Genomic DNA, 55,963 nt, shown 5'->3' on the forward strand with positions numbered 1-55,963 from the left:
TTTTTTTTAGATGAAAATCTTACACTACTAATATTATATATTCTATGTTTTATGTTAAACATGAAAACGCTGAAGTTTTATGAACATAAACATTGTTATTGTTAATGGAAGGTTTTTTTTATGCGCAGAAATCCTGCATCTGATTATGATTTATTATTATACTACAAATAACAATGTTTATATGATCACATATGATTATGTTCATGTATATGAAACCATACATGTTGCCATGTTAGTGAGTTACTTGAAGTAATTGTCGCAAAGGTTTCCTTGGCGAGTTGTATAGTCTTAAAAAAGCCTTGGTAACAAAGAAATATATTGTTTCATTAGTGAGTTGTAGCTTTGAAAACATCTCACTCATTAAATTTGACGCATAAACATTGTCATTGTTAGTGTCCACATCAAGGGAGCAAATTAATATTCTCAAAGTACTACTTGGCCGTAACAGCGAGGAGTTAATATCTCATTTCCATATCTGAAGTAATCATTAGCTTCACTTATAATTGTGTGCCCTAATCGGATGTCTTGGCAAATGATCTTTTCATTGTCTATATTTTATAGCAGAGATATGTTTCGCACTTTCAAATTGATTCTGCAATTGAGTGGGAATTAAGGGAATAAAGGTTAAGTGAATAACTCTCTTATCATATGTAATTTTAAACTTTTGACTTGCAGCTCTTGGACTTTTCTTTGTGATAAAGGATGAATAGATTTTCCTTGTCAAGTTAACTTTTTCAGAAGTTTTGACCGGTTTCATTAGAGACAAATTTTACAGCCTGCACCGCACTTTTGCCGGGCAATTTTGCATTACCAAAAGTTATCTACATACGAAGCTCTGTAGCACTTACAAGTCATTAGTTTAGAATTTAATTATTCATAGGATAAACCACCACGGTCCATATTATGCATTCTAAGCAAAGGTCAGAGTACGCGTCCAAAAATCTGCACAACATCTAACATCTTCCAATGCAGTATGTCAACTGATTGAAAAATCCACCCCCATGAACCTTTTTACTACTTGACATCCTATCCCGTCTTATTCCATGAACCATCGCACTAAATCTTAAACGTGAATCAGCATTTCAAAGTATATTATGTTGATCATCACAAAAAGTCAAAAAAAACATTCAAATGCTAAATAATAAAAGACTTTGGAGCATCCTTTGCATTTCGTGGCTCGGGAAGTTCTGCAGACATACACATTAGTTAATAGTATCAAAAATATTCTATAGATATAGATGAAATTAACAGTTGGATTTCCATAGCACAACGTATAAAGTACAAGGTTTACATTTGACTTTGATTTTTATTTGCAACAGGATGCCCCTCTTGGGTGGAAGAGAAATACTCCTCCGGTCCTAATTATAAGACCCAATTGACTTATTTGAGGAGATTAAGGAAGTAAGTTAAGTTGGTTATTTATAATAAAGTGTTGTCATTCCTAAAATATCCTTGCTAATTAAGTATATTGGCTAAAACTATCATTATTAGAAGGATTATCTTGGAAAAATGCATAAATATAGAGACAAAATGGATTGGGTCTTATAATAGGACCAAATAAAAAGTCAAATTGGGTCTATAATAAGGACCGGAGGATACATGTTCAATTTCATTTTTTCTGGAAATGACGTGCTCTGTCTTTCTTTCACCTATGTGAATTGATTTCGTCTTTTGCGTAGATCCTTACAATTGGACAGAGAATATAGAAAAACCCCATCAATTAATTTTGATATATTGTTTCAAATGCCAAATCAACAAAAACAGGTAAAATGAGAAGAGGAATGAGAATACTTCTTGAGGTTTGGACAAAGCTTCTTGACTTGGAAAAGATAACAACACTTGCACTTGCATTGAAGAAAGCCCTTGGATCGAATGAAGGTCTAGTCTGTGGGACCATAATTGTTGACATGAAGTAGAAGCATTTTGTCTTCCTTTCTTTGATAGTGATCCTTATTCACTTGCAAAAATTTCATACATCTCCCTCTCTCTGCTATGTCCCTTGATCCTACTGATAACATGTTCAAGGATGGAGAACCTAGAGAGAGTTGGTAGCCACAACACTGAATCTGGCTGGGAAAAAGATGAAATTTTGGCAACATGAGAAAAAACGATAGCTGAAATATTGCTGAAATGAAGAAATATAAAATGGAGATAGAGGATTACAATATAAATGTACAATCGCTATTATCTCGTAGATTCGCTGCCCTCTTTAATCTCCATACTTGTGAAAAGAAGGGGGAATGTCATGAAGCGGAAACATCCACCATCCCTTTTCAAACGAACCTGAAGGCAAATGCTGCGGGTATGAAGGTCAAGATATAATGTAAGAAGAAGAGGAAAAATAATCATAAAAGAAAGAAGCCAAAAGCACTGCAAGCTGACTTTATCCGTCATATCCTCAGTGATTTCTCTCTACTGTCGCATCCTCGCCTAAAAAGAATCACCGCCGATTCCTCTCATCTCTGCCTCCCAACTATCATGGCCATCGTGATCATGGCTTCTTCTTCGTCGTCGCCAAGGCTGCTAGATCTCCCTACCATCCTTACTGAGAAATGAAAAAGAAGAATGCGATGGAATAGAGAGGGCGAGGACCAGTGTGTAGCCCTCACTTCTGTCACTCACCTTCCTATAGCCATGATCTCCTCGTCTCTGCTTCCCCAGTGTCATTGCCATTCTCATCAGTGCCTCTCTGCTATTGTCATGGTCACCAGATCTCCCCACCATCTTCAGTGTTTAGCTCCTCATTAGTAAAGACGTAGACTGAAGAAGAGACCAATGAAGAAAATATGAGTGAGGCGGTTTGAAAAAGAAATTGACGGTTGAAGGCTGGGAAAGAGGATATGGGAGGAGTTGAGAAGTGAGCCGTATGAGAAAGAGAGAATGTGTGATGCCGAAGAAATAGAAAGGACAAGACAGTGTTGACAGGATTCACAAATGGGGAAGATTCAAATTTCAAAATATAAGAAATGAGGCGGGATTTGAAATTCAAAATATAGTCTTTGCACGCAGCCATTTATATGAGCCACATGACACAGAGCCCGATAGGCTATTATTAAGCCAAAAATTCCTTATGAACAGTAAAATGAGTCTGAAGCCAAAAAATAAGCCATTTGAGCCGTGGCTTGAGTGGAATAGTATTAATAGATATATTGATTCTGCAACTATCCAAGTTTAACATTTTTACGTTTTCAGTTAATAAAATCGTGTCAACTCGCTCTTAAAATCGTGTTAAATTTTTAGATTTATTATATTTAATAACTTTATATATGAATCTTATAAAAATTTCTTTATTGAATGTGATAAATTATAAATATGTATGGATATAATTTCAATTATTTAAATTTAAAATATATTTAAATAAAATTGTTTTTCTTTTTTATATATTAATGATTTAATTATATATTTTTAATACTAATTTATTAATAAAAATAAACTCTTATAAATTCATAATTTGAGTTTACGATATGAATTTATATATTATTATAACTTTATTTAAAGACGAGCTATAGTTATCCTCCTTTTCCTTTGGCAGTGAATCCGCCGCTTTCACCGAATGATGTGTGGAGACACGTGGCACAATTAGATACATACGATTAAGTCAATGGCGCAAGTGCAAAGCAAAGTTGGTGACAAATTAGGGAAACAGAGAATTCACCCAGTATTGTTCCAGGCTTGTTTCAGAGATCCGTTGGTGTACGTGTAATCTGGAATTTTTTTTTGCATTAAATATATTCCTTTTGCAATTTAGATTAAAAGAATACAGAGGGTTAATTAACGCATGGGATTGGGTGGCGGGGTCCATCAATTCTTAACCTCACCAAAGGCAAACAAAACTGAAAAGCATTGGTCGTACTTTCTCAACTTTTAATTGGCTCTAGTCCTCTGCCACTTGGCACTTGACTTAGTCAATCATAGTGGGCAGTTCTTTAATCTGCCTTCAGTTTGATTATATATCTTCTTTCCCATCATCGTCTTCCTCAGATTTTCCCACCGCCATTATCAGTCTGGAAAAGAATTAAAACTTGTGAACCCAGAAGCAAAAATGGCCAGTGAAAACCAGAAACACCAACTCCACATATTCTTCTTCCCTTTCCTCGCTCAGGGCCACATGATACCCACTGTTGATATGGCTAAGATTTTCGCTAGCAGAGGCATCAGAGCCACCATTATCGCTACCCCTTTCAACCTTCCACTCATCTCCAGATCCATACAAGAATCCGTCGCTCTTGGCCTCCCCATCAACCTCGTACCCATCAAATTCTCATGCCAAGAACTTGGCTTGCCAGAAGGCTGTGAAAATGCCGATGCTATCTCATCCCCATCACTGTTTCATATCTTCTTCAAAGCAACGACGATGCTTCAAGAGCCTCTTGAGCAGCTCTTGCAAGAACACCACCCAGATTGCCTCGTTGCCGGTTCGTTCTTCCCGTGGGCCACTGATTCTGCAGCCAAATTTGGGATTCCGAGGATTGTGTTTCATGGGACCGGGGTTTTCCCTTTGTGTGTTATGGAATCTATAAGCCGCCACCAACCTTACAAGGATGTTGCGTCAGATTCAGACCCGTTTGTGATTCCTAATCTGCCAGGAATCGAGATTCAAATGACAAGGATGGCTTTGTCTACTTACAGCATCACCGATGAAGATACTTTCTTTACGAGATTGTTTAAAGCCGCAAAGGAATCAGAGGTAAAGAGCTTCGGAGTGGTGGTGAATAGCTTCTACAAACTGGAGGGGATATATGCAGACCATTATAAGAAAGCACTTGGAAGAAAAGCATGGCATATAGGCCCTCTTTCTCTCTGCAACAGAGACAACAAAGAAAAATCATACAGAGGAAAGCAAGCTTCCATGGATGCACAGGACTGCTTGAAGTGGCTCGACTCCAAGAAACCCCACTCAGTTCTCTACATCTGCTTCGGAAGTAGATCAGACTTCACCGAAAATCAGCTCAGAGAAATAGCCTTGTGTCTAGAAGCTTCTGGACAGAATTTCATTTGGGTTGTGAGGGAAAGCAAGAAGGACAAAGAAGAAGAAGGAGATAGAGATCTAGATCAAGAAAAAGGGTGGCTCCCAGAAGGATTCGAGAAGAGAATGGAAGGCAACGGGCTGATCATCAGAGGGTGGGCCCCACAAGTGTTGATTCTGGATCATGAATCCACCGGTGGGTTCGTGACGCACTGCGGGTGGAATTCAACACTGGAAGGAGTGAGCGCAGGAGTACCAATGGTGACGTGGCCTGTGTCTGCAGAACAATTTTACAATGAGAAGTTAATCACAGAAGTGCTGAGGATTGGGGTGGCAGTGGGTGTTAAGAAATGGGTTCCTCTGGTAGGGGATTATATAGAGAAGGAGGCGATTGTGAAGGCAGTGAAAGAGATCACGGAAGGAGATGAAGCAGAGGAAATGAGAAACAGAGCGAAGAAACTTGCGGGGATGGCGAGGGAGGCAGTGGAGGAAGGAGGATCTTCTCACTCTGACTTGAATTCTCTCATCGAAGAGCTTGCTGATCTCTCAAAATGAACGACACTGCGTTTTGTCTTTCGATTTGCACCTAATAATGGAGTTCCTCTTAGGCCTTGACTTGCTGTACTTTTAATGATATAATTAGGGCACTGTGAAAAATGTTTCTGAGATATATTTTTTCACAAACCCAAATAAACACCTCTACATATTTGTTTCATATATTGTAAAAATATTTTTAAAATCATAATTTTGATTTCATCCAAATACCTAGTAAATCTTTTAATTCTACTAATAAGCTTTAGATCTAATGGGATGGACAAATAGATATTATTGTGAAGAATCAAAATTTAAATCTTTATTAATAAGAATATTAGGAAACAATGCTTGAATAGTATATTGACTTCCTGTGTAGAAAAAATTTAAATCATTTATTTTATTCTTAATATCTCCATAAAATCCTGGGAAGGTCTTACATGTCTACCTGATTTTCGTGAGGTGAAATTTAAGAAAACATGGGTGAGGTTGGCCACGAAATAGTATCCCCTTTCGTGGAACTTGGAAATTTTCATGAAATCTGTTATAAGGAGACACTTTAAGGGGTGGGTAAGTCCTGGCACGGTCCCGGTAAGATTGGAGCAAGTGCAGACAAATCCTGTCACGGTCTGGGCATGATTGGCACAAGTCTGGGCTATTTGATTTCATTAATCCATATAAATGCACCGATGATTTCTTGAAAAATTCAGCTCAACATTACCCTCACTGAAGCCAATATTATCGTCATTTTTACAAACTTTCTTCCATTATTCATGTAAAAATAAAAATAAAAAATTCTTCGAACTTCATCGCCAATTTTAAAGTATACCTTTTATATGTTTAGGTAACAATACATTTATAGATATACGCATAAAATTCAATTTTATTAACATTACATCAAACTATACTCAAGATGACTTATTAACAATGTGCAACACACGCACGAGAGAAAAAAAAAGGCCCAGGTAAATCGGTACTAGAAAAATTTTCTAGTAGTTAATATAGAACTATAGAACTATAAAAAAGAGATTACCAACTGCTTGTTGGATACAATTACCGTTAATTTGAGCGGGAACAAAATTAGAAACAAAAAATTAAAAAGAAAAACTATCAAAACTGTTTACTATATTTAAAAGTTTTCTTTTAAATATTCTCTGGCTCGTTTTTCTTCATCCAATCTGGCCTTAGAATCTGAAACAATCAGTTCCCTAATCAAATCCGACATTAAGTAGTCGAGAAATATGATTTTGTCCTGATCTTTGGTCGCTGACACTTTTGTTCTTGTCTCATCTGATGACTGATGGTAGTCTTTTTTAACCTAGCTGACAGGGTCGCTCAAAAAATAAACAGAGGCGTGCCTATTTGAAAAGCCATCCACAGCCGAACCTATAATGAAGCAATTGAACGCCGGGACCACATAACCCAACCCAAGATTGTAAGCAATAATTTTAACATTAATTACTACTTTCATGTAACCCAAAAAAAAAATTACTACTTTCAATCTGATTATAAGATCCAGTTTAACTTTTAATTTAGTCTTAAAATATTTATAATAAATATGTGTTGTCTTTTTTAAGATATCATTACTAATCAAGTGTGTTGGTTAGAACTATTATTATTAGAAAAACTATCTTAAAAAATATATAAATATGAGATAAAATGAATTAAAATATTATATTTAAAATCAAAATAAAAATTAAATTAGATTTATATTAAAGATCCGAAATAATATTATTTAATCAAATAAAATTGTTCTGGGCAAAAAGGAAAATCTAGAATTAGAAATGTCCAAGAGTATATTCACGTTCATTCTCGTGCGGGCCATACTAGGGCCGCAAAAGTCAAAGCTTGACATTGACCATGCCAAGATGGTGGTCCCGCTAACCCCCCTCCCTTGTCAGTTAATTAGTCCGAGCAACGACTTTGACCCACCTATATATCTGATGCACGCAATTTCCTAGAGGTTCTATTCATATCTTCTCATCATCGTCTTTCTCTTCAGAAATTCCCAGAACCCTAAAGTCTCAAACATCAAAACTTGCTCTCCCAGAAAGCAACACATGGCTAGTGAAGGCCAGAATCACCGACTCCACATATTCTTCTTCCCCTTCCCTGCTCATGGCCACATGATCCCCACTGTTGATATGGCTAAACTTTTTGCTGGCAGAGGCGTCAGAGCCACCATCGTCACCACCCCTCTCAACCTTCCTCTCATTTCCAGATCAATACAAGAATCCATAGCACTTGGCCTTGCCATCAATCTCGTATCCATCAAATTCCCATGTGCAGAAGCTGGTTTACCAGAAGGCTGCGAAAACGCTGACGCTGTCTCTTCCTATTCGATGGTGCCGGCCTTCTTCGAAGCAACGACGATGCTCCAAGAGCCTCTTGAGCAGCTCCTGCGAGAACACCACCCAGATTGCCTCATTGCTGGTTCCTTCTTCCCGTGGGCCACTGATTCTGCAACCAAATTTGGGATTCCAAGGATTGTGTTTCATGGGACTGGGTTTTTCCCTTTATGTGTGAGTGAATCTATAACAGCCCACCAACCTTTCAAGGATGTTGTGTCTGATTCAGACCCGTTTGTGATTCCTAACCTCCCAGGAGTCGAGATTCAAATGACAAGAAAGATTTTGCCTAGTTTCTTTATGACCGATGAAGATACTTTCCTTACGAGAATGTTTAAAGCCGCAAAGCAATCTGTGGTGAAGAGCTTCGGGGTGGTAGTGAATAGCTTCTACGAACTGGAGGGGATATACGCAGATCATTATAAGAAAGTACTTGGAAGAAAAGCATGGCACATAGGCCCCGTTTCTCTCTGCAACACAGACAACAAAGAAAAATCATACAGAGGAAAGCAAGCTTCCATGGATGCACAAGACTGCTTGAAGTGGCTCGACTCCAAGAAACCCAACTCAGTTCTTTACATCTGCTTCGGAAGTAGATCAGGACTTCACCGAAAATCAGCTCAGAGAAATAGCCATGGGTCTGGAAGCTTCTGGACAGAATTTCATCTGGGTTGTAAGGAAAAGCAAGAAGGGCAACAAAGAAGAAGGAGATGGCGATCAAGATGAAGGGTGGCTCCCAGAAGGATTTGAGAAGAGGATTGAAGGTAAGGGGCTGATCATCAGAGGGTGGGCCCCACAAGTGTTGATTCTGGATCATGAAGCCACAGGTGGTTTCGTGACGCACTGCGGGTGGAATTCAACACTGGAAGGTGTGAGCGCAGGAGTACCAATGGTGACGTGGCCTGTGTCTGCAGAACAATTTTACAATGAGAAGTTAATCACAGAAGTGCTGAGGATTGGGGTGGCAGTGGGTGTTAAGAAATGGGTTCCAGTGGTAGGGGATTATATAGAGAAGGAGGCGGTTGGGAAGGCAGTGAAGGCGATAATGGAAGGAGAAGAAGCAGAGGAAATGAGAAACAGAGCGAAGAAACTTGCGAGGATGGCGAGGGAGACTGTGGAGGAAGGAGGATCTTCTTACTCTGACTTGAATTCTCTCATCGAAGAGCTTGCTGATCTCTCAAAATGAACGACACTGCGTTTTGTCTTTCGATTTGCGTCTAATAAAGGATCCTTTGACTCTCAGGGATTCCTCTGCTACCATGAGATTCATATGATCAATAATGTTCTGAGTCAATGTAGAGGTTCCTTTGGTTAAGAAGCTTAAGAAGATTTTACTATATTTTATAAAAATTTTACCGTCAACGTAGAGAAAAAAATATATGAATGTATGTGTTTAAGATTTGAAAATTTTAAATAAGAGTAAATGAAATTTTTGAAGGGAAGGGAGTGTAATTTTTCATGGAGTTCATATAGAATCTTTCTCCTTTGTGGGATGCAAATGCCCTCTAATTTTCAACACATTTCCATCTTTGAATTCAAAGAACTCATACGCATCTACATTCTTTGCCTAGTTTTTTTTTGTTGTCATTTTTTAAATTTCTCAACTTTACTCTGAAGTAGGGGTGATCATGGACCAGACCAGACCGGGTTAGGTATCAACCCGAGGTCTGGTCTGGGTAGGACCTCGGGCTGAACAAGGCAGCCCGAGGTCTGGTCCAGTCCAGTGCCAGCCCGAGTTCGGGCTGGACTGGACTTGGTCCCCTGGACCACCTGGACCAGTCCAGGCAGTCTAGTTCGAGCTGGCACTGGACTGGACCCCTGGACCACCTGGACCAGTCCAGGCAGTCTAGTTCCTTTTTTTTTTTCCTCCTAGTTTTAAGCCATCTTTTTTTTTCTACTGATTTTTATCTACTCCACGGCTCCACTCAATCCAATACAAAATTTCGCATTACACAGTAGACACAACAATAAAAAACCATTATCTAAAAATATCCAATAGCATTCAACAACAATAAAAATACAAGTCCTAATGATAAAATCCAATAATCCATCATAAGTCTATAACATTACACACAACAAGACAAAGTGAACAACAAATGATTGAAATCTAATTTCCATGATGTTGAACATCAATCATCCTCTTTCATTTTTCTCCTCCTCCATCTGTTACACTGGATCCATCTAGCAAAAACAAATTATATATATACATATAAGAAGAAGGAAATGGTAATAATTAATGAAATATGTAATTTTGAATTGAGAAGCATATAATTCAAAATATTACCTGGAACATTAACAACATTATCAGTCTCTTGAAAGTTGTCAAATTCACTCAACAAAGAGGTAAATTCTGAGATAGATTGCCCAGCAAGTAGCCAATTTTGAGCACTAATGAGTGCTTCAGTCATCCTATGAGATAGAGAACTCCTATAATCATCAACAACACGTCCTCCAGTGCTAAAAGCTGATTCAGATGCCACTGTAGATACTGGTATAGCCATTACATCACGTGCAATCATGGAAAGCACTCTATACTTGGTAGAATTAACCTTCCACCATGTCAATATATCAAAATCATCATCATCAGTAGGAATGTCTTCTGATAAATTAGCTGAAAGGTATCTATCCAACTCTGATTGAGTATCTACTGATGAGCTCTTTTCTTTCTGGGATGCCAACCATCTACGACCAGGATCTTTTTTACCATCATTTGCACTAGAAGTATTGGCACCACCAGAAGAAGTACAAGTGCTAGAACCACCAGATCTACTTGTTTCAGGACCAATCATTGCAGAGTACTCGTCAAATAGGCGATACAAAGTGTTTTTTGCCTTGTTTTTCATGGACATACAAAGTTCAGGATCAATAAAGAGCTGCTCAAAAACATGATTGATGTAGGCAAGCTTGTATCGAGGATCTAAAATCACAGCAATAATCAACAAAGGATTCAAATTATCTGCCGCTCCCCAGTACTTATCATATTTCATCTTCATACTTAAGGACAACTCCCTAAGAAGAGAGTCATCAGACTGAGTAGTCTCATCCAACAGCTCATGAATTAGTGCAATTTGATGGAAACATATGTTTGCAGTAACTGTTAGTGAGCTAGAAAATAACAAGGTCACATCAAAAAACACTTTTAAGAATGTAAGAAAGACCTGTGCCTTATGCCAAGCTTGCTTGTTAGGAGGGCCATCATGTCTTGAACCTTTGTTAAAGTATGTGACATAATCTTCATCTTCATCCTCCAATCTTTCAAATGCCTTTTGGAATTTCAAAGCAACATCCAACATTATATATGTGGAATTCCATCTAGTGTTAACATCTAAGCAGCACATATTTTTTGAATCCAACATTTCCAATTCACAAACATTTTTAAATTTTTGAAGACGTGCAGGGGAAGAACGAACATATCTAATAGCATTCTGAATTGATTCAAAGGCATCTTTCAATTCCTTCAAGCCATCATTAACAACCAAATTGAGAATATGTGCACAACATCGTATTTGAAGATAGTCACCACCACAAACAAGACCCTTCCAGTTCTTTAATCTTCTTTTCAAATATGTCAAGGCCGAGTCATTGGATGTTGCATTATCCATAGTAATGGTGAAAACATTTTGTATGCCCCAATCTGACAAGCACCTCTCAATTGTCTTTCCAATTGTCTCACCCCTATGATTCTCAATCATACAAAAATTAAGAATCCTTTTATGCAGCTTCCAATCATTATCAATGAAATGAGCTGTGAGACATAGGTAATTGAAGTTTTGAACTGATGTCCAACAATCCGTAGTGAGGGAAATACGATTAGTACATTGCCTCAACAGATTCTTCAAGATCCTAACTTCACCAAGATATAATTGCCAACAATCTCTAGCAACCGTTATTCTTGAAGGGATCTGAAATCGTGGCTCTAACTCTTTGACAAAATTTTTAAAGCCTTGCTTCTCAACCAACCTAAATGGCAACTCATCACATATGATGAACTCAGCAAGAGCCCTACGGCATCGTTTTTGATTGAACATATGAGGCATCAAGCTTCCCGCTTGCCCACTTGGTGTAGTATAATTCAACATCGATTGTTTTGGTATTTGAGCAGCCTTGTGTGGATTTCTTTGACATTTTCGCAAGTGTCTTTTCAAAGATGTTGTCCCATGCTTGGTTGGGTCACAAGCATAATCTATATTGCAATACTTGCATGCAGCTCTAACCTCTCCATTTGTCTCCTCTAACGGTAACTTAGTAAAGTGATCCCACACTTGTGATTGTTTCTTCTCAGGTTGTTTTCTCTTCTTACTCCCTTCTGTAGATACATTTCCAATTGTAGCTGTTTGGGCAGGGGGAGGACATTCTATGGTGGTTGGAGGTTGGTGAGGATGAGAACTAGGACCACTAGGGGTGGAAGATGGTGCACTAGGAGTTGGAGTCACATTCTCGCCAATAATGGGAGAAGATTGAGATTGGTCAACACTTGAAGATTGTTCAATATCCATACCTGCACAAAGATAAAAACACAAATAAATAGATAAACAAACAAACAAACAAGGAGATAAATTTGGCTTTGAACAAAATATAATGTGACCTACTCATATATTCCACTTATACAATTCTAAGTTCTTATAATCAAATACATTCCACTTATACAATTCTAAGTTCTTATATATAATTGCACACGTAGTTCCTGCACTCCTCATAAAAGAACAATATAAAATCATTTAATTTACACACACACACCCCAAAATTGTAAGCCTTGGTTTACTGGATGGTTAAGAATCTAATCAGTAGAGAGGACAAGGTGAGCGCAAAAAAGGTCTTTTCCTTAGGGACGGTGACTCTTGCATCCACAAATTACTGATTATATAAATTCCATTTCCAAATTACTTCACCCCAATAAGATCAAAGGCAAAACAATCTCCAGGAAATACTTAATTCAGTAACTAGTGAACCCATTTATTAAATCTCAAAAAACTGATATTCAGAAATTACTACTGCACAAAGATAAAAGCACAAATCAATTCAGCAATGAGCAACCAATAATCACGCGCATGCTCGCATCCATCAAATAAATCTCAAACAACTGATAATCTAAATTCTAAAACATCAAATACTCAACGTCTCAACTAGCTCACGGTGGCACTACAAACTAGCTCACCGTGGCACTACAAACTAGCTCACGGTCTCAAGTCTCAACGAACAGAGAATGATAAATGAGCAGCAACCCATATCAGATTTTTTTTGACGAGAGACAGAGTAAATGCACATGACAATTTTCCTGGATGGAAGATCACTTGTAGTCATTCCTACATGCTAATCTATGTTCCATGCGGCACCCAATTAAGGCTACCAGGGTTCTCCTATAGCTACTTAGGATCCGATCTATAGCGCGCCACCCAATTAAGGCTACCAGCAGCGGTCTGCCCTTGCCCCTCCTTCTCCATTCGGCATGGGAGTCCATCGGACCAGTCTTTGAGTGCCCTTTCCAAAAAAAGTTCAATTGCTATCGGACTCCGAAGGCGCCGCCCAGAGACGACGCTAATCCCTCTTTTTGTGCTACTCCTACTCGGACTCTTCTTTAAGAAAATTCTTAGTTTTTGAAGAATCAAAAAAAGAAAATGCAGGATAACTGGGCCGCTTCTCGACCGAGATCCCTTCGATGGTGAGCGCTAACAAACAACCTTCCTTGACAACAGGTTTGCTATATCTGGAAAAATCAGAGTAAAGGAGAAAAGTAGAACAAAAATAACTACCTCAAACACAACAATGAAGGACTGGAGGAGAACGAACAGGCTGATTAGGGAGGACTGGAACCAGAGCACAGCGATGAAGAAGGAGTGGAGTGAGAACAGACCGATGAAGGAGGATCAGCCGATCAGGAACGGGCCGAGGAGATCAACCGTTCGACAGAGGAGACGCCGTCGCTGCTACGGTGCTACCTGCTGCTACTAGGGCTTCTTCGACGAAGATGGGGAGAACGGAGAGGGCAGACTGAGAGGCGAGAGCGACGAGCTGAGGCGCTGAGATGTTGAGACAGTTGAGTGAGGAGTGTGAGTAAAACGACAGTGTTAGACAGACCTAGTCCCAGACCGCCAGACGCAAATTAAAAAAAATATATATATATATATTACCCGGGCCAGACCAGACCAGACTAAGTGTTTTGATTACTTGGTCCTGTGCCTGGTCCAGCTCGACCAATCAGTCTGGTCTGGTCTGGTCTGATTTTTTTTTCAGACTGATTTTACCTAGACCGGGTTGGACCGGGCCATATCGGGCTAGACCGGGTTACCTGGACCACCGGGTTTTTTGCACAGCCCTACTCTGAAGCTTCACTTTCCCCTTGCAAGATCATTTTCAATTTCTCAATTTCTCAACTATACTATCGTCATTTTCATCTTTACAGACTTTTTCCACTGTTCATTAAAAAAAAATTCTTCATATATAACCACCTATACCTTTAATATGTTTAGATATTTCTTGTATCTGTGCGTAAAATTCAATTTTATTAACATTGCATCAAATTATACTCATGACGTCCTTTATGAAAAAAATAAATAAATCACGTAATACACTAAAAAACCTAAACAATAGTTTAATAGTTATCATCATTTTGTTCTTATCTTTTGTCGCTGGAGCTTTGTTCTTGTTTGATGTGATGAGCTGATGCATTGTTTTAAGAGAAAATTATGTACAGGTCTCACAAAAGAGATTTTATTCATCTAAGGTCCAACGTAGTGGGACCTATATGTAATTTTCTCTTGTTTTAAGGAGCTGACACAGTGGCCCAAAATTTAACGTAGAAAAACTGAAAAATGCCGACCAAAGCCGAACCCATTAAGCAATTGAACACTAGGACCATGTAAACAATAATTTCAATATTAATTATTACCTCCAAATATATTACTATAAGTGTTAGTTATTTATTTATTTATTTAAAATAAAAATTACGTGTTAAAAATCTTTAGTTGAATGAAGATCATATAATAAATAAGTATTAATTTATTTGACTACAGTACAATAGTTGAATTCAACTCCACGAGGTAAGAATTAAGGATATATAAGGTTTTTTTTCATAACAAATTAAATATATCATCGGATACCCAGTAAACTGAACTTGAATGGCAAGCACGATCATCTGGTCTCTTCAAGAAACCATCACTACTCGGCGACCACGAGACCTAAGTTGTTGAATCAAGTCACCCAAGTCCAGCCACGATGATCCTCCTTCTTTCATAGCCTCCCTCGCCAAGCTCGCAAGTTTCTTCTCTCTCTTTCTCATTTCTTGCGCTTCTTCTCCAACCATTATTCTTCTCACGGCCTTCTCAATGGCTTCTTTTTTTACACTGTCCCCCACTACTCTCACCCATTTCTTCACCCCCACAGGAACCCCTACTCTGAGAACTTCTGTGACTGACTTCTCACTGCAAAACTGTTCTGCAGATACAGGCCATGTCACCATTGCCACTCCTGCTCTCACTCCTTCCAACGTTGAATACCACCCACAATGTGTCACAAACCCACCTATCGATTCATGATCAAGAATCAGTACTTGCGGGGCCCATCCTCTGATGATCATACCCTTACCTTCAATCCTCTTCTCAAATCCTTCAGGTAGCCATTTCTGTCTGTCTTTTTGTTCTTGTTGGTCCTCTTTGGTTCTCCTCACAACCCAGATGAAATCTTGTCCGGACGCTTCTAGAGCCATTGCTATTTCTCCGAGCTGAGAGTCCGTGAAGTTTGCTATGCTGCCGAAGCAGATGTAAAGGAGTCAAGCCATTTCAAGCATTCTTGTTCATTGATGGAAGCTCGTTTCCCTCTGTTTGCCTTCCCCCCCCCCCCCAATGTTCTTATTCAGTAGCGAAACAGGGAAACAGGGCCTCTATGCCATGTTTTTCTTCCAATTAACTTTGGTAATGATCTGCGTAGACCTTCTCCAGTTCGTAGAAGCTATTCACAATCACCCCGAAGCTTCTCCCTGCTGATTCCGTCATTCCTTCCTTCGTCTCGCCAACTCAGAGTCGTTGTCGTCGTTCAAGATGTAGTCCGGCAAAACCATCCTGGTCAGTTTAATCTCTCCGGGAAGGTTCGGAATCACAAAGGGCTCTGATTCAGATGAAACAGTCTTATGAGGTTGATAGAGTCTTGTACACTCAGCGGCACACAGAGAGAAAGAACTAGTCCCATGAAACACAATCCTCGGAATCCCGAACTTGTCTGCAGAATCTGTCGCCCACTGGGCTTCGGCGATGATGCAATGTGGGTGGTGATGATGCAACAGTCGCTCGAAAAAATTAAAGACAGGGAGGGGATAGAGTGGACATGTTTGCAGCCTTCGGGCAGACCAACCTTGAGGAGGGGAATTTGATGGCTACGATGTTGATGGTGGAATTCGAAGGAGTAGTTTTGGATTTCCTGATGATTCTGGAAACAAGAGGGAGGTTTAATGGTGGTGTAGCCACAATGGTGGCTCTGACCCCTCTTGTAGCAAAGAGTCTGGCCATATCAAGTGTTGGTATGAAGGGGCCATGAGCAGGAAAGGGAAGGAAGAATACGTGAAGTTTGTGATTTTCACTATTCATGGCTTTTACTTTTGCACATGAGATGAGAGTAGCGAGAGACATCAGAAGTTCAAGGATGACAGAAAGTTCACAGTTTTCAAAACACAGGGGTAAGATGAAACCATTGCATGAATATATATATATATATAGGCTGACGTGTCCGTGAGCTATTTGAGTTTTTCTTGAAACGTGGCTTTATTAGTAATAGCATATAATTTGATACTTCTGTCCTTGATACAAGACTCATTTAACTAATTTGATTAGATTAAAAAAGTTAGGTAAGTTAGTTAATTATAAAAAAAGTGATACGTTTTTTCTAAAACACCATAATCATATTTCTTAATATCCCCTCTCCTTCTTCTACTTGATTATGATTGAGGGAGTATTTATAGGGATAATTTAGAAAAAATTAATAAATATGAGAAATGAATCTCATATTTAGAACTAAAACCAACTTAAAATTAGACCTTATATTAGGGATCTGAAGAGTATATATTTTAAGAGACTCGCGTGCATGTCGCGTCCTAGGGACAGGGAGAAAAATTAGTCAATCGGGCTACAGGAACTCGTGGAAAATTATATAATGACAACCCTGGTCACGATAATTAGAAGTTAGGTTCTTCGTATGAATTGAGGTTCACACTGTGACATATATACATATTTCACGTGACAAATTACGAGGTTTAATCACATAAGCTATAGCTAGCTAATACAATACATTACGGATTTGACACTCAGAATACAACATGAATCATGCATATGCAAGTAAGAAATAAGAAAACAAGTTAAAAAATCAACTTCGACGAATATTTTTACGCACAGGCCAGCTTCGTACGTAATATTTAATTATTTGTTTTGAAGGTAAACCTAAACAAATTAAAATTTCTTAACGCGGGAGAATCATGTCAAAGAATATCATAAACATAAAAAGTTTAAGAATAAAAAAGTACATAATCTTTTAAAATTAGTTTAATATTGTCTTTTCCGAGCGATTTGTTTTCACTTTTGACCACCTAACTCCTTTTTTTCCCCCTCAAAAATTAGATGGGGGTTAAACTAGTCTTTTGGGGCTTTGAATCCGCCATTTTCTCATATAAGGGGATCACTTTAGTTTGTCGACAATGCACTCAAATGTACCTAATATTAACTCTATAAATTATTTTATCCAAAATAAACTCTACTCCCTCTATCCCTTATTATAAGATCTTTTTAACTAAATTGTGTGATTTAAGAAAACAGTTAAAATTAATTAAAAGCAATTAATATGTAGCAAATATAATTTTTTCCAAATATACCCTATATACAAATAGGTAAATGTGAGAGAGTAATAATGAGATAAATGAAGAAAGAAAATAGATTAAATGCATTAAATTAGGGGTGAAATAGGTAATAATATATTAACACTTAGACAAACTCTAAAAGGATCTTATAAAAAGACAAACCCATTCAAAAAATTGAATCTTATAATAAGAGACAGAGTAGTATAAGTTATAAAATTGCACCAGTTCTAAAGGCTTACCAGACCCGTCCTTAACAACTACAAGAACCCCAACTCTTAGCAGCTCGGTCACTACTTTATATTGAGCAATGCTCTAACAATATTTTATGGCCACCCATCATCACGAAAATGCATAAGGAGAAGAGTAGTCAAGATCAATTATGAAGCCAAAACTAAAGATCTCATCAGTTACCAAAATCCCACATGTCAAGATCAATTACGAACTTAAAATTGTGGTTATTATATAAGCTACCAAATACCCATATTATATATATTTATATGCCAAAATCGATATTTATAAATTCAAAATCATGGTTATCTCATAATTAGCTGCCAAACACTCCTTATACATTCCAAATTAAAATCAATTATGAACCATACGTTGTGGTTATCTTATCAGCTATTAATACCTCCTTCCCAATTATACTTTCCTAAGAATTTATCCAAACACCCTATTTTCAAATGCATGCTTATAAATCAGTTTAATAATTATGTCTTGCTCTAACACTAATCCAAATGCATAAGAAGCATGTGAGGCCGGCCGCTTCATAATTGATGGTCTTATTATTAATTTTAATCGAAATGTAATTAATTGGTTATTCTAATAAAAATGGGTTATTTGATCCATAATCTCATAAACGATTTAATCAAAGTAGTGTTTAAATGGGTATATGCAAACACCTTGGGTTTCAATCTGTAGGTCAAAGATGACAAATAGGAAAAAGTATATCCACACACACACACACACATCCTTGCATTCTTATAAAATCGCTTGATTAATAAGCCATGCACTTATTTCAAACAGTGTAATGCACAATCTTTAATTGAACAAAGATCATATAAATAAGGTATTGATTTATTTGATTGTGACAATGGAAGTGAGCTCCATACGAAGTGGGGTTATTTCTTTTTTCTTACTTGAAAGTTTACTTTAATTAATCTAAGCCAAATTATTTTATGAGGCCATTTATTAGCACTAATAACTATTCATAAATCCATCCATGATATCAATGTTTACGAAGATTGATCTCATACAATTTGGAACTATTTTCGGTATGAGCACCGTGATGCTTATCTCTGCAATGAAATTTAAACCATGAAGATGTAATTTTAATAGTATAGATTTAAAATTTTTAACTAGTAATTTTTAAATAAAAATATTTTTTTAAAAAAACTTAAAGAGATCACATATATTTTGAATTATGCACCTATTAAAGAAAAATAATTTAAAAAAATATTAAATACTAAATCTCAACTATCTATACTAATTTTGAATGATTTAATTCGATAAGCATCATAATACTCATCATTAAAATGAGCACTGAAATTGATTCCCATACAGTTTCAAACATATTAGAGACTGTCTCTTTGGTGCTTCAAAAAAAAGAAATTAAAAAAAAAAACTAAATCTCAACCATTCAAATTAAATTTGAATAGTTGGGATTTGACGCTCATTGTAAATAAATTATCTCTCTCAGGGAATCATACGCTGCTGGAGGGAGCCTAGTTATGACAGTGTCGGAGGACAACACGGAGCGGAGATTGGGAGATTAATCCCAGCGACAGTTATTCGGGTGAAGCCAATGCCATGGAAGGAGAAGCCCCGGGACATTGAAGACAACGGAGTGAATTCGACGTTGCAGGAAGAGCATCTGCCGCCGAAGGCGACATAAACAACGGCGCTGGGGGTGGAAAGTAAGGAATAAGAGAACATTTTCTGGTAGTTTTTGGTGGTTTGTTCAACGAAGGAGAGAGCGTCGCCGCCAAGGCCACGCAATCCGGTGATGCCGCGGAAGAGACCTCGGTTCTTCCGGACGTCGGTGTGGGAGATATGGTTAGTATATGCTTCGCGCAGTACCCGACGGAGAAGCATCAAGAGCCAGCACTTGTGGGCTTATACGGATGATGTTAGGGGCCATTTTTCCCCATCTGAAAATAAAAGTTAGTTTTGATGATGTGAGGATCAAGGTTAACAAGCGACCAGGCATTAATAAACCACCCAAATCTTCCGATCGTTGACCAAAACAAGCGAAAAATTCAATATACTACCTCTGCTCCTAAATATAAGAACCAATTAACTAATTTGAGTATATTAAAAAAATAGGTTAAATTAGTTATTTACAATAAATAAGTGTTGTCTTTTCTAAAATATCCTTACTAATCAAGTTTATTGGCTAGAATTGCTGTTATTAGAAGGATTATCTTAAAAAAAATAGATAAATATGAGAGATAAAGTAGATTGGGGTCTTATATTTATAGGATTAAAATAAAAGTCAAACGAGATTTTACATTAAAGACTGGAGGTAGTATATAAGATTTTTGTTTAGAACAAATATACTACATTATTGCCTGTTGTTTTTCCCTCTATGACCATATTATCATTGGATAACGTGAAATTGAACCGAAATGTCAAGCAGAATAATGTTATCTTGAAGAAACCATCACTCAGTGACCACGAGACTTAAGCTGTTGAATTAAGTCATCCAAGTCCGAGGACAATGATCCTCCTTCTTCCATAGCCTCTCTGGCCATGCTCGCAAGTTTCTTTGCTCTTTTTCTCATTTCTTGTGCTTCTTCTCCCGCCATTACTCTACTCACTGCCTTCTCAATGGCTTCTTTTTGTACACAGTCTCCCACTACTCTAACCCATTTCTTTGCCCCCCACAGGGACCCCAATTCTAAGAACTTCTGTGACTAACTTCTCATTGTAAAACTGTTCTGCAGACACAGGCCATGTCACCATTGGTACTCCCGCACTCACTCCTTCCAACGTTGAATTCCACCCACAATGCGTCACGAACCCGCCTATGGATTCATGATCAAGGATCATTACTTGTGGCGCCCATCCTCCTATGATCAGCCCCTTCCCTTGTATTCTCTTCTTAAATCTTCTTAAATCCTTCAGGTAGCCATTTCTGTTTGTCTTTTTGTTCTTGTTGGTCCTCTTTGGTTCTCCTCACAACCCAGATGAAATCTTGTCCCGACGCTTCTAGACCCATTGCTATTTCTCTGAGCTGATAGTCCGTGAAGTTGGCTATGCTGCCGAAGCAGACGTAAAGAACTGAGTTGGGTTTTTGGAGTCAAGCCATTTCAAGCATTCTTCTTCATTAGTTGGTTGTGACAATGGTGGCTCTGACACCTCTTGCAGCGAAAAGTCTGGCCATATCAACTATTGGTATTATGTGGCCATGATCAGGGAAGGGAAGGAAGAGTATGTGCAGTTTATGATTTTCACTATTCCTAGTTTTAATTTTGATTTTGCAGATAAAGGGATATATAGTGACAGAGAGAAGTTTCGGGATGAGAGCAAGTAGAGTTATGAAAAGACGGACAGGGAGAATTAAGAAGAAGATGACAATGGGATGTTTCAGAGTGTGAGAGACTGAGGAATTAATAATTAGTAATAAGTTGAGGGATTTGTCTTGGAGGACGATGAAACCATTTGCATGAAATTTATAAGGTGTGTGAACTGGTGGGTGGGGGGTCATGCGTTTTTGGCTGGTAAATATGCTTTTACTATTTTACTATACTCGTGGAGGTCGTGTGCAAGAAATAGAGATAACTAATTAATTTCGCTAAAGGAACTCATCATTAAACTCGTGCCTTAAATCATAAATAATACGGTTTTAAACTCTAAAACCCCCTATCGTTAAAAAAAAATAATAAAGAATATAAATTAAAGGAATCCAGAAAGGAAATTGTATGCTACTCATGATCCTTTGGGAATGAGTTTTCGGGGAAAGGAGGCCCAACAGCGAGTTTCCCAAAGTGATGCACGCAGAGCCCATTGATGCAGTAGATTCGGGTGAGTTTGGGGCGGGTCCTTTTTTTTTTTTTTTGAGGACTGATTGGGGCGGGTCTAATCCCGCAAATTGATCAGAAGCCTAGAGAATTTATTCCGATTTTTGGGCCCCAAGATAACATTTGGTACGAAACATTAAAAATAAGATATAAAAATTAGGATTGAGATTGAAAAAATAGTATTTAATATGAAAATTACTTACTACATAAGATTTGACAAACTCACCTATGTGTAATTGGAGAGTACCATAGGAGAAGTAGTATTCTCCAATCCTAGTTTCAGAAGTTTACTTAATTCCATATAACAAGTAATTACTCATGTTAAAAAAATTTTAATAATTTTTTTCAATTACAATCTCAGTTTCTATCCCTCATCTTTAATGTTTTGCATCAAACGGGACCTAAAATAATTATTTTGGGGGTAGGGCAATTGGAGATAGGCAAATAGAAAAAGAATTAAGTGATGAGCAATGGAGCATAACTACTAGTCTGTTTGGCATCACGCTCATACCCCTCAAACCGACTTCTCCACTGGAAAATGATGAAAAAAGAAACTTTTTATTTAAATGTCATGTTTGGAGTGGCGATAGAGGTAAATGGGCTTATGTCTAAAAAGAGTTTTTTTTCCAAAAGCTCCAATTCATTGTTTCCGACTTCTCCACGACAAGTTTGGATATGCGGGGCCCATGAGTGAGGGAGGAGAGAGAATGCTTTATGCATGATGTGTATTTTTTTTTTGATTTTTTAGCCTAGCCATTTTTTAATGTTAAAGAAATTATTTTTTGAATAATAAAACCATTTTTAAAAATAAATTTATTATTTTTTATTATTTCTATCATATTTATAAAATCTATGGAAAATTGAGAAAAATGTTGTATTAAAAATTTAATTAGTAAGAAGTAATTGATAAATTTTTATATACTAAGTGTAAATATTATAGATATAGAATGCTTGTATTATGATTTAAATCCTTCTCACGAATTATATTTTTAATAGGAGGACTTTTTCTCAATTTTTCCTAAAATTTAAATATATTATTTTAGTTTTAATTAGGGGAAATTGCAAATAAAGACCCCCAATATATAAAATGGCAATCAGGGACCCCCAATTTGAGAAATTGCTGCAGAGGACCCGGTCCCAATTTGCAATTATGAAATGTGAGGAAAATGGCTGAAATGCCCCTCACTCATTTGAAAAGAAAAAAACCTGTCCGCGCTCTCCTCCCCCCCAAAACGCGCGGTAACTTCCTTTGTATATCCCGTCGGCCATTCTTTGCGGTGTGCTCTGTTTATTTGTGCGCAAGAGTTTGTTTCCATTTTGCGGCGATAGGAGTATTGTGTGAGAGAAGAGTGTATTTGCTGTGGGAGAGGAGAACGGAGTCGTGCTGGAATAGTGATCTATCGACATCATCAAAGGCAAGGGAGGAGGTAGAGGCATCGTGACAGTCGTGTGTGGCTATCAAAGTTAACAGCGGCATTTGGCGACAAAATCTGGTGGTAAGTTTCAAGCTTTAGTTTGTTTGTGTTCGTTGCTGCCTGTGTGATACATTAACGAGAGGGAAGGGAATGCGTTTAGGGCAGGAACGTATATATATGTTTTTTCTGTTGAATATGCTGTGACTGATTGGCGAAAAATGGTTATCTGTGGAAGAAGATGGGCGAATGGGTTTGGGTGGGAAGGGAATTAGAAGATCAGTTAGGAGGATGACAAGATTAGTTTGGGAAATGACGACACTTGAATGGGTAAAGGGCAAATTGAATTGGTTAACTATTAATTGATCTGAAGAGATGTTGAAGTGATAGTGTCGTTTAAAATGACAAAATTGAAGTAGGGGGATTGACAAGTTGATAATGCAAAATAAGAATGTGTAATTGACAAGTTGGTAATAGAAAATAACAAGTTGAATATAATGAATAACAAGTTATTGAGCAGTTGGGAATAAGAAGGTTGCCATGGGTTCCTAACAAGTTAACAATAGGAAATGACAAGTTTAAAAATGACAATAAGAAGTTGGGAATAAGAAAGGCGATTATGACAAATGGAGAACTTTATAATGTAAAATAACTAGTTGATAATTATAAATGACAAGTTAATGATGAGAAATAACAAGCATGAGAAGTAGTTGAGACTAACAAGTTTACTTTGAGAAATTAACAACTTGCTTATATGAAATTACAAGTTCATGTTTCGAAATAAGAAGTAAATGGTGGTGATGTAAGAAGGCTGTTGGTTACAGAATAGGTTGTTAACAGAGGTGATAGTTAGTTAGTAAATGTGGTTGTGAAGGATTGTATGTTGAATATTTTGCAGGAAGAGGAAGATGGCATCAGAAGGAGCCTCTGGATCAAAAAAGGCACACAACGGTTGGGTGTTATTCAGAAGTGAGTTTATGGCCACAATAGCTGACCCTGACATGACAGCCAAACAAAAAAGAGATGCTGCGTCAAATGCATGGAAAGCTCTGGCCGCTGAAGAGAAGATGAGGTACACCGAGGAGGTGAAGAAAAGAAGGGCACAAAAGGGAGAAGAGGAGAAAAAGAAACATGTCCCATCATTTCTAACCCGGGTGTCCCTGAAGGGATTAAGAAAATTACTGCACTTTGTGAACAATAATGAAGACTTAAGGGAGAGGGTTGAGAGGATGGGCTTCGGGAGGCTGTTGAAGGTTGGATTAAAGAGACTACCCCGTGATCTCATTGTGACCATGCTGAGATCATATGACCCGCCAACGCATCAATTTACAATCAGGGGCAAATCAGAGGAAATAGGAGCAGAAGATGTTGAGCAACTGCTAGGAATCCGTCACGGTGGGGAGGAGGTGAAAACTAAAGTTGATGAGAGTGATGCTACGTATCAGGAGTTGAGAAATGAATATCGGAAAGTGTCATTCAGCAAAATACTAAACGACATTGTTTCAGGGGAGGAGGATCACAGATTCGAGTTTTTATTTGTGCTATACACCCTGGGTACTTTTCTATGTCCGAATTCAAGCTCAGAAGTGAGTGAGAAGTTGGTTAGAGTCATGCGCTGCACAATGGATGACTTTGGAAAGTATGATTGGGCTACCTATATTATAAAGGACCTCTGGAAAGAAATGGGAGACTATGTCAAAGGGTACAGGCGGGGCAATGAAGGGCAGGGGAGTAGCACTGTTGGTGGCTGCATATACTTACTTCTGGTATGACTATTTTATTTGTCATTGTGTTTGCATTTGATTACCGATGTGCATAACGTTAATGTTGTATATATGTGGCTGGCTTGCAGCTTTTTTTTGGTGAGAATTTTAACCTAAACACGCCTGTTGGCCGAGAGTCCACTACTGCAATTGAATACTGGACTGATGAGAAGATAAAAGAATTGGCCAGCAAGGAGAGGAAGAGTGTTAGGGGAATTATGTATGGAGGAAAAGGCAGTGAAGCTGTGACAGGGAAAGAAGAGAGGATAATTGTAGAGTTTTTGGACCCGGTATGTGGTATAATTGGTAAACTAAAGTTTTTATTTCGTAACCTGAACTTGTTATCTGCCATAGTATTGTTGTCATTTCCTATACTGAAGTTCTGATTTGCTATAGTGACATAGAGCTTTGTCATTGTTAAGTTGTAATTTGGCAAACTTAAGTTGTTATTCGCAATACTTATGCTGTGATTGGCCATATTGAACTTATCAATAGGTAGACTGACTTGTGATTTTGTATATTGAACTTGTCATTCGGTATAATGAACTTGTCATCTGCGATACGTGAGTTGTGATATGGTTTACTGAACTTGTCATTCGGTATAATGAACTTGTCATTTGCCATACGTGAGTTGTGATATGATTTACTGAACTTGTAATTCTGTATAATGAACTTGTGATCTACCATACCTTAATTGTAATTTGGTTTACTGATGTTGTCATTCGGTATGATCAACTTGTCATCTGCCATACACGAGTTGTGATATGGTTTATTGAACTTGTCATTTGGTATAATGAACTTGTCATCTGCCATACGTGAGTTGTGATTTTGTTTACTTAACTTGTCATTCGGTATAATGAACTTGTCATTTGCCATACGTGAGTTGTGATATGATTTACTGAACTTGTAATTCTGTATAATGAACTTGTGATCTACCATACCTTAATTGTAATCTGGTTTACTGATGTTGTCATTCGGTATGATAAACTTGTCATCTGCCATACACGAGTTGTGATATGGTTTACTGAACTTGTCATTCGGTATAATGAACTTGTCATCTGCGATACGTGAGTTGTGATATAGTTTACTGAACTTGTCATTCGTTATAATGAACTTGTCATTTGCCATACGTGAGTTGTGATATGATTTACTGAACTTGTAATTCTGTATAATGAACTTGTGATCTGCCATACCTGAATTGTAATCTGGTTTACTGAGGTTGTCATTCGGTATAATAAACTTGTGATCTGCCATACCTAAGTTGTTATTTTGTTTATTGAACTTGTAATTCTGTATAATGAACTTGTGATCTGCCATACCTGAATTGTAATCTGGTTTACTGAGGTTGTCATTCGGTACAATAAACTTGTGATCTGCCATACCTAAGTTGTGATTTTGTTTACTAAACTTGTAATTCTATATAATGAACTTGTGATCTGCCATACCTGAATTGTAATCTGGTTTACTGAACTTGTCAATATGTCATAGTGAAGGTGTCATTTTCCATAGTGAACTTGTTGTTGTATATACTTACTTGATTAATGTCTTTTACATGCAGGAGCTGAAGAAGTTACGTGAGCGCCTAATGAAGAGGATAGAGGAAGGGCAAAAGATGCTAATGAAAATGGTGGATGAGGAGTTGGTGAAGGTGCAAATCCCAAGACAGGGAGATGGTGGGAAGGGTAAATCAAGAGGAAAGGCTCGGGTTGAGACAGTGCCTACAAATAGAAGTGACTCTGAAGATGATGAGGAGGAGAGGCGCAACAATGATGACACAACTGAGGAAAAGGAGAAGGATGAAGTAAGCAGTGAAGATGGAGACAGTCATGGGAAGGGCGACACAGAGAATGACAGCGACAATGAAGAGATGGAGGAAGAGGGTCAAGGGGATGGTGATGACAGGAGCGAAGGGGAGAGGGAATACAAGGGTGATGCAGAGGGTGACATACCTGCAGCCAGTCCCCCTAGGGAAGTGTCACCCACCATTGAAGGTGATGAGGGTGACATACCTGCAGCCAGTCCCCCTAGGGAAGTGTCACCCACCATTGAAGGTGATGAGGGTGACATACCTGCAGCCAGTCCCCCTAGGGAAGTGTCCCCCACCATTGAAGGTGATGAGGCAGAAGGTCACTCACCGATGGAGGTATCCCCCCTGGCCATTGTTGAATATGTTGGGCCTGATCCAGAACCTGTATCTGTGGAGGCACAACAACTAAGGAGATCTACTAGGGTTCGGTTCAGCAAGATCAAGTCTCCTTGGTTGGAGTTGAAGGCACAATCAAGAGTGAAGAGGCCTATGGAGCCCAAGGATATTTTGTTCAACTTAGTCAGCCGAGCTGTCAAAGGTGATGAGGGTGAGATGTAAGTGAAAATCTTTGCTTATGTGATCTTATTTGTTGACTACATGTTAACATAACACATCTAGTAACTCACTTGAATATGTTTCAGTCCTTTGATCAGAATGTTTGATGAAGACATCCCCCGACGATTGCTGCATTCGCTTGGTGGAAATAACAGGGTGAGTAACCGAGTGATGTCGTTGGTCTGTAAGGCTTTGGTGCAAGAGCAGCAGGCAGTTGAAGGCCGAGTTAAGAGGCATATATTTGATGCAGACTTCATGGTGAGGTTTCTGTATTACTAATAGGCTTTGTTGATTTACAAGATTGGAAATGAAAATGACAGAATAAAGTGTGTTACAGTGAATAAGAACTTGGTTTTCTGCATTTCACAGGTGTTAGAAGCCCTTGATTCTCTCCCTGATTCTCTCCCTTTATTCTCTCCATTAATTACCCATGATTCTAGCTAGACAATAAATTCCTGATTACTTGTGATATTGCAATATCTTTCATTTATTACTGATTGATTGTAACCGGTAGTATGAGACTCTATATATTGTACCCAAATCATATGAAATAACATGGAAGAGTGAATTTTCAATACTCTTTAAGCATGGTATCAGAGCGTGTGAGCTTGGAAAGGGTCCTGGAGAGTCTGCCGTGAGCCAGAGAGAGAGAGACGGCGAGGAGAGAGAGAGAGAGAGAGTGAGTGAGACGTCCTGAAACTGGAACCAGAAGTGGTCCGTGGACGACACCACCCCTCCAGGCCTCACCGGCGTCCCCAGATCGGCGCGTCCCCAGAAGCCGACGTCCAACGGAGCTGCGCGTGACCCTCACGCGCCGTTACAAGCTCCGCGCGTGAATCCCACGCGCCGCCACGCCCCGCCACTGTACCAGCGCGTGCCGCCCACGCGCCGCCGCCAGAGACCTCCAGTACCTCCCAGAGACCCAGAAGATGGATAACCCAGAATTCCCACCACTTTTTGGGTCTGTTCGCAATATTCCAAGGGTTCTCATGTCCGGTACATCTTCAAATACTCAAGCTACTCCTTCTCCTTCTTCACCGGTGGTTACTTCTTCTTCAGATCTGACAGTAGCCGCTGAACCTCAAGCTATGGGGGTAGCCCACAAACTTAATGGAAGCAATTATCTCAATGGTCTCAAAGTGTATTAATGTATCTGCGTGGGAAGCGTAAGGAGAAGTATATCAATGGAGAAGCAACACAACCTTCGCATAATGATCCCAAATTTGATACCTGGTTCGCTGAAAATAATCAGGTAATGTCTTGGTTGTGCAATTCAATGACTCTCGAAATCAGTGAAGGATACCTTCTTGCAAGTACAGCCAAGGAAATCTGGGATGCGCTAAGCGGACCTACTCTACCCTCGATAACACTGCAGCCTTATTAGATCTAAAGAGGCAGCTCAAAGATCTGAAACAAGGCAACTTAACTGTGACTCAATACTACAGTACATTGACAAAGATATGGCAGCAATTGGACCTCTTTGAAGTACATCCTTGGAAGGATATGGATGATGCAAATTACTACAGACAATTGGTGGAAAGAGGACGAACATATGACTTTCTGTTGGGCCTGAATGATGTTTTTGAAGAAGTGAGAGGGAGAATTATGGGACTGAAGCCGCTGCCATCCCTATTTGAAGTTTTCAGTATGGTTAAGTTCGAAGAAAGCCGAAGACACCTCACTCAAAGCAGCCTGACCGCAGCAGAGGGCTCGGCATTGGTGACGAGGGGGTTCCAGACATCAGAGGGCCCTGAGAAGAAAGGGAACAAGTGGTGCAACCACTGTAACAAGAGAGGCCACACCAGAGATGAATGCTGGAAACTACATGGGAAACCAGCTCAAGGGAAACAGAAACAACGGGAAGATAGAAGGAGCCACCACACCTCCTCTGAAGAAAAAGGTGATGATGGAGACCAATTGACCAGAGAAGAGCTTCAAATGCTTCGTAAGATACTTGAAAAACAAAACAAATCAAAATCTGTTCCCAACGTGAACTTGATACAGTCAGGTAATTCCATTATAGCCCTCAATGCAATGATAACTAGTGATGAGACTTGGATTGTTGACTCCGGTGCTACAGATCACATGACTGGTAATAAGTCCTTCTTCAAAACCCTCAAATATTGCCATGAGAACCTTAGAGTAAAAGTGGCAACTGGACTGTATACTAAAGTTGAGGGTGTTGGCAGTGTGGCTCTATCTGAAGATCTGGAAATCCATAATGTTTTGTTTGTCCCTGCTCTTACTTGCAATCTTATTTCTGTGAGCAAATTAACTAAAGGGAAAGCATGTCGGGTGATATTTGATGATGTTAAATGTGTTTTTCAGGATTCGACCTCGGGGAGGAAGATTTTGACTGCTAAAGAATGGGATGGACTCTACTACTTTGAAGGAAAGGATATGAAGACAGCAGGAGCAAAGAAAGCTATGGTTAGCTCCAACTCTCAGAATAAAAATGTAATGTTGTGGCATCAAAGATTAGGCCACCCCAGCTTTGATTATATGAAGCATGTGTTTCCAACTTTATTCAATAAAAATTCTTCTCCTTTCCAATGTGAAACGTGTCAAATTGCTAAACAAACTCGCGCCTCTTATCCCAAACATACTTACAAACCTTCTACCCCGTTCACAATGATCCATACCGACATTTGGGGACCAGCCAAAACCAACACCCGAACAGGCACAAAGTGGTTTATCACATTCATAGATGATCACACCCGGGTCACATGGGTTTACCTTATGAAAGAGAAATCCGAAGCCCTACAAATTTTCAAAAACTTTTACTCGTTTGTGAGAACCCAATTCCAAACTACCATCAAAGTCCTGAGAAGTGACAATGCCAAAGAGTATGTGAGTGGAGCCTTTAGGGAATTTCTTGAGCAGGAGGGAATCCATCACCAAACCTCATGTGTTTATACTCCTCAACAAAATGGAGTTGCTGAGCGAAAGAATAGACACCTTTTGGAAGTGACCCGAGCTATTATGATGGAAAGAAATGTTCCAAATCTGTTTTGGGGAGATGCTGTACTAACCGCAGCCTACTTATCAACCGCATGGCCTCTAAAATTCTCCACTTTAGTACCCCTATTCAAAAGCTCCTCGAGACTTACCCCACTTCACCTATCATCAATACCATCCCTCAAAAGGTCTTTGGGTGTGTCGTCTTTGTCCATAAACATGATGGAGGCAAACTAGGTGCTAGAGCAGAAAAATGCATTTTCCTCGGGTATTCCTCCACCAAAAAGGGGTACAAGTGTTATTGTCCCACCACCAGAAAACTTATAATCTCCAAAGACACAGTCTTTTATGAGGATGATGCTTACTATCCCAAATTACCCATTCAGGGGGAGCACTATGGAGTAGAATGGCTAATTACATCCGAACCTATAACCATACCGCCTCAAGACAACATCCCTGAACCGGAAACGGAACCAAAAACCCCTACTACTACACCTTCTCCAGAACACCAAAACTCCACAAACATCCCTCACCCAATGGAAACCAATGCTGAAATTGATGCAGGGGTGACAGAGCACTCAAGTCCTCAATCAGGTGAACAGGACAGTAGTAGTAGGGTTCCTTCCATTCCAAGGCAGCAACATGATTCCAATCCGGAGTTGGATCCTGAAGAACTGGGATGGCCTATTGCACTTAGAAAGGGGGTAAGATCGTGTACTCAACATCCTATTCAAAAATTTGTCTCCTATGGCAATTTATCTGCGAGAATGCAAACTTTTGTAGTGAATAGCTCACAGGTGAAAATTCCAGAAACATTTCAACAGGCTGTAACAGATCCTAATTGGAAACATGCTGCATATGAGGAGTTGAGAGCCTTGAAGGAGAATAACACGTGGGATATCACCACACTTCCTAAAGGCAAGAAAGCAGTGGGTTGCAGGTGGATCTTCACCCCTAAATTCAATCCTGATGGCAGCATCAACAAGTACAAAGGAAGATTAGTTGCCAAAGGGTACACCCAAACCTATGGGATTGATTATCAAGAAACGTTTGCTCCTGTGGCAAAATTCAACACCATCCAGGTACTCCTGTCCCTAGCTGCCAACCTTGATTGGCCCCTACATCAACTAGATGTGAAGAATGCTTTCCTAAATGGAGATTTGGAGGAGGAAGTGTACATGGAAATTCCAGATGGAGTAATAGCTCCGCCCAACTCAGTTTGCAAATTGAAGAAATCATTATATGGCCTGAAACAATCTCCACGAGCATGGTTCGACAGGTTTGCCAAAGCAATCAAAAGGTTTGGCTACATTCAAGGACAAGCTGATCACACTCTTTTCGTCAAACACAGTGATGGAAAGGTAACGATCCTAATTGTGTATGTGGATGATATAGTCATAACTGGCAGTGATGAGGTTTCTATCTCTCACCTCAAGAAGGCCCTGGCTAGGGAATTCCAAGTGAAGGATCTAGGCCAAATGAAGTACTTTCTTGGAATGGAGGTTGCTAGATCCAAAAAGGGTATAAGTGTGTCTCAACGAAAGTACACACTGGACTTACTCCACGAAACAGGAATACTTGGGGCTAAACCTAGTGAGACTCCTATGGAAGAGTCATGCAATCTGGAAGTGAAACCAAAAGGGACACCAGTTAACTCAGAAAGGTACAGAAGACTTGTGGGCAAACTAATCTACTTGACTCATACAAGGCCTGACATTAGTTATGCAGTTGGAGTGGTAAGCCAATTTATGCATCAACCCCAGGAAGAACACATGGAAGCAGTATACAGAATCCTCACCTACCTCAAACTCAACCCTGGAAGAGGACTATTCTTTAAAAGGGGGAGTACAAGGAGCATCGAGGTCTACACTGATGCAGATCATGGGAGAGCTGTGGATAACAGAAGATCTGTCACAGGATACTGTACTTATGTTTGGGGAAACTTAGTCACTTGGCGAAGCAAGAAACAGACAGTAGTCTCAAGAAGCAGTGCTGAGGCTGAGCTAAGAGCTGTAGCCCTGGGGGTATGTGAAGGAATGTGGGTGATTAGACTTCTGAAGGAATTGAGAATCTCCTATGAAGGACCTATGAATCTCTGGTGTGACAATCAAGCCAGCATTGAAATGACCAAAAATCCTGTGTATCACGACCGAACAAAGCATGTTGACATTGATCGGCACTTCATCAAAGAAAAGGTCGAGGATGGTATCATTAACTTGAACTATGTGCGTTCAACTGATCAGATTGCTGACATCATGACCAAACCGTTAGCCAGAGTCAAGTTTGAAGGGCTTCGAAGCAAGCTGGGAATGGTTGACATCTACTCTCCAGCTTGAGGGGGAGTGTTAGAAGCCCTTGATTCTCTCCCTGATTCTCTCCCTTTATTCTCTCCATTAATTACCCATGATTCTAGCTAGACAATAAATTCCTGATTACTTGTGATATTGCAATATCTTTCATTTATTACTGATTGATTGTAACCGGTAGTATGAGACTCTATATATTGTACCCAAATCATATGAAATAACATGGAAGAGTGAATTTTCAATACTCTTTAAGCAACAGGCCATAATGACCCGTGATCCAGCTCGTTGGGATCCTAACCAGCATGCACGACAAATACTTCCGCATTATGTTGGCTACAACATAGGTGACTGTGACTTGATTCTGGGTCCTGCTCTAGTTGGGGAGCATTGGTTCTGTTTTGCATTCGAACCAAAGACCCAGAAGTTTAATGTCCTTGATTCCATGCGAGCAAGTTTACAGCGTAAGAAGACCACCTCCAAGCAGAAGAAGGCAGCCACATATGACCCCCAAGAAATGGCCATCACCGGATGTGTAAGATGTTACTGACCTGTGCATGTTAGATAGGGAAATGACAGTTTTTATATTGTTATCCTTTTGATGAATATGGCATATGTGCAGAGGGATCGGTTTGAAGACATACTTCACATGGTCAGACCAGATTTTAGTGATAACTTGGAAATTGTCTGGCCTGATGTACCACAGCAGAAAAATTTGTGAGTGTATACACCCTACTCATGTGATATGTTATTTGGCTGTGTTGGTTTGAGGAGCTGAAACTGTTAGGGTGGTTTGTGGGCAGGAGGGACTGTGGTGTGCATGTGCTCATATGGCTCAAGAAATGGGAGCCTGATGTTTCCCTTGAATATACCGAGGTATTGACATTACCTTATTTATTGTGCAATCAAGAGTGACCACGTGTGACTTGTTTGGTGGTAAACTTGCTGTGCGGCCTGATGTGTCCTCTTTTCGGCGCGAGCTGATGTGGTGGCTGGTGAACCATGATGACAATGAATGCCGTCAGAATGTGTATGATCTTATCTCACAACCAGAGAAGGGCTGAATGACCAAGAAGAGGAGAACGTCTTTATAGAGAGCATTTAAATTAGGCTGTGACTTTTACTAACTTTGTCAATTGATTCATTTGTTGAAATTGTATGCCAATTATTGTAATGGTTATGATATGCTTGGATTGATGGTATAACAGCACTTATATTTGGAATGACAAATTTCCCTTTAGTCAGGCCAAATGGCCAATGACAAGTTTAGTACAGGTAACGACAAGTTCATTATGGCCAATGACAACTTGTGAAAAGGTTTTCATACAAATTTGTGATTCTGTATTAAAGGTGGCTAAATTTGCACATTGATTCACGGAATGAGAGGTTGACAAAGGAAAATGACAAGTTGACAATGCCAAATCACTGGTTCCCAAGATGTTTTCATGCAAGGGAAAATTTCTATTCCAATTAGTGGAATTCCACTTATGACAATCACAGAATGACAGGTTCACTAACGAAATTGACAAGTTGACTAGTGAAACTTACAAGTTCCCATAAGGTTTTCGTGAAACCGAGATTTTCCGTTGAGATGAGTGGATTCCCACTTATGATAATCACGGAATGACAAGTTCACTAAGGAAATTGACAAGTTGACTTGGGCAATTTACAAGTTCCGATAAAGTTTTCATGAAACCGAGATTCTCTGTTGAAACTAGTGGATTCCCACTTACGATAATCATAGAATGACGAGTTGACAAACGAAAGTGACAAGTTCACTAGCGAAAGTTACAAGTTCGAATAATGTTTTCATGAAACGACTGGATTTTCACTACTGGTAAACACAAGGTTACAACTTCAGAAAGGGAAATGACAAGTTTATTATGGAAAATGACAATTTCCCAGAAGGTTTTAATACATTTTCATACTTTTGAAGACAATGATTACATTGCACATTTCTGACAGCAACCACTTCTGATAAACACGGAATGACAACTTCATATTGCCAAATGACAACTTTACTATGGCACATGACAAGTTCCTATATGGTTTTGACACATTTCGTTTTCTGACAGCAACCACTTCTGATAAACACGGAATTACACATTGCACATTTCTGACAGCAACCACTTCTGATAAACACGGAATGACAACTTCATATTGCCAAATGACAACTTTACTATGGCACATGACAAGTTCCTATATGGTTTTGACACATTTCATTTCTGACAGCAACCACTTCTGATAAACACGGAATGACAACTTCATATTGCCAAATGACAACTTTACTATGCCAAATGACAAGTTCCTATAAGGTTTTGACACATTTCGTTTTCTGACAGCAACCACTTCTGATAAACACGGAATTACACTTTGCACATTTCTGACAGCAACCACTTCTGATGAACATGAAATTACAAGTGCACAAAAGCAAATGACAACTTAACTATGCAAAATAACAAGAAGTGACAAGTTCTGATTTCTTTGACAGCAACAAGTTCTTTACAACATTCAATGACAAGTGCACATTAACTTACATCTTCCACTTAATGTCCCTTTGTCCCAAACATAGAAGTAACAAAAAATATATGTGCACATCTACTAACATCCTGCTCCCAAAAAAATTAAGAAGGATGAACCCTATATGTGCCAAAAAAATTAGTTGTCCCATTTGTAAGTGGAAGTCAACTTGGGTTAGGATTTTTGCATGTCCTCTTTGTATGTCCAGGATGAAGACATCTAGTGCAATGATATATTTTTTTGTTGTGGAATTGTGATTCCTTTCTATTTCTTCTTGGTCTTCCAGAAGGCCTAGCAGTGACTGGGGGTAAAAGCAAGGGTTGAGCAGTAAGATTCTCAAACGTATAGTCATTCAGGTGAGGCATATCAATTGTCACCACTGGAACCATGCTCCGGGCATAGATTTTTTCTTGGGATGAACGTTTGTAACACTCTTCAACATAATCATAAACGTTTCCCCCTATGGTCTTAATGGCTGCACAAGCATGTGAGCATGGAATCCCTAACATTTGCCAAGTTCCACAGCTACATTTGTGTAGGCCAAGGTCCACTCTTTGGTCTCCACGTGATGTGTGCACGCATATTCTTCCCCCTCCATAATTCTCACAGTGCATGTACCTACCGAAATACACATGCTCCAATACTTTTGCCTCTATTTTTGGCCCAACGCAATTACTCCACTTAGTCATTGCTGCATATGATGCATGCATCTTTCTTGCTACTTTCTCCCGGTGCTCATGGATCATTTGGGCCACGTTATGCTTCCTCTCCCTTACCATCCAAGCATTAAAAGATTCAGCTAAATTAGTTGTTATGTTGTCCCACCTTCTATATGGGAACTTGCTCAATGCCCACCTATCCACATCACCTTGATTGATAACCCACTCATATAACTCATGAGACATGGTTCTGAGATCATCCAGCGCATGATCAAACTCATCCGCAAGTCTTGCATAAGCCACTTTATCCAGTACCTTTAATGCATCTTCCTTTGAATTTTCACTTGTCCTTCTCCGACCTCTGTTTAATTTCATATATTCAGAGCTAAAGTTCTCCTTCACATGCCTATAACAGTATGCATGCCTTTCACCCCCAAATATTGCTTGCACAGCACCAATTATAGAATTATGTCTATCTGACACAATAGTCAGTTGCATTGAACCAACAATTTGTTTAATCTTGTGAAAAAACCACGTCCAGTCATCAAGATTCTCTCCCTTCACCACTGCTATTGCAAACGGCAACATCTCATTATCCGCATCATATGCCGAAGCTGACAGTAATGTCCCCTTATATGGACCACTTAAATGAGTACCATCAACATATAATATAGGCCTTGCACCGTTCAAAAAACCCTCAACACATGCACCGTATGCAATGAACACACGCTCAAATCTATTACCAATGGAGGCCCATTCAGCAACCGTTTTGTCATCAGTTTCCTTCAACCTTTCACATAACCATGGTATTAACATATAGGACTGTTCCGGTTTCCCATGTATTTCTTCCATTGCCTTTTCCTTTGCTCTATATGCCTGACAATATGTAAGCCTCACACCATACTCCCTCTCCAACATCTTCCTTATCTCAGTGGGCCGTTTTTCAGCATGGTCCCTTATCTCTTCAACTATTACTGATGATGTCAACGCAGCACTCCCACCATAAGTCACAATCAAATTGTCTTGGGCTGAATGAATGTGCTTATTGCAAAATGTAGTCACACGTAATAGATGACTGTTCTTTCCAACAGCATTTGCACATATCTTCCAAGGACACCCTTCTACTTTACACCTCACATTCATCTTCTCCTTACTATTCCTGATATATCTTGCTGCAAACTTCTCTGCAATACTGAACCTGTACACAGCTTCCCTAAAAGCAACAGCATGTGGAACATATTGGCCCACTCCTACAAACACTCCTGCCCATTTCGTACAATTCATCTCGCCCGTCAGTCTTCCCTGACTCTCTGAACCACTACACTTGCTTCTCTGACTTGATCCGCCTCCTTCAAAAGTTAGGCATTCAACTCCATTCTCAACATTCACTGGCTCATGTTCATCACCAATGGTCGTTTCAAATGTATTCATATATTGTGAAAGTCCAAATAAATTCTCACTCCTGCCACCATAATACCAAGTTAGGACAGCTATATTCAAACGACAGGTTTGAATAAAATAACATGTCTACATATCTAAATAACAAGTCCGCATATGGTTATTACAACTTTACTAACTAAAATAACAAGTCTACATCTACAAACAATTCCTTGCTCAATTAACAAGTCCGTAAGAGGTAATTACAACTTGAGTTACTCATATAACAAGTTTCCATATAGAAACTACTGGTTAGTAAAATAACATCTACAGATCTAAATAACAAGTCCGTATATGATAATTATAACTTCAATACGTTGAATTACAAGTCTACATATGGAAATCTCTGCTTATGTCTAATAACAAGTCTGCATTTCTAAAACACAAGTTTACAAATGGAAATGACATGTCCACTATGTTCAATAACATGCTTGCATTTACTAATTACAATTTAGGACTGCAGCACCATTAGCTTCATTACAATATTTCTATACGAATTACCAACAATATATTAGTAAATAACAAGATTCAATTGGAAAACATAACCACTTACACGTCTGGATCATTCCTTGCTCTACGTTCCCTATCATTCCCTTTCCCTCCTACATACACATGACCACTGCTGTCATTATATCTAAACAAGTTGCTGATATCACCATCATCACAAAGATCAATCAATGTACTCTCATCAAATTTAACTTTATACTTAATCTCATATCCACCACCATCATTGCCTATCCACTGTGAAATTATTCCACACAACTCGTCTACTGTTATCCATTCTTTTATACTGGTTACCCTTACACTCCCTCCAATATATTTAACTATCCCTTCACCATTTGCTTCAAAATGTCCACCAATGTGCACGTAACAGAACAACTCCTTCCCACAGCTTCTTCGGTTATTGAAATCCATTTTTCATACTAATCTGCAGCAAAAATTTACGTTTAGTCAGTACGTTAGCTTCACTAATAAATATTTACTCATTTATTCCATCGACTCAACCATTTACATACCAAATTAAAAACCCGTGACCTCCTGTCTTCCCAACATCACTTTAGGCCTTCACAACTTCACTTTAGGGCTTCACAACTTCACTTTAGGGCTTGACGACTTCAACACCGAAAATCATGGTATCGTCATTCCCTCATTCCGCGGCAACACCTCAACGTTCACGGTCAAACTAACGGCCATTATCCAACCTACACTCTGCCAAACCACTACACTCTGACCCCTTCCCCATCGCAACCAGCACCGTGCACTACAAATGACAGATGACCGTTCAGACTACGAAAACAAAAATATCCCACCTCCAACTAACCACAACCTCCTACATTGTCATATCTTTCATCTTCAACTACACCTCCCATTCCCTCCCTTCCTCCAGCCTACTCACCCACACAGCAGAGATGAAGATGGAGAATGTGACGATGTGTAACTCTTACAGGGAACAATACAAGAATGGTTTACTCAGTAAGTTAGTCGCATTATTGCCAATGTTCGAAGATCCCAATATCGCACATATTCGTTCGGCTCATCCTACTCCGCCAGCTCTCCCGCCACCCATTAAAATCCTGGTCTCTGCCTTCATTAACAGTCATGATGAGTGAGGGCATTTCAGCCATTTTCCTCACATTTCATAATTGCAAATTGGGACCGGGTCCTCTGCAGCAATTTCTCAAATTGGGGGTCCCTGATTGCCATTTTATATATTGGGGGGTCTTTATTTGCAATTTTCCCTTTTAATTATTCTTAAAAATAACTATTTTTATTTTTATAATTTTAATTTTAATTAAATATGTATCATTCAATAAAATTTATGTCATTTTCAGTCATTTTATATCTAAACTTACTTTTACATTTATCATCTAAATAAGTTTTAGCTTCTCAAATTGACTTTTTTAGAAAACTCAATCCAAACATAAATCACATTATACTATATGACTTTTACTCAATCTGATTTCTATAAAAGTCAGATTTAAAAAAAGTTACTTCTGTCATTGCTATCCCAAACACACCCTACCTCATCAGCACCTCCATAAAAGAACTACAAGACTCATCAACAGCACTGATTAGATTCTGCTTTTCACTTCATGTTAAGTTTTTTTTAAAATTTTTGTAATACTTCATGTTTAGTTCTAATGAATGAGCCTAGTCCCCCCCCCCGGTTTTTTTTTCCTCTTCAGCTTATTAATTATAGGGTTAAAGTACGCCCAGCACCCCCAAACTATTTTCCCAAGTGCATCCAGTGTTCTAAAGTAATTTTTGGTGCGTCCAGTATCTCAAACTAATTAAAACGGTGCATCCAATGTCCCAAACTAATTAAAACGGTGCATCCATATCCCGGGCTAACAAAAAAGTTAAGTTTGACCGTTAGTTGACCGAAAAATCTGACATGGCGGATAGTAGGTGTCTGATGTGTATTATTTTGACGAGTTAAGGTGCGCATAGCACCCTGAACTATTTTTCCAGGTGCGCTCAGTGTCATAAACTAATTTTTGGTGCATCCCGTGTCCCAAACTAATTAAAACGGTACGTCCACATCCCAGGCTACCAGGCTAACAGAAAAGTCTCGTTTGATTGTTACCTTGTTGATTTAGCCAAGGAACAAAAAACCAGACCGGATACTAAACCGGTTGAGGTAGTGGTTCAAGGGTTAATGGGTCAGATCGGGGTCAACTCGGGATCAAACCGGTCATATTAAAATAATATAATTTAATTAAAAATGACAAAATATAACAATACTAATAATTACTAATAACAAAATATAAAGAAATACAATAAGAATTTGATTGTAATAATAATAAAGTACAACAATATTGAGAATTTTGATCTTTATAATTTTTCAATAACTAAAATTAATAGTTATTGATACCAAAGTCATCATCAAAATTCATTTAAATCTATAATAATTGAGATATTAGGAGTTAAATGAGAAAAAATAGGACAAATGTCAATATATTTATTTAAACCGGTTCACACCGGTTTGACTGGTTCAATCCGGTTTGAACCGATCCCCGGTTTAGCTTATGAACCAGAGCAGACCATTGATCGGTTCATCGGTTTACCGATTGAACCGGCCGGTCCGGTTCAGTTTTTTTACACTGGATTCAGCTGAAGGTTGACCGAAAAATCCTACATGACGGACACGCAGGTGTCTGATGTGTATTATTTTGACTGAAAATTCAATTTATTTCCTCCTCTTCTAACATTTATCTTCTGCCAATTTTTAAACTTAAAAAAAAGAAAGACCATCTATCCACCCTCTTAAATCCTAGTACATGTACCACCCATTCAACCCCATCCTCGTCTTTAACATTTTATCCCATTTCTTCTACCACTCCAATTTGAAACCACAACCGCTATCACAGCACATTTCCATCTTCATCTCTGTCGACTCCTCATCCGACTCGCATTTGCTTCCCTCCTTGTAGAACACAATAAACTTCTCCTTGGTCACTCCATCGACATCGTCGTCGCCTTCTAAGAAAACACCCGCCACCACCGGGCTTGTCTCGGGAGCTTTAGTCAAAATAATACACATCAGACGCTTGCGCTGAATCAGCAAGGTAACTGTCAAACAAGACTTTTCTGTTAGCCTGGGATGTGGACGCACCGTTTTAATTAGTTTGGGACACTTGATACACCAAAAATTACTTTAGGACACTGGGCGTACCTGGAAAAATAGTTCAGGGTGCTAGGCGCACCTTAACTCGTCAAAATAATACACATCAGACGCCTACGTGTCCGCCACGTCAGATTTTTTGGTCAACTAACGGTCAAACTTAACTTTTCTGTTAGCTCAAGATATGGATGCACCGTTTTAATTAGTTTGGGACACTGGATGCACCGAAAATTACTTTAGGACACTGAGTGTACCTGGAAAAATAGTTCGGGACGCTGGGTGTACCTTAACCCTTAATTATATCCAATACTTAAGTTTTCAAATTCTTTTCATGTCTATGATTTCTTGTTTGCATCAGGTCTCATTTCTCCTAAGTTTTTAAACTTCACGCTCATTTAAAGTTCCATTTTAATACTTGACTGAAGTACCCAAATTTGATGGATTATACAAGTGGGAACTGGGAACCATAAGTTCGTACAGTTTTCAATGGCAAATTGAGATCGTAAGCATAAAATTTAAACCAAAAAACCCACAATCGAATTTGCTTGAAACAAAAGTATTTATCCGAATGCTACATTTTAGTGACTAAATTGGGAATTAGGCATCGAAATTGTTATGTAGTTGTGTGTTCCAACTTCCAAGGACTGCTGGAAGATGGATCTTTACAAGCATAATTCCCCAGAAAGGAAAAAAAGGTTAATAACAACTATACTAATTTGCTTTAAAACAAGTTTGGCGGCGACTTGTAAGTTCATGGATCAATGCATCAATATCCGCGTAAGAAGTGCCTCCTTCATCGACAGCTCTTCTTGCTTTGGCTGCAATGTCTCTGATTCTCTCTCTCATCTCCTCTGCTTCTTCACTCTTAGTCATCACTTTCTTCACCGCCTTCTCCATTTTATCTCTCCTCACTAGCTCTCTCCGTTCATCCTGCCATGAAACCCACTCTCGACTTCCCACCTCCGCTCCAACCTTCAAAACCCTAGTGACCAGCTTCTCGTTCGTAAATTGCTCCGCCGATAACGGCCACGTTATCATGGGAACCCCCGAACTCAACCCTTCCAACGTCGAATTCCACCCACAATGTGTCATAAATCCCCCCACTGATTTATGTTCTAGTATCAAAAGCTGTGGAGCCCAACCCCTTATGATCAAACCTCTGTTCGTTTCTTTCATTCTCTGTTCGAACCCATCTGGGAGCCAATTGTATTCACCCTCTTCCTCTGTTTCGGAGGATTTGAAGATTTTCCCTATAACCCAAATGAATGGTTGATCGCAAGATTCAAGTGCATATGCAATTTCCTTGAGCTGTTCTCGGGGCAATCGAGCTAAACTCCCGAAGCTGATGTACAGAACTGACTTGGGTTCTTTTGAATTCAGCCAATTCAAACAGGATTGTTCGTCAATTGTAGGAATCTTTCCTCTCTCTGTTTTATCCTCTGTGTTTTTGTTACACAGAGATACAGGTCCTACGAGCCATACTCTCGTCTTTATAACATTTCTAAGGTAATCAGCATAAGTGGGTTCCAAATCGTAGAAGCTGTTTGTCACGGTCCCGAAACTATTCTCCTCTGCTTTCTTCCTCCGACCGAATCCTTGAGATGGGTCTTTGATAAATGGCGGAAGCTGCGACCTCGTCAGTTCAATCGGGTCGGGGAGACCCGGAACTACAAAGGGCTCTAAATCGGAACCCAGTTTCTCATGCGGACCATAGTTTGTAACGTTGTGGAAGACACAGCGAGAGAAACACCCACTGCCGTGGAAGACGATCCTTGGGATTCGGAGCTCGTCGATGACATCGGCAGACCAGCGATGGAACATGTCGACGACGATAGCATCAGGACGGAGATCCTCGAGGAGTTGTCGGAGAGGTTGTTGGAGGACAGAGGTGTCTGTGGCGGGGCCAGCGGACATGTCGACGTCGGAGACTTCAACGTTGGGAGGCAGAGTAAGAATACTGATGGGAAGGCCGGATTGTTGGTGTCGAAAGATGGATTTGTGGAACTGAAGGGAGTTAGAGAGGGTGGTGATGATGATGGAGTTGGCTCCGCCATGAGATGCGAAAGCTATTGCGGTGTCGATCATGGGGATCTGATGGCCTCCTCCCACAAAAGGGAAGAAGATCATCTGTACAGGAGAGGTTGCAGAAACCATAGCTTCTGAGAAAAGAAAGGAAAAAGGGGAAGTTGAAGTGATGAATTGAGAGGTGATTTACTACATAAATAAAGCTTACAATATAGCGAAGATAGATAGTGAAAGTGAGGAAAAGGGTAGGGATGAAACGTCATGAGTAACATACAAAAGCTTCTTATGAGTAACTATCAGCGAGAGATAAATAGGAGATTCTGACTCTGGGGATTAATAGGGACATTTTAATACTCTTTGGTTACTTAATATAAAACTTACTTAATTAATTTTATTAAATTAAAAAAATTAGATAAATTAATTAATTATAAAAAATATGATATATTTTTTTTAAAACATCATAATCATCTTTCTTAACATCTCTTATTTCTTCCTTTTTCTACTTGATTATGATTGAGAAAGTATTTATAAGAATAATTTAGAAAAAATTAATAAATATGAAAAATAAATCTTATATTTAGAACTAAAATCAACTCAATAATTAGGTTTTATATTAAATACCAGAAGAGTATCTACTAAAAGGTCAAAAAAAAAAAAGGAAGAACGTGCGATATTTTCCGGCCAACGTTTACAATACCTATATTGGTCAAATATGCTGATATTGATTAACATGCCTTCCTAATCATCCCATAACACAAGCATTGAATATTGATCTCTATAAGTAACTGGTATACAACGGTTCTGAATGCTGGAATCTATTATATAGCATCAAAGAGGAACTGGATTAATGACTACAAAACGCTAAGCAATCCTACCCAAAATATCGTAAAAAGCCCGTGTAACTTGTCAACATTGTGTATCAAGGAAGCAGATCGATCAATCCCCACCTTCCGCTAAATCGTAGAAGTAGCCCATTGAAAGGTCAGTAAAGAACATCAAAAGTTGCCTTCAGCTCCACCAATGGACTCTCAGCCTTATCCACAGATTTGCTCAAACGACACTCCTGAAACCACTACATGGGCTTCTCATCACTCTCACTAGCACGTTTTGATTGTAAAGCTGCTCTTACGATGTTCCCCCTTGTAATAAGTCCAACCTGAATAACAATAAAACAAAGATCAATGAGAGAAAACAGCAGGACTCAAAAGAACGAAGCTTTTAACAGGAGATGCACAATCTACTTACCAGTTTGCCATCTTCATCTACTACAGGTAATCGGCGATATTTTGTTTCAAGCAACAACCTAACACGAGAAGTGATGAGGTCAGATATCAAGGAACTCGTGCTGATAGATTCCTCGGAAACTTGTGAAATCAAAAGTGGCACTAAGTTGACAACAATGATCTTATAAATAAGAAGAAAATGATGAGTTAGAAATACAGAGATCAAAGACAGAAGTCAATGGCATGGGCCTGGTATGCGAAATCCTTACCTGGCAGCATCTTCCAGATTAGTGGATTTATGAACAACAAGTGGGGTTGGCGTCATTAAGTCCCCCACAACTTTGCCATTTGTCTTACTAAGAAGCTTTTGTATCTCATTGAATGTCTGCCATACAAACAGTAATTAGAAACTGCAGAATGCTAATACTGGTGACTGCCAACTGATAAGGCACACAAGTACAATTTCTCATCTGTTCCATATATAATTCTAGTTATAGATGCAATCTAGTTGTACAAGAAAATCGGTTTATATAAACAATACTGCTTACACAGATATGTGCTGCCCTCTTACCCTATTATCCAGTGAGTTTAAAATGATGCAAGACTGAAAACGAGTTTGTTACCTCAAGCATGTTATTAATGGCTCTTCCGGAAAATACATAAACATGTACAATTCCTCTTCGCAGAAAACAAAGACAGGAGAGAGGGAATAATTGAGGAGAAAAAATACTATATTGCGAATTATGAAAGCAAAAGAGATGAAGTTTAATTTCCTTCATTTATAATTAGTAGTAGTCCATCAAGCATTTCAGGAAAAAAAAAAAAGTGCTACACCCTGAAGGCAACATATATAACAGATACTGGCTGATATACAATGGAAAGAAAATGTCAACAGGGTTTGGCTTTCACTGTTCATAAATTCGGATGTTCATGTATGTTCTCATAAAAAGAATTTGTGCATAGGTGCAGAGTGGCGCATAGTTAAACTGTCCAAGCGCTCAGTCCAAAAAAAAGAAAAAACCCTGTCCAAGTGCAACGTTGTAAATATCATCATTACCATAAACCCAACTACCCTAATGTGAACATAATAGATCTCGCATCAAACTTATCAACGACGTTGCCATAAAACAAATAACTTTTATTCAGTGACTTAGTGTTTCGTCTGACATTAAGTAAAATAGTCTGATAATGAAATATTTCAGGATTGACAGCAATGCTATGGAACAGAGCAAAATTTCACAAAGCAGTACAATAAAAACATAAACAACAATCAAGAAGACATACTTTCCAAGAACTGTCCACATCAGGAAACATGTTTGTTTCACATTGACTGCCACCTAAAGCAGAAGAAAAGAAAAAACAGAAACGAAGGAAAGAAACATTAGCGCCAAATTTGCAATATACACCGGAAAAAAGAAAAAAGAAAAAAGCAGACAAGAACAACATCTGAATCTCTCTGATTAGTTCCAGAATAATATAAAGGGTGAGACTGACATCTGCCTGATGATAGTGTCCAGTGGCCATCTACCATCAAAGAGACTGTGTCACAGACTTCTCTAGAATAATTTAACAGTATAATTAACAACAATGATCTATAAGGGCATAAAGTTTCGTCCAAAATTTACACTAAAAAGTATGCACCATCGTTCTCCGATCTATGAGATGAAATACTATTTCGACTTTCTAATTAAAAATGTCTATATTACCTGATATTGAATCGATTGCTAACAAGTCATAATCTGAGACAACGCCAACCTGCAACCCAAAAAAGAAATCTCAAATGAGAAATTGAAACAATGGAGTCCCACCATGCACCAAGTAAGAGCAAGAAGGACCAAGTCAGGGGCAAAACGTACAATTTCTCTCAACTATACGCTTATCGATTTAATACTAATAATCTTAAAAGCAGCAGCTTAAATATTATAATTCTCCAATAATGGCCTTCTTAACAATTTGATCATATTTTTTATTCTTAACCTGCGCCTCAAAGGAGACAGGTAGCCTGTTCACCCAAGTGATCTTCAGGAAACGAAGTTGATAAAAAAAAAAAAAAGAATTTAAAAGAGGGAGAAGGCATTAAAATTAAATAATGAGAAAAAGAAAGCTTGATCTGGCAAAAAGAAAGAAAGAAAGGAAGGTTGATACTGTCCGTTCATAAGAAGCCATAAGCCACGCAGTATATTCATAATTTACCACATTTAGTAGGATAGTACAAATGCTTGTTGACTTGTTCTCGTTATTACTGTTAACAAGGTCAAATCAATTTAAAAATTACCAAATTCCATTCATCATCGATTACGGGAAGACCACTGATCCTGTTATTAACGAGAGCCTCCAACGCTGTAACAAAAATAAAAAGCACATGATCACTAAGGAAAAGGGAAGAACCACACAACACAGGGAGAGCCATCCTTATCAATTCGTAGTAGTACCAACCTTCCTCAACAGTGGTGGTGATTTTCACAACGTGCAAGTTTTCCTTCTTCGTCATGAAATCAGCCACTCTGTATGTTCCATTCCTACGCTGAAAATTTAAAACCTACATTAAAAAACCAGAACATGCATGCACAGAAAAAGGAAAAAAAAAAAACAAAGGACAGAGAGAGAGAGAGAGATAACAACGACAGGTAAGGTATTGATCCGTACTGGAACAGAATTGATGCGGGGGCCAGATGACCCGAGAGCCATGGGGAAACGTCGTCGTTTAAGGAGGGAAGACGCGAGCTGGGAATGCCCAGAATGGCATTGGTGGAGTTGGTGAATGAAAAGGAAGAAGCGACAGAAAAGCGAGTAAGAGGAAGCGTGGCGGTCAAATTAATGGAAGCCATTAATTAAATTGAAGAAAGATCTTTGAAATCTGGTTTGAATCGAGAGAGACTCTGAAGTGGGAGAAGAGAATAAACAAAAAGGAATCGCGCTTACGCTGTATAATACGATCGGAGAAGAATATAAGGAGAGATCAAAGTAGGAGGCAGGGAGAGAGTAGAAGCCGTGCACGTACTTTACTTTTCTGATTTCGCGGGCGCTGCTCTAATTCCGTTGAACGCGGATTCTCCCACCACTTGCGCGAGAAAAGTCGGTGCCCCCGAATTGGAGACCCCCAAAATAATTTAAATTAATTAATAAAGTGATTATTTAATTATATTTATATGTTAATTTATTCTTTCTATAGTTAAAAATCCAGGGAAGACAGCACTAGGATGAATAATGAGAGCAAAGAAAATGACTTGAGAAGCTCAGTTGGAAGTCAAGAAAACTCAGTTAATAATTATGAGAACTAATAAGTTCGAATTAACTTTTAAGTTTTAACTGTTAAATATTTTTTCTCAGAGATATAAAGTATCATTTTTGTCGTGAAACTTGAAGTGAAATAAAAATATCTTTGGGAGGGTGCTTATTTTTGTTTAGATCTAATAATAATGCTCAAGTTAAACGTGATAATATTAGATGCCAGACACTATATATATAAGAAAAGAATTACTGATTATTATAGTAATGAAATCTTCTCGTTTTGGAAAGAAATGTTATTTATTTAAAATCCAAACTTAAGGCTTAGGAGCTACTCCCTCTATTTTTTATTACTAACTCTGAACCTTAATATAAAAGCTAGTTAAGTAATTTGAGTATATTAAAAAAGTTTTTAAAATTAATTATCTATAATAAATAGATATTGTCTTTCTTAAAATACTCTTACTAATCACATGTATTACATGGAACTTCTAGTTGATAGAATATTTAACATGTGTAATTACTACAAAGCTTACTTTCAAAAAATAGATAAATATGAGAGACAAAGTGAATTAGGATTTTATATTTAAAATCAAATTAAATATCAAATTAGCTCTTATATTAAAGACCTAAAATAGTATAAGAGACAATTGCGAAACATGTCATGTTCTTTTTTTTTTTTTTAATAAAAGACACTTAGAAGTTGTCTCAAATTTTGCTAGTTGATTTTCTATTTGACTCTGTTTAATTACTCATATTACTCATATCATTACATTTAATTCTCACATATTTTCTCTTTCCCACAATCGCACATTATCTTTTTTTTCCTTATCTATGAGAGTATTTTTGGTAAAAAGATTACATTTTTTTATACATTTATTGTTTTCAATTACTTTTGACCAACATAATTTAATTAATTTTCTCTTATAATAAGTAAATCTCAGTGCTTCTAACAAGAGGCCAGTTAAAAATATTACAAATAAGTTATAAAAGGGTTATGACCAACATGCCTATAAAAGGTGTTAGCATGAATTATGGCAAGAACTCGATTTTGATTTTTTTTTGGGGGGTCCAAAAAACCCATGCAACTCATGAGGAATCTATGTTTAAAATATTAAATTAAATCAGTATATGCCAAGATTCCATTTTCAACGAATGTCTTATAATAATTAATCCTTAATTCCTTCTAAAACATTGAACCGTGTTGGATCATTTTTTTAAAAGACATTTATGATATTTTTAAAAATTAAATTAATAGTCAAACAGCAATTAAGAGAGAGCCAAATCAAAACAAAAGACGCAGAGAAAGGGGAGAGGGCGAAAGTGGTGGTTGGGTTTTGTCTTGTTCTGTTTTTTCCTCTCATTCTTCCAACGGAGAAAATTAATCAGGTTTGGAAATCTTCAAAATTCAATTTGACGAACGGGGCGTTGTCATTTTCCGTTTTCAGTTTTCTAGAAGCATTGCTCCTCTTATGGTTATTAGTGTAAGAACCACTTAATTAATTTCAAAGAATTTTTAAAAATAAATAAGCTGCTTAATTTTTAAAAAATTGATATAATCTCTTTAAAGTATATCTACATATAGTTGAATTATATTTTTTTATAAAACAATAATTAACAAATATAAAGTAATGAAAGTTTTACATTTATTCAGGTTAAGAAAAAAGGAGAAAGTTTAACATTTAGAAAATAAAGGAAAAATTAATTTTTGTCCTCTAAATTTTACTATCTTCTATCCTAATTATAAAACCTCATTTGTAGTCTACAAACGAAGCCTTATAATTAGGACCGGAGGTAGTAACTCACTTATAATTCAATCTTTCAATTATCACTCGATACAACTCAGCTTCTAAACTTTTAACTCGTTTATAACTACTCTTAATAATGTCCAAATTGAGAATCTTAGAAAAGATGTTTGCAATGAAGAAATTAAATCTGCCCTCTTTGCTATGGGGGCTCTTAAGTCCCCAGGCCCCGATGGCCTTAATGCTCTCTTCTATCAAAGCCAATGGGAAATAGTTGGGATTTCGGTCAACAGGTTGGTCAAACAAGCTTTTATGGATACTTCTCTGATTGATTCTATAAATCACACCTTTATTGTTCTTATTCCTAAGAAGGACCATCTTGAAACGATTAGAGACTTTCGACCTATAAGCCTATGTAATGTCATTTATAAAATTATCTCTAAAGTTGTGGTGAACAGGATGAAGAGCTTTCTTCCAAATATTATCTCTCCTAACCAATGCAGCTTTGTCCCCGGACGCACAAGTTCAGATAATATTATTGTTGCCCAAGAGGTTATCCATTCAATGCGCAATATGAAGGAAAGAAAGGGTACATGGCCATCAAGATTGATCTAGAGAAAGCCTATGATCGCATCAAGTGGAGCTTTGTTACGAAATGTCTGGTGGAACTAGGAATGCCGGAGACCATCATCAAGGTTATATCTGCATGCATTTCCTCTCCTTCAATGCAAATCCTCTGGGAAGGAGACAAAGCTGACAAGTTCAGGCCCTCCAGAGGCCTTAGGCAAGGAGACCCGCTCTCTCCCTACTTGTTCGTAATTTGCATGGAGAAGCTTGCCCATATCATTCAGAACGAAATGTATGTAGGAAATTGGAAGCCCGTTAAACTAGGTAAGACTGGCCCCCCATCTCTCATTTATTTTTTGCTGACGATTTGTTGATCTTTGCAGAGGCTAGTTTAGAACAAGTAGACGTGATTAGAAGTTGCTTAACTCAATTTTGTGAGGCCTCGGGGCAGAAAGTTAACCATGATAAAACCAAGATCTTCTTCTCCCAAAATGTCAACCATAACCGAGCTTCTCAACTCAGCACGAAGCTTGGGTTCAACCACAGCAAACCTTGGGAAATACTTGGGAGTCCCCCCTCCACCATGATCGAGTGTCTAAGGATACTTATAACTTCATCATTGACAAAGTCAATAGCTGTCTCAGCAATTGGAAGATCAACACCTCTCCTTCGTCGGGCACGACACCCTTGTGAAGTCTGTCATTAGTGCAATGCCCAACCATGCTATGCAGACAGCTTATTTACCGGATGACACTTGCAATAGATAGAGAAAAAGGCACGTGACTTCCTGTGGGGCTCTTCTGAAGGGAAACAAAGAATGCATCTAGTCTCCTGGGATCAAGTTTGCACCGAAAAACAAAATGGAGGATTAGGCATGAGACACATAAAGCAGCAAAATAGAGCCTTCATGATGAAATTAGGATGGGGTCTTGTTACTAAAAGAGACTCCCTCTGGACAAGAGTTATTAGAAGCAAATATGGGTGTGGCAATGATCTCATACCCCAGATTAACATCAAGAAGCCTGGATCGAATACTTGGAAGGGCATAAAAAATAACTGGAAGCACGTCATGGAGAGTATTCAAGTAACTAAGGACACCCTAGGCAATGAAGTGGCGAGATGGAAATGGGAGAAGAGTGGATCCTTTACTACGAGACCTACCTACAAAACACTCAACCCACAGCGTGAAGAGCCGACTGCAAACTGGAATAAAATCTGGAAGTTAAAAGTCCCCCAATGGTGCAAGTCATTTGCTTGGCTGCTATACCATGAACGCATCCTTACCAACAAACGCAAATTTAGGAGAGGACTTCACGAAACCGGGTTATGTGACAGATGCCATGCCAATATAGAAGTAGAGATACATGTACTTAGGGACTGCCCAGTCGTTTCTAAAGTCTGGGCAACTATTCTCAAGCCCCAACACATACCTCTTTTCTTCTCTTGCGACCTGCAAGAATGGATCCAGTTCAACATGAGGAACAACGCTGGGAAAATGGATGAGGACTGGAAAGACTTATTTATTGTTATATGTTGGCTGATATGGAAAGCAAGAAATGAACTAACGCATTCGAAAAATAATGCTGACCTCAACTCTGTTCCAAAAAGAGCTGCTGCGATCTTGAAGTGCATGAGAAACTCAGCCAACAAACTTCAAGGGGTTAGAATGAATGCCCCACAGCAAAACTCAACTAAACTCACTGATGGCATCCCTAAAGACGCTTGCGTAGTGGAGGTCGATGGAGCATTCTCGGCTCATACCGGCAGAGCAGCGTGTGGTGGCATTATCAAGAGAGCTGATGTAGAAATCTGTGAAGGTTTCACGCTGAAGCTTGATCAAGGGGACCATGTTACGGCAGAAATCTGGGCTTGCTTGATGGGAATGAAACGTGCTTGGGACTTGGGATTTCTGAAAGTAGTCTTGAGCTGTGATTCATCCGAAGTTATTGAAACTTTTCTAAGAGGAGATCACCTCCTTCATGAGGACGGGCAAAGCATCCACGAGGTTCAGGAAATGATGAAATGGAACTGGGAACTGGGTTTCCAAGTGATAAGCAGAGTTGATAACGTAACAGCGGACTCTCTCGCCAAAATAGCACTCAATGGAGCCATGGGTTTGCAAATCATGAGCAGGGATACTATTAATGCCATTATCGGACGCCATACTGTAATATAGCCTTACGTTTGTAGTTCCAGTTTATCAAAAAAAAAAACTCGTTTATAACTCAGTTTCTAATCTTTCTAAATTTAATAATTTAATCTTTACCATACATAATTTGTTTAATTAATCATTTAATTAACCTGCAAAGCAAAATATTACTCAACTAATTAATTATCTCCTCCGCTTCTTCTCCCATTCCCGCAAATACAGTCTTCTTCAACCCCTAGCCACTATCGACGCCCGGCGTGCCTCTCTTACCCCTCCAACTACCTCTCTTCCTCTATCTCCCGGAGACCACTACCCGTGTGCTCACTTTAACATTGCTGACATAACAAAGATATATATATTTATATTATATATATATATTATTATAAGATAGATAGATCTCTGTGAAGTGATCTCTTCGTTCTTACCCTCCTTCTTCACCATATGTACATAGAAAAATATAAATATAAACGTAACATAGGGATCTCTGTGAAGTGAGCCCTGCACCTGAGAACTATTGAACCAGCCATTTCAGATGATAAGAAACCCAGAAGCCGATTCAATTCCTGAATGAGGTTCCTCCTTCATGAAAAACTAGGTTCCTTCTCTGAAGAATGTCAATCACTCGCTGAACACCTTCACCCAATTCTGATGACCCTTCATTTCTGAGATACATTGTGGGACCGTATCTGTTTGAAACGTGTCATCAACGTTTTCATTTTTATAAGTTAGAAAAGTTAGTTTCCCCCATGGATCACCCAATTCAGTGCTGCCAGAATGATGAAGCCATGAATCACGACTACGAAGATAACAATACTCATTGGTTTAACCATGGTGGGGTCCAATAAGGGCGGCGATCTGTGGAGATAGAGGAAGAGAGGATGTTGGAGGTGCAGGTGAGCCACGGGGGTGTCGGACCTCATCGGCGTCAGGGTTGAAGAAGGATGGGTATATGGGAAAGATCCGGTTTTGGTGCTCATTGTATTTTAAATTCGGACCATTCCAATCAAACACAGAAAATCTAGATCTGATGAGATTAGGATGAGTATTGAAAAACTTGTTTCATGTGGGAATGGGGAGAAGAAGTAGAGGAAGAGAATTAATAGCCACATAGGATATATTAGTTGAGCAATATGTTGCCATGTAGGATAATTAAATGATTAAATCAAACAAGTTAGGCAGATAAGGATTAAATTATTAAATTTAGAAAGATTAGGACTTAGTTTTAGGGAAGTTAAAATTTTAGAGAGTAAGTTATATCGAGTAATAATTGAAGGATTGTGTTATAAGTGAGTTGAAATTTAAATGACCAAAAGATTAATTTTGATTCCTGTAATAAACTTTGAATTAATGTATACTTTATCTTGAAAGTTTTTACTTAAATGAGCTAAGCACTCTAAAGCTTTTTTAGGTATTATTTGTAACAAAAATTTAAAATTATGGCAATACTATTTCTTATCATAAAAATGTTAATGATTTTAATAATTGAAATAATATTGCTACCATATTAATATTTAGGACAAATTTACACTCAATAAAACTTTTAGGTGCTAAAATATTTTTAAATAAAAACTTTTTAACTAAATTTGCACCTTAGCATTCTCAACACCGAACGCGATGTAGGAGAGCAGCAATGGTGACAGAGGCTTTTGCAAAACCATGTTTTTTCTGAGTATTGATATGTAATTTTCCAAACAACAACCCATTTCGAGTCATTTGTTTGATTTTTCAAAAACTCTAAATTTGATATTCTTGTTTATGCATGTGAGTGCTTTTTCAAAAATTTTAATGCATGTGAGTGTTTTTTTTTCCCTTTAAATTTGCATGTGGATGAGATGGAAATTTCCATCTTGAACGTCTCAGAAAAATAGCAGATTTTTTTTCCTTTTTCTGAGCAAAGTATGATTGAGTATTATATATATGATTTTATTTAAGCTGATCATGATTATCTGAAAAAAGTTGTGTAAATCTCTAATGCCTCGTTTGGTATGATGGAAGAGTTTTTGATGGAAGTGGAAGTGGGAAATGGAAGTAGAAATAGAAGTGGAAGTGGAGGTGGAAGTGAGTTCTAAAACATGTTTGGTAGGATGATGGAATTGAGATATAATTTTTAATTAATATATCTTTGTAATAAGAAAATACCAAGATAACCCTCCAAAAATATCTCTCACCTCTCCTTCATCCACGACCAGCGTCCAGAGGAGCATTGTCGGAAAATTTTCCTACTGACCAGCAAAGTCAACTAATGACCAATCAAATTGAAACAACTCATTCATCAGAAAATCAATCTCAGTTCTTCTCAATCAAACCCAGATTTGTCAAGAACTACAAAAACTAATCCTATTTCAAAGCATCGCAGCATCAAAACAACACACAGAGCAATTGCTCAGAAATTATGACCTTTGTCTGTGATGAGCTTCGGCCAAACTAGTGGAGAAGGAGTAGGAGTATACGGGAGGGGACCAAGTTCATTATAGTCACAAATTGACAACTGCCCACAATGAAGATCTGTAGTGGAGATGAGGCATCAAATCTGGGTTCACATCACACTTACTGGACGAGAAGAGAAGTGAAGGACATTGACAACAAAACTGAAGGGAGAAGCACATGAGCACGGAGACCGAAGGGAGAAGACGAGATCGAAGGGAAATGACCTGAGCTCGTGCTTCCGCTATAGCAACGAGGGAGTATACGAGATCAGTGACAAGAAGTGAGATCTGGTGGAGGAGAAGCCATGGAGGAATGCCAAAAAAAAAAGAGATTAAAGGGGATGCTGGAGGGGAAGGCCATGACCGCTGGAAGTAGATGCCGAGGAAGACATCGGAGGGGAGGATGGGTGAAAAGGTGGCCGTCGGTCATGGGAGGATAAGAAAGGTGTGGTTATATTATGATGGGTAAGTTTGTCCATTAATAAAACAATAGAGGATAAAATGGTCATAAAATTTCAGTTCTGAGAACTCATCTCAGTTCCTGGAGATAGCCAAGGAACCGAGTTCCATCAAATTTGATGGAACCCACTTCCACCAGGAACCCACTTCACACACACCAAGAGGTTAAATTTGGATTCCACTTCCACTTCCAATTCTTTAGGCCCAATTCCAACATACCAAACGTAGCATAACTCCTTTGTGGAGGGTAATTTTCACTATGACCACACATGACAAGAACTTTGGGAACAACTATCCATTTTATATAGCACCCAAATCGATACTCTCCTATCTCCTATTATAGAACTAAATTATTAAGTTAATTTTGAATTCTAAATATAATATTTACTCTTTTCATATTTATTAATTTTTTTAATTACCCCCTATGGATTTTTTTCAATCATAATCAAATAAGTGAATGTGAAAGATTTAGAAAAAAAATGATTATAATATTTTAGAAAAACATGTCATATCTTTATAATTAACTAATTACCGACCTAACTTTTTTAATCTAATCAAACTAGTTAAAAAAATATTATATTAGACCAGGGGAGTATTTTATATCCCCTCATTTTAAATAGAGAAATCGTTTCCAGGGGCTGAAACGACAACACCTATATTGAATATGATAATTTTTTAATTGTGTATATTATACTCCTATTAAAATTTATCCTATTTAAAAATTTTATTGCAAGCTAAATATAAGCATTTTTTTAATAAAATTTAAATATTAACTTTGTAGGCTGGCCTAAATTAAGTATTAGTTACTGATATGATATTCTTGTTGCTAAATTTAATTGATGTGGATGTGGAGAGGTGCTAGCGGATGTTGATTGACGCTCTAGAAAAAAAAAAATTTTAAAAAAACTTCAATCGAAGCTTAAAAGTGTTTGAAACTTTGGTCGAAAAAATTGAGTATTTAAAACTTTATCAATGGATGGGTCGATAGACCTGAATTTTAAAATTAAAAGAAAAGTCAATATGACTTAATTTTTTATGTTAGGATGCATTAAAAAAATTTATTTTTTAATGCTTATAGATTTCCAAGTAAAATGAAAGCGAGGCTGAGCGGGGATCAATCGAACGTGCAAATTTCTTAAATTAAGGATTTTATTTTTTTTGAAAAGAAAAATTTTAAAAACAATAAAGTATGTAATTATGTGCAGTATTTTTTAAAAAAAATCATGTATATTAAGTTATTAGTTATTACTTATTACAAGGCCTCACACAGTTTGACACTATTCATCAAGGATCTAGTTAGAGTTTTGATACCTGATTTTTTAAGTTCTATTTTATTTTAATATTATTTCATTCATTTTATAATAAGAGAGAATAGCATGAAGGGAGTGCGAGTTAATTTCTTT

At 38.3% G+C, this 55,963-nt stretch overlaps 5 protein-coding genes and 1 pseudogene across 6 annotated transcripts; 2 read left to right on the plus strand and 4 right to left on the minus strand.

Annotated features, from left to right (window-relative positions):
* Window positions 1–3,888: 3,888 nt before the first annotated feature.
* LOC114739226 (scopoletin glucosyltransferase-like) lies at window positions 3,889–5,583 on the plus strand. The gene has a single exon (XM_028927272.1). The coding sequence runs from the start codon at window positions 4,043–4,045 to the stop codon at window positions 5,519–5,521; it is 1,479 nt and encodes a 492-aa protein (XP_028783105.1). The 5' UTR covers window positions 3,889–4,042; the 3' UTR covers window positions 5,522–5,583.
* A 1,924-nt stretch (window positions 5,584–7,507) lies between these two features.
* On the plus strand, window positions 7,508–9,219 carry LOC114739230 (scopoletin glucosyltransferase-like). Its single transcript, XM_028927276.1, is given in 2 exon segments — window positions 7,508–8,445; window positions 8,447–9,219. Coding segments are annotated over 2 exon segments (1,473 nt in total). The 5' UTR covers window positions 7,508–7,557; the 3' UTR covers window positions 9,032–9,219.
* Window positions 9,220–20,343: 11,124 nt separating this feature from the next.
* LOC114739224 (UDP-glucosyl transferase 73B2-like) lies at window positions 20,344–23,136 on the minus strand (annotated as a pseudogene).
* Window positions 23,137–35,043: 11,907 nt separating this feature from the next.
* Window positions 35,044–38,028, minus strand: LOC114739225 (uncharacterized). Its single transcript, XM_028927271.1, has 4 exons — window positions 37,797–38,028; window positions 37,667–37,715; window positions 35,320–37,138; window positions 35,044–35,106 (listed from the first exon to the last, which is right to left on the minus strand). Exons 1-4 carry the CDS (start codon window positions 38,026–38,028, stop codon window positions 35,044–35,046), a joined length of 2,163 nt encoding a protein of 720 aa, XP_028783104.1.
* Window positions 38,029–41,342: 3,314 nt separating this feature from the next.
* LOC114739227 (abscisate beta-glucosyltransferase-like) lies at window positions 41,343–43,700 on the minus strand. The gene is made up of 2 exons (XM_028927273.1): window positions 43,639–43,700; window positions 41,343–42,897 (listed from the first exon to the last, which is right to left on the minus strand). The coding sequence occupies exon 2, from the start codon at window positions 42,890–42,892 to the stop codon at window positions 41,450–41,452; it is 1,443 nt and encodes a 480-aa protein (XP_028783106.1). The 5' UTR covers window positions 42,893–42,897; window positions 43,639–43,700; the 3' UTR covers window positions 41,343–41,449.
* LOC114739229 (CBS domain-containing protein CBSX2, chloroplastic) lies at window positions 43,466–46,751 on the minus strand. Of its 2 annotated transcripts, none has more exons than XM_028927275.1 (8): window positions 46,633–46,751; window positions 46,423–46,510; window positions 46,262–46,326; window positions 45,693–45,741; window positions 45,271–45,323; window positions 44,256–44,371; window positions 44,009–44,066; window positions 43,466–43,919 (listed from the first exon to the last, which is right to left on the minus strand). In XM_028927275.1, the coding sequence occupies exons 1-8, from the start codon at window positions 46,672–46,674 to the stop codon at window positions 43,836–43,838; spliced, it is 555 nt and encodes a 184-aa protein (XP_028783108.1). In that variant the 5' UTR covers window positions 46,675–46,751; the 3' UTR covers window positions 43,466–43,835. The 2 variants fall into 2 exon arrangements, with proteins under 2 accessions (XP_028783108.1, XP_028783107.1); XM_028927274.1 differs by having other exon boundaries at window positions 46,612–46,751.
* Between the last annotated feature and the right edge of the window lie 9,212 nt (window positions 46,752–55,963).

The sequence above is a fragment of the Neltuma alba genome, unplaced genomic scaffold (genome assembly GCF_004799145.2).
Source record: "Neltuma alba isolate B1F8T4 unplaced genomic scaffold, ASM479914v2 tig00013810_pilon, whole genome shotgun sequence".
Classification (NCBI taxonomy): domain Eukaryota; kingdom Viridiplantae; phylum Streptophyta; class Magnoliopsida; order Fabales; family Fabaceae; genus Neltuma; species Neltuma alba.

Coding starts and splice junctions, on each gene's coding strand:
- LOC114739225 (XM_028927271.1), bottom strand. CDS start 38,028: ATGGATTTCAATAACCGAAGAAGCTGTGGGAAGGAGTTGTTCTGTTAC. Junction 37,716..37,796: donor TAAAGTTAAATTTGATGAGA/GTACATTGATTG, acceptor ATGTGTATGTAG/GAGGGAAAGGGAATGATAGG. Junction 37,139..37,666: donor GCAAGGAATGATCCAGACGT/GTAAGTGGTTAT, acceptor TTATGGTGGCAG/GAGTGAGAATTTATTTGGAC.
- LOC114739226 (XM_028927272.1), top strand. CDS start 4,043: ATGGCCAGTGAAAACCAGAAACACCAACTCCACATATTCTTCTTCCCT.
- LOC114739229 (XM_028927274.1), bottom strand. CDS start 46,674: ATGGCTCTCGGGTCATCTGGCCCCCGCATCAATTCTGTTCCAGTACGG. Junction 46,327..46,422: donor CACCACCACTGTTGAGGAAG/GTTGGTACTACT, acceptor TTTTTGTTACAG/CGTTGGAGGCTCTCGTTAAT. Junction 45,742..46,261: donor TCGATGATGAATGGAATTTG/GTAATTTTTAAA, acceptor TTTGGGTTGCAG/GTTGGCGTTGTCTCAGATTA.
- LOC114739227 (XM_028927273.1), bottom strand. CDS start 42,892: ATGGTTTCTGCAACCTCTCCTGTACAGATGATCTTCTTCCCTTTTGTG.